The sequence below is a fragment of the Castor canadensis genome, chromosome 4 (genome assembly GCF_047511655.1).
Source record: "Castor canadensis chromosome 4, mCasCan1.hap1v2, whole genome shotgun sequence".
Lineage (NCBI taxonomy): Eukaryota > Metazoa > Chordata > Mammalia > Rodentia > Castoridae > Castor > Castor canadensis.
In genome coordinates, this window is record NC_133389.1 from 156,273,716 (window position 1) to 156,345,804 (window position 72,089).

Consider the following 72,089-nt stretch of genomic DNA (forward strand, 5'->3'; position numbering starts at 1 on the left):
TATGCTGTTTTGATTACGATAGCTTTGTGGTATATTTTGAAGCCAGGTGGTATGAAGCATCTATATTTGTTCTTTTTGTGTAAAATTGCTTTGGCTATAGAGGATCTTTTGTGTTTCCTATAAATTTTATAATTATGTTTTCTATTTATTGAAAAATGTCATTGGAATTTTGATTAGAATTGTACTGAATATTAGATTATTTCTGGTAGTATGGAAATTTTAATAATATTAATTCCAATCCATGAGTATCAAATACATTTTTGCTTGTGTCTTTTCAATTTCTTTCATCAGTGTTTTATAGTTTTCAGGGTATAAGTTTTTTATTTCCCTGGTAGAATGACATAATTATTATTATTTTTTCCATTTCATTGAAACCACATTTATTCCAAACTATGCCAGTGTATTTGGGGGGGATTTTCTAGGCATATTACCTATAAATAATTATAGCTTTATCTTTTCCCTTTTGTTTCTTATTTCATGGCATTGGCCACATTTTGTAGAATAATTTAAACACCTAAAAATGTGCCAACAGTCCAGATAGGAACTAGAAGTATTTAACTCACAATTGTACAAAGATTGCAAAATATTTAGGAAAACATCTGGCAGCCATCATTTCATGGCTGAGACATCTAGAACAATAACATATCACCAACGACCAAAGGAAATTAAATCGATATATTGAAGCAATGTCTGTACTTCCATGTTTTGCTGCTAAATCCAAAATATATTTCTATACCTTTATCTTAGCTTTTTAAAATTACACTTGATCTTTCAATTTCAAAATAACACAAAAGTTGGAAGAATCTTACAAAGAACTCTCATATACTCCACTCAGATTCACAAATTGCTATTGTATAAACACCCAGTGAGATTTTTTTTCTGAGTCATTTGAGAGTAAATTACACGCACTGTGCCCCTTTCCTCTTAAATACTCCTTAAGGATAAGCAGAATCTCTTACACTCATATTGGTTCCCCACGATTATTTTCAACTTATACATGGGGGAGTAGGAATACCATAAGAAATGCTTTATTCTCAATGCATCACATTAAGGGACACACAATGCCAGTTTATTTTGTTATTGGGTGGTATTACCTTTGTATACTTGGTTAAAATTCTGTCCCTTCAAGCTGGTATCTGTGTCCTTTGAGCAGGTCCCATCCCATTTAAAAAGTAATTTTCTTTTCCTCTGACTCAAAGATATTCCAGACTTATCGACCTTCCCTGTCCCAGATGTAGGCTTTTTCCCCAAAAAGCCTTGGCTTATTTTACTGGGGGGTGGTTTTAGGACTCAAAATTGGGTGCTAAATGTATTCATTATTATGGGGGTGCTTCTGCCTCCTTGGCTTTTGTGATGGTTGTCAACTTGGATTAAGAAATGCCTAGGAGATTGGTAAAGCACACCTCTGGGCATGTCTGCCAAGGCATTTCCAGAGACAATTACATTGTGAAGGCTCTGCCTCAATAAATAGTTTGATCCATTGATGGATTCAGAGTATGAAAAGATTAGGGGAAGGTGGTGGAGCTGTGGAAAGTGGGGCCTAGTTGAAGGAAGTCGTCACTGGGAGCATGTTCTTGGGGGCTGTATCTTACCTTGGCTCCTTCCCAACGGCTTCACTCTGCTTCCTATCCACCATGAGTGAAGAAGCACCTCCACCACATGCTTCTCTCCCATGATCTTCTGCTGACCAGAAGCATGGAGCCATGTGAACGCAGACTCAACAATCTGATACCATGAGCCAAAATAAATTTTTTCTCATTTAAGTTGTTTCTGTCAGATATTTGGTCACAGCAACGCATAAGTACCTAATGTAGCCTTTTTAGAAGTTCATCATGATGCTTTTAATTCCAATCCAACAATCCAAAACCAAGGATTCTCCTTTTTTCTCACCTCCCCCTTCCATATTTTGTTTCACCTTTCTCATATACTGCTTACAATTGTTTCCAAAAATGTTGATATATTTGCTTACTTGCTCACTCTTCAGATTATCTTTGGAAACCTTCCCTCAGGTTTCACTGAGGTCTTCCATGACTACCCTTTCTGAAGTAGCTTTAATATATCATTCTATTTTATTAATAGTTCTTAGCACAATCAGCAGTTATCTTGCTTTTTTGTGTTTGTTTATTACATTGCTTCTTCTCTATAAAGCAAATTCTGTAAAGGCAGGAAAAAGAGCTTTTTTGTCTTGTTTGTGTGTGTATCCTCAATGCCTGCTTCTCACACTGCATGACCCCTGGTAAGCACTCAAGAAAAGTGTTGAATAAAGGAACTGGGAGAGGTTGATTAGCATTGTGCTATTATCTCAACCAGCCTGCACTGGATGGAGCTCTATCATGCAGACACAAGTTAATTAGCATCTGAGACTATCAAACCATCTGAATAATTTTCCTAATTCTGACTCTAAGTCTTCTGAACATAATTTGCATTTCCATGTAGTTTTTACAGGAAGTGAACATATCATTAGGACTATAGACATTGGTAAATTTTGTACTTTTGTTTTCTATCTAACATTGATAAATTGGCACTTTTGTTTTATCATTAAGCTTGTTATGTGTGTAACATTAATGGTGACTGCAAACTATATGGCAAGTATAGAAACTAGATTTCTACACTTCTAATTCCACAAAGATGAAGAATAAATTTTGGTTGTGGATTTTACCAATGTGCTGCCACTGTGGTAGATAACACACTTGCTTCCATGGGTATTTACTGGTTTTCTCTTATTTTGTTATATATGAAAAATAATGAATCTTAACAGAGGGATCAAAAATATGTATTGATCACAATTGTGTTTTGGGCATTATTTTAGGGGACTAGAGAACATCAAAGAACAGATACGTATCCATGACAGTATCTTAGTGTGGGAGATTGACAGTATACAGTAAGTATAATATATGAATAAATAACAATGTTAGGTTATTATAAGAGCTATTGAATAAAACAAAAGTAGAGCAGGATAAGAGGGCTTGATAATGCTGTGAGCTCATGTTAGACATTAAATACCAATAAGAAAGTGAAATATGAGCAAAGACTTGGAGATGTAGGCCACTAGAGCAGCACAGGATTAGGTTGGGAGATAGTGGTAGGAGAAGAGAACAGAGATGAAAAGATGGAGGTGAGAATACACCTGCCTAGGGCTTTTTAGGCCATTGTAAAGGTTTTGGCTGCTACTCTAAGTAAGTTGGGACCTGCTGCAGGTTTCTCAACATAATTGAGATATTATCTGGATCACATTTTGAAAGAAAGCATTATCCCAATAATGTTTTTTAAGCAGCCAAGGGTGGAAGAAGGGACACCAATTAAGGGATTATGAGATAATCCCGAAGAGAGATAGTAGAGGCTTGGCCAAGATGAGTATGGTGGAGATTGACTTCTGGTAAGTATGTAGTAGTATTTAAAAGGTAAAGACAACAGAACTTCCTGAGATGTGGTGTAGAATGAGAAGACAAGAATGACTCCAAGAATTTTGGTTTGAGTGAATGGAAGAATGGCATTCTTCTTTATTTTATTTCATGTATTTATTTTTGGTGGTACTGGGTTTTTGAACTCAGGTCTTCATGCTTGTTAGGAAGGTGCTCTACTATTTGAGCCACACCTCCAGCCTTTTTTGCTCTGGTCATTTTTGAGATACAGTCTCACTTTATGACCAGGCAGGCCTGGATCATGATTCTATTTATGCTTCTTGCTAATCTGGGATGGCAGACATGGGTCACCACACACAGCTTTTATTGACTGAGATGGAGATTCTTGTGAACTTTTTGCCTGGGCTGGCCTTGAACTGTGATTCTCCTGCTCTCTGCCTCTCAAGTAGCCAGTGAAAGGAATAGGAGGTCTCAGCGGGCCCCAACCCCCTTGTTGGAGAAACCAGTACCAAACATCCCATGTAGATAAGATAAGCAATGCGGCAGGGCTCAGTTAGGGCATATAGAATGTGGGGAATGTGAGTGGGGGGTACATGCAAGATGTGAAGTACGTGCAAGATGTGAGGTACGCGCAAGATGTGCTCTGCCTGCTTGCCCAATGTTGATAACGAAAATATGCATGCCACCGCAGTCTATATAAGATTTTCCCTAAAGAGGCTCAGGGTCGTGTTTTCCTAACCGGTCCTGCGTGTCCGTGTGGGAGCTCGACCCTGGCTAGCCAGCCCAATAAACTCTGCTTTGTTGATTGCATTCTCGCCTGGCTCTCTGTCTCTCGGGGGAATAGGATTCCGGGTCCTAACACCAGTACCACAGACATGAGCCACTGGTACCTCTTTATTGAAATTCTAAGGGAGGAGCAGGTCTGAGATGAGAGATGTCAGCATTAAGAGATAATAGACATGTGAGTTCATTTTCCAATCATTAAAGTGTAATTCTCAAGTAGGATAGAGGAGTCTCAGATTGGAAGAGATAACTGGGATAGAGATGTAAATTTGGTAATAACCTGCATGCAGATGGTACTCAAAGCCATGGGACTGGATGGGATTGTTGATAGGTAAGTGTAGATAAAGAAGCCTGAAAAGGAGACTGGAGACTGGTGTATTTCATAGGGATGAAGTAAGAAGGAAAGCAATGAAGCGTGTCAGAGACAAGAAATGATCAACTATGCTCTATGCTCTGAGTGTTTGTGTCTCCTCAAAATTCAGATGTTGAAAGCTCATCACCAATATGAAGGTTTAAGAAGGTGGGGCCTTTGGGAGGGATTAGGGCCCTTCTACAAGGAGCCCCAGAGAGCTTCCTTGCCCATTACCATGTGAAGACATATAAGAAGCCACCTATGAACTGAGTGTGGGCCTTCATCAGTTATTGGATTTGTTGGCACCTTGATCTTGGACTTCCTAGTTTCTAGAACTGTGAGAAACAAAATTTCCATGTTTTATGAGCCATCCAGTTTATGGTATTTTTTTATAGCAGTCTGAAAAGACTAAGTTGTATCTCAAACGCTGCTGATAAGGCAAGAAAGAGTGAGGACTATACTTGTCTAGTTTCTGTTAGAATAACAAAATACCCAAGCATGGATGTTTTATAAAGAAAAGAGGTTTATTTAGCTCACAGTTTTGGAGTTTAGAAGTCCAAGTAGTGGGGGGTCCACTCTGGTGAGGGTCTCCCTGGCTGCATCACATCCTGGCAGATGTCATTATGGGGAGAGAGGACATACAGGAAGGAGAGAATGCATGGCAAGACAGGAAGCCAGAGTGGAAGGAGGGACCGGTACTGTTCTCTTTGTAACTAACTCAGGGTCTCACAGACTAACTAACTTAATCTCTTCTGAGGGCAGCATCCCCAACTCACTTCCCCCTAGGTTCCACCTCTTAAAGCTCTCACCATTCTTAACATTGCCACATTAGGGACCACGCTTCCAACATGTAAACCTTTGGGGACAAACCACATCCAAAGCATAGCTAAGACAGAACTCATTATAAGTTTATGCAAACAGAGGTAATTTTGGGTATAAGTAAAATTTTTTATTTGGTGACACTGTTTGTGACTCTTGCAAGTTGTTCTTAAGCAAGACACAGTAGAATTTGTTGTCTCTTTCCCAGACATAGCATGCCTACAAGAAGGGAAGAGGCTGTGTGCATTCTATAAAACCCTTGCTTATGGCCCCTTTGTATAAAAATCATGCTTCTTTGTACTGGTGAAGTGAGAGACTTGAGATTAGCTATCTATGTGGGCTCCTAATTTCTGCCCAGAAACAATTAATAAGAGGAGCAGAGCAAGTGCTCACTGTTGGGAGGGTTACCACTTTGCTTTCAGAAGCCCAGCTGCAATCTTGGGTAACCTTCCTGTGTCCTCTGCAGACTGAAAAAGCATTCAGCTTTGGGCCAGGACCATTTCAGAGCTAAAGATGCTCACTTTAAGGCCAGCAAAGGAACAAATGGAGGTTATATGTAACATTATTTCACACTTGTACCTGTAGGAAATTCAGGAGAAAGCTCTTTTCCAACTTCTATCTTTTGGAGTCTTATAATTCTCATATCCATGAAATAAAATGTAATAAATTATGATTTGGCCAGGAAAGGAAAGATCACTCCTCTATGTTATGTGCATGGTATGCACAAGACAAGGAAACAACAAATCTGGACTTTACAAGACTGTGCCTGGATTCATCTGGATGGGGTAGCATTAAGAAATCCCAAAATAATTTACTAAGTTTGGAGAAGAATCCTGTGGTCAGAAATTGAACTCCAGACTAAAGTATCTTAGGTATAGGCACAGATAAGATGAATTAAGAAGATAGCTGACTTAGGAGGTAACTGCCCAGTGGTTGTCAATATGTGGCCCCAAGATCAGCAGCATCTGCATCACCTGGTGGTAGGTTAAAATGCAGATTCTCAGGCCTCACTCAAAACCTCTGGAGTCACAAACTCAGCCATCTATTTTAACAGGTGATTCTGATTCCTGCTAATACCAAAGACTCAAGCCAAGGATTCATTAGGCTAATGGTATTTGCTGGCTGGAACTGGGGAGAATATTAACAATGTGAGTCAGTGCAGGTTTTGCGTCTGGCTGAGTGGGGAAAGTTATTTAAATTGTTTGATTATATTTTGCTATTTCTCCTAAACAAATTAACAAAATTTCCCTATCAAGTTCTATAGAAATGTGTACACACACACACACAGATGTTATCTCTGTGCAACAGAAACCAAAACTAACAGAGGTTTAAACCATAGAGTTATTATTTGACAAAAATACTAGACTTGGTCCTGGCTTAGTTTAGAGGCTCTCTGAAGTCATCAAGGCTTTAGGTACAGGCACTAGATTTATATACATATATTTCTTTGCATTGCCCCTTTACTTATGCCAGTGGTGTCTCTTATGACCACAAAATGGTTGTCAAGGAGGCAAGTATTAAATCTTGTTATGACAGCATTTTAAGAAGGAAGGAGGCTAGGCACATAGTTCATACCTGTCATCTTTTCTACTTTGGGGATAGAAATTGGGACAATCATGGTTCCAGGCCTGCCTGACCAAAAAATTGGCAAGACTCCATCTCAACCAATAAAAGCTGGATTTGCTGGCACATGTCTCATTCCAGCCACAAGGGAAGCATAAATAGGAGGATTGCAATTGTGGCCAGCCTGGGCATAAACACGAGAACCTCTTTTAGGCAGGCATTCTTACCTCTTGAGCCACTCTGCCAAACCAAGATCCTCTTGTAAAAATAGCAAAAGCAAAAAGGGCTGGAGGCATGGTTCAAGCAGTATAGTGCCAGTTTAGCAAGCTCAAGGCCCTGAACTTAAACCCATGTACCATCAACGAAAAAACCCCTAAAAGTTATTTCTAATGGGGGAAACCAGACATGAGGTCTCCCAAGTTGCCCATTATGTGTGAGAGTCTACTATGAAAACTAGAGCATCAGCTGAAAAAATAAAATCTCCCTGAAAGATGTTTTTGAAGTAGTACATAATAGATAACAAGTATTAATACTTTTCTCCCAATGTAAATCTATATCTTATATTAATTTGGGACAAATGTTTGGCAGTAGATACAGTGATTAAATAAGTGTTCTGTTCACCTGTGGAATCTATTTGGAATAGCATGTTATCCCAGTCCAAGCATAGGATGTATGTAGTTCATATTCATGTTGGAGAAGTACAGACTTCTGGGGTCAGGGATGAATAGAAGAAAACTCTGTAGATGTCTCTAGAAGCTGATTGTCTGAGTGGCCAGAGTTTAATCCCAATTGGGGAAAATACCATTAAATGGCTGGGCCACTACACTGAAAGGTGATGTGTGTACATGGTTGTATTCTTTTCCAGCATTTCCACCCTGTTCTGAGGGATAAGTGATTGACAGAACTGATTCAAGGGGTTTGGAGCAGGAAGCTTTGTTTTGGCTGAACCACATTTTCTTGGTCTGAATTACACTTTCCAGTGTGGTCGAATTGTACCATGAAGGAGCTCTGCATAGGCATGTCGGCTATAAGCCAGCTATGTTTGAAGCATCCGTCTATCCAATTACCATTCTTGGTGGTCACACTCTTGTGGTTGAGGACCTCCACAAGAAGAGAGGCAGAGGAAGAGGTAGGATTAGAGCACAATCCCAATCCTTAACCCAGACATCAAGCTTTTTTCAGAGCAGCAATAAAGTGTTAACTTTGGAAACAAGCAAAAGTCAGTCTTGTTTTGAGATTCTCCATTTCAATGTGGTGGTCTAGAAGCAGCGTAGAAACAGTTGAAACTCTTCTGAATTTTCAGAAAGTAACCTGTACCTTCAGAGTTATTTAAAAATGCAGAGAAAGCAGAGATAGCTGCAGTTTTTAACAAGACTCCTGGATTTTCAAAAGTTCCTAGGCAGTATTTGTACAGAATCGTATTATACTCAAAAATATATGAGCACATTGGTTTGACTAGTATTGCTTTAAGAATATAATTTTTACTTCATGCATTTTCATGGTGAAATATTGTTCTTCCTTCAAAATTCAGTTTATTCAGACCATATCTGGTATTGAGAATTAGAAATCTATTAAATCAAAGATTTTTTTTTTAAAGTTTAGTTTTCTGCAAAGACACTTACACCAAGGAAAAACAGCACACTGCCAGGTCTTCCAGACAGGAACCCGTCCAGCCCTGAAGACCTTGCAGGCAGAACTTTGTGCTCTTCTTTAGCTCACTGCTATGAGCTTGACTGAAACGCCAAGTATTCATTCCTTTGTCTCAGTCAAGTTCGACAGAGAGAAAGAAAGGGAAGAAAAAAGATTAGCTCTCATTGATTCTGGCCCAAGGTAGTAGACAGGTGAGCAAATGTAGCCACGGAGGCCCACATCTTAGGAATGGCAGTGGAAGCAGGTTCTCTCAGAAGGTTGTATGGGCAAAGATGCAGTGACCGAAACTCTATTTTTATGTGTACTTTTAAAAATAGAAATTGACAAGTTATTTCTGAGGAAAGTGCAATAATAAAAAAACACAGGAATGGACACAGATAAGATGAAATGATTGAATTTTCTTATTGTGGCTAGCATATTATTAGTTAAGCCTGATCTAAATCTTCCAAATCACTTTCCCCTAAATACATAAATTCACAGGTCTTTATGTATTTATTACAGCTGCAAATTTCTTTACATTTGGTCTAATTGGAGCTATCAGCGTTCCTCAGTGTTGCCTTCAAGGTCTGTAAAGGTAAGAAAAATGAAAATATGTTACTATTTAAAAAATACATTAGTAGCTTCTAGTTTTCTTGACTTTTCTTTTGTCCCCTTTCCTTCTGTCTTCTAGATTCCTGTATTCAGTCTGATTCAATGACTGAGAGAATGCATGTGTAGCATGAATTCTATGGGGAAATAAAACCACAAGACCACCACTAGATAGTTTCATATAGCAAAACTAATTCTGGCCCCTTTCTTGACCTAAAGCTCTCTCTGCATGCAGGCTCTGTAGGCTCTTTTGCTTCTCATTCTAAAATGTGTATGCAGCTATCTTTCCAGCTCCATTTTGTCTCTGGGCCCTGCTTCACTTCAATGGACAATAATTCTCTGTAATTAGCCCTAAGTCAAAGCCCTTCATACCGAATGGAGGGTGAATTGGATTGCGTTTCTTTTATCGGACATTTAAATAAAAGTGTGGAGGCATGGGTGAATATCCTGATTATTTAGCTGCAAAGCAATCTGTACCAGACTTGTTTTCATAAAATGTTGGGAAAACTCAGTTAAATACGTTGGAAATCTGGACTCACAGATATATTGGAGTCTGTTTCCTTGCTTGTTAACTCATTTGTTCTGAGAGAAGGATTAGGTTCTTGCTGTCATAGCTTTGATTAAAAAAGTGGGAAATTCCAGAATAGGCAAGCCAGGTCAAGTCCCTGGGATGTGAGAGGAAGGTTTGAAAAGAATTGTAGTGCAAGAAAACTTGATCATCTAGTATCCAGTTCCACCAGTAGAAAAAGGAAAACACTCATTAATGATTTGTCTATTACCTACCACTTATGGGCTCTTGGAATGATGGTGTTACAGAGGTGGTGTGATGACTCAGCTCTGAAATTTCCACTATACCAAGGAGAGAATTAAAAGGACAGGTTTTAGTATTTAAGGCACATAGATTTATACAGTTATTCTCATTTTTTTCCAACCTCATTTCTTCCACTCTGAAGTTTCTCTGAATGCCTTGCTCTGTTAGGAGTTGCAAGATATTGAACCACCTTTTTATGGAGTCTCAACCTAAGACAATGGCTGGTCCATGGCCCGATGGGCAATAAGACCAAGAAGATGTCCAAATGACTCAGTGTAGCAACTCTTTACCAACCTCCCATGAAGTCTTAGTCTCACAATATTAATCACTGGTCAACTTCTCAGTGGTTGCCCCTTTCCGGTGGCAGAGATTCAGGTGAAGAAGTGGTAAAATGGAAACACTTTTTTTTTTTATTATTTGTATATGTTTCATATAGAGAGATTTAGAAAATATACAAGCCTATACACATAAATCTTGGCAAGAATTCAATATTTATATCATCTATCTATCTATCTATCTATCTATCATCTATCTATCTATCATCTCTCTATCTATCTAGAGATTCCTGGATGTTGAAGAGAATTCTAATTTGGCTCATTTAGTCTCATCCTCTCATCCATCTTCTGAGGAAGATCCTGTCTTGTCCTGTTGGCTATCTGGGGCTTTGTAAAGAAGAATTAAGTAGAAAGGGAGAGCAGGGGAGGGAGAGATAAACACAAAGGGCCAGGGCTAAGCTGGAGTGTTTTGGGAGAGTTTGAGTGAGTATGACATTCAGGCATTTCCAATATTAAAAATAATTATTGACATTTTTATCCCTCTTTCAAAGTGCTTATGGAGTGTGAGAAAAGAAGCAGTTATTTAAAAATTACTTTGGTCATTGGACTATGTTCTGACCACAGCATCATTCTGTAAAACTGAACAAGATGAGTCATGATCAGGAGTGCTACAGAGATTGCCTATAGCTCCACTGACTCACCGTCTGACACAGCTAGATGTTTGTTTTCATCTGGGACTAGATCGGAATACACACTGGCTTTATGGTCTGAAAATAAAATTAAACAAAACATATTGGTTTAGAATATAGCCATCAGTCTATAAGATGTTGTAAGTCAGTGTTTTTCAAGCTGTGTGGACCTAGACACTTGGTAAAGAATGCATTTTAGGTTATAGCCCGGGATGTGCATTTGTGTACATATAAATCAATGAAAAATTACATTAAATAATATTTTTTTCTATTCCTTAACTTTTCTTTGAAATCTTTTTTTTCTTTATAATATTTCAATGAGAAAATGCTAGTGTTTAATTTCGTTAGCCCTAATTTTTAAAAAATCCACATAAGGTTATAGACATTGCTTATCTTTCCAAATCTGGCTTATTTTGCTTAACATGATCTCCAGTTCTATCCATTTTCCTGCAAATGACATAATTCATCTTTCTTTATGGCTGGATAATACTCCATTGTTATAAATATATCACATTTTCTTTATCCATTCATATGTTGATGGGCACCAAGACTGATTCCATAACTTAATTATTGTGAATAGTGCTATAAAAAACATGGCAATGCAGGTTTTCTATTGTATGGAAAGTTATATTTGATTTTAATGCTCATTCCACAATAAGTCCCCCAAAGAACCTGAAATCAACACCATTTTCTCCACTTTATCACCATTGAAGCTCTTTAGTTTGTGCAAGAATATAATTTAGTAGAAGGTCAACCCTCTCAAATCTTTATTATACCTTATATTGTAAATATTCTAGGGAATATTACTCTGCAATTTGGCTTCTCTTCCTCCACCTTCTTTATGCCAGATCTTACAGTTTTTCCTCAATTCTCTCACAGGTCCTTTGTACCTCAGTCTTTTCCTTAAGTATTATTTAATACCAGTTGGGCCAACTAGAATGGTAATGCTTCTGCTCAGTTACCTAGAGAGACAATCTAGCTCACCAAGCCTCTTAAAAGATCTGTTGGGGCTGAGACTGAGCTCACCATGCTCTTCTGGACAGTGATTTGGGTTGTGTGGGGCTCTATAGAGTTAACGCAACTAGATTACTTCTGTTAGCTTGACCCCATCTAGTTCATGCTTTGTCCCATCATCTACTAGTCATATTGATAACCACATAGCCAAACAACACATGGCTCCTATCCACCTTCCCAGTTCTGCTTGTCCTTTTGTGTATCTGCCGTAGCAGTTTTTTGTTTTTAACTACCCCAGGTTTGTACTTTTTTCCATGCCTTGATTACCTAAAATGCCTCCTTTACCATGTTCTTTTTTCTTTGTGGGAAGTCTTTTACCAATTCCTTCCTATGCCCCTCCACTTATACACCTCTTTTTCTCTAAATCAAAAGAGTGCTCCTTACTTATCCTTTCAGTCCATGTCACCTCTCCTGGAAAGCCTTTCCAAACCCTCCCGGTCTATGGCAGGAGATATCTATGTGCTCCCATTATGCCCATTTCCTTCCTTTCTTCCCCCCTCTCTCTTTCTTTCTTTTTTCCTTCCCTTCCCCTTCCTTTTCTTCTTTCTGATGGCAAAATACATACAACATGAAATTTACCTTGTTAAAAATTTAAAGATACAATACAGCGTAGTCAACTATGTGCACACTATTGTACGGCAGCTCTCTAGAACTTTTTATCTTACATGACTGAGCTAGCACAGTTTGTGAATAAATAAATGCCCATTTGTTTATCTTTAGCCACCTTAATTCCCAAATAGATTCAAGAAATGATTAAATTTTCTTCTTCATACTTTAAAGGATTTTTCCTTTCCTTGTGAGTTTTTACATTACTTATTTTGCCCTCTCCCTGCCTTGCTGTGGGAGACAGTAACTAAACAGACTGAGAAAGAACTTTGACATGTGCAAGGCCATGTCAAAGACCTTTGTGCTGCGAAGGCAAGGTCCCGGCACAAAGTAGGTGAGCAAGGCAGCCTTGCAAGTAGGGAGACTGAGGCAGTGGAGATAGACCTTGGCATGAACACAGCTCTATCAAAGGGCCCCTTGGCTGATAGGCACGGACCCAGCCAAGGGGAGGCAAGGTTCAGCAAGAACTGCCTTGCAGGGAAAACAGGGCATGTTGACGAAGTCAGGATAGTCTGCAGTAAATAACAACATGCCACTGCTACGCTGTTCCTGCTGCCTATGCGACTGGACCCATGAGAGCTCAACCTGCCCTTCACCCCACTTTCCCACACCTGCTGTATAAATAAATGCGCTTATAGGCAGAGGGGGTCGCCAGCATCTCTCATCAGGAGTGCTGGACCCACCTGGTCCCAAGCTTTTCTATATGTCTGTCTTTGTGTCTTTTTTCTCAATCCCCAGTTGCTCCCAGTCAGGTCAAGGGACCTGCTCACGCTGGCCGTGAGACCTTGCCCTGATTTATTATGCTTTTTAATTCATTGTGTGTCTTGGCATTTCCTAATCTCTTGGCTTCCTTCCCCTAGACAGCTCGTGTGGCCATAACTTCCTTATTGTGTCTCCCAGTGTGTCTCATAGCAACCAGGAGATGGAGGGTAATCAGTGAATATATGATAATTTTCTCCAAAGATTTAAACAGATTGCAAATATGATCTTATTTTTGAGTGTTGTATGAGAATGCTGAATGACTAAACTCCCGTTTTATGGCTAATGCATGATCAAATTCCTTTCTTTGAAGTTTAGTGTCACCCCTTAGATTTAAAAAGACAATTTTTTTTCACTTGTGTGTACCTACCAGGTGTGATCTCTTGCTTTTCCTGTTTGTCATCTGTGGACAAGGAGATATTGTCAATTGTTTTGGCTAATTCATATTCTAAAAGTCAGGAAACTAAGTAAATTAATTGAAGAGATTAAACAAACCTTACACAGGAATCATCACATTGATAAGTTGAAAGCACAGATGTTCAAACTATGAGAGGGTGAAAGGCTCTGATTATTTTTGATGCTCTGAGTTTGGAATCTCCAGAACAGTGTTTTTGGAGGCAAGTTCCAAATATTTAGCGTACAAAAGAGTTGTTTTTCATAAAACTCTCTGTAACACAGCAGACCCTTGGTGTCTGTGAGTATATGGTTCCAAGGAGACCACAGTTGGGAGAAAAAAACATGAACGCTCAGAATGCACAGAGTTCAGTACTGTACTGTGGGTGTTCGATTCGTTTTTCTTATAACCCCCCTTCTTCTGCTAAAGACATGATATCTTTCGATAAATCTCAAGTTTTCATTCATCACTTAAATTAAACACATTAACTTTGACTTGTTTTTTGGGCACCATTTGCTTTTTGGGAGGCAGATTTTCATAAAATTAAGGGCAAGGAAACACTCAGCAGATCACAAAATGATTTAAACATGAGAAGTTCTCTGCATCAATTGAGCTGTGTAATGCACAAGTGAGAGTTTAAATGTGGGAGTTTAAAATTATTGTTTTTGAAATTTCTTTTCATTATTTATTTATTTGACTGTGCTTGGTCAAAACCATGTGTAATAAATCCGCGAGTAAGGCGGGCTTGCTATATAAGTATATATAGGAAATTTAGACTAGCCATCAATTAATCAAGTTAAATTCAGGATGACAGTTTTGTGGTCCATTCTAGTGAATGGAATTTGCAGTTCTAGTCTTCCCATTGCAGAAAGCCACCCAAGCGGGCCTCAATTCTGAGCATAAGAGTTCCAGTTAAAACCAACTGCCTATTGTACTTCTACATAACCATCTCTGCCCGTATCCTCCACCTTCATTCTACCACTGGGCTGTGCTTTGTTTGGCTCACTCTGGGTGATCTGGCCATCAATCAGAGCAGCCTGAGAACTCCCAAATCCCATCCTTTGCCCACACCTTCTTTTCCTGGCGGTCTCTCTGTTTTTCCTCCCAATGCTTGTACTTTGATCTCCCTAAATCCTCTCTGATCTGAACCAATGGTCCTCCACTGTCTTCTGCCAGTTTCATTTTTACAGATTCATTCTGAAAACAACTGGTGGTTTTTTTTTTTTTTTTTTTTGCATGATTGTAATCTGCACCATACAAGATGCCAGGCACTTCCAGTGTCACTCATGGCTGGCATCGTAAATCATTTCTATTTATTTTTCCTTCTTTACATAGTACAGACTGACAAAGTCTATCACTTCATCTGCTTTCATGCAATTACCATTAATTTCTTGGCCTCACCTGCTTCTTCTAAAATGATAAGTAAAAGAAAAAAAATGGGAGTAATTTTCTATTCTGATACTTAATGCTGATGATGAAAATCACCTCAGCATCTATTTAAGACACCAGCAAAAGAGGATATGACTATGAAAAAAAAATTTAAAATTTGATACCCCAAATAAAGTCAGCATAGAAAAACTCAGAATTTTGTTGGAATATAGAGTAGTGATATTTCTATTCAAACTGTACTTATTAGAGTGACAGTACACTCCAATATTTTGGGGTTCATGCATGTCCCACTCCTGAATTCAGACTGTTGAGCATCTTTGCAGGGAATCCCATAACCGATACCGGAGTCACTACAAGTTCAGTCTCTGACTTCCACTGAGCTCTTAGGTCTGAAAGGAAAATTCTGTGCTTTTCTTGGGTCACTTCTCTCCCTTCCTCTTAATGGTTACTTAAACGTTCCCCTCCTTCTTTATGCCTCAGACTTTTCCTAGTCTTTAGCTTTCCGAACCTGGTCTTGCTGCCTGTTTTGTTCATACTCTGTCATCCTACACACTTACCCACATCTAGGCATTGGAGCCATCATGTCTTTCCCTTCCCTTGAGCCTTAGCAGCAGAGATGCTTCTAGTTTGAAGCTGATTCTGTGCTCTTGGGCTTGTGCTCTACTGTTGTTTTGAGGACCCTTCTTCTCACTCTCCTCTATCCTCACCCTTTCCCTCCCTACTGGTAATTAAACATTAATATCCATCCATCCAACCATCCATCCACATATCTATTTATATTTTGGATATATAAATCATTCACATGGAATCAAATCAAAAGACATAAGAGAGACCATGCAGCGAAGAAGCAAGCGTTCTTTCCTTAGCCACTCAGGATCTCTTCCAGGAGGTCACCATGGCTATCAGCCTCTTCTTAGAAGTGCCAGCTGACCACTTCACTCTCATCTCCCAGATCTCTCTCTTAGACTCAAGAGATGTGTCCATCATCCAGCAGACACTTTTACTTAGAAGACTCTGGAAAATCTGCTCTTTCTCCTATATTATTTACCTTAACCACACCTTCTCAGTTATTTTCATGACTCAGCACAAACATAGAAAATTACAAGGACAGTAGAGGCAACCAGCTGGGGGAATCCAGCTGCCCTAGACATGTTCCCAGGGGTTGGGATTAATTGTGCTATACTCTTGGAGGAGTTCTGCTCTTAGGGAATGACACCACCCTATGTTCCAAAGTCGAAAATACTGGGTGCATTCTTGATTCCCTTGAGCGCGCTCTTGTCCTCTTTCCCAGACTGTGTTCTCTGCCAGTCTTATCTCTTTCAAATCTAGCTCCTTTTGTATCTACACACTGTTGGCCATGGCTTGGCTTGGACTCTCATCATTTCTCTACTTTCAATACAACTGGTCTTTCTTCTTGTCTCTCCTCCTTCAATTCATTTTTCCCGTTACAGAGTGATCATTCTAACCTTATAATCTGTTTCTGTCCTCCTCTTGCCTCAAATCTCCCACTGGTTTATTTTATTATTATTTTTAAAATTTTTATTAGCCTCTTTGATTTAAACAAGGTGTCTGACATTCCTCACCTCAAACTCCATTTTCCAGATACAATGAGTTGGCAGTTCTCTGAAAGTTCACTCTTACTTCTTTGCCTTTGTACATGTTGCCCTCTGAATGGACACGCCCTTCCATTCACTACCCATCTAGCTTGAGACTTGTTTCTTCTCACAACTCAGCTTGGTTTTCATCTCCTTCAGAAAGCCTTTCAAAGTTGTGATGGGGCCCTTCTCATTGCTCTCCTGGCCCCCAGCATACCCTCTCCCCACAGTTCTAAGCACATGTGCTCTGTAGTAAGAAGGAGGCTTCTAAGTCAAGAGTCCCTTCTTTCTACCCTCATTTCATTTCATAACCTCTCTATTCCACAACATTGCTTCACCAAAGTTTTACAGGCATGTCATACTATGTCATACATCCACTGGGTACTTTTAGGTCTCATTTTATTTTTCATTTATTTAAATTTTTTTGACAGTACTGGGGTTTGAACTCAGGGTCACTTTACCAGTCCTTTTTTTTAATGTGTTGGGTATTTTTGAGATAGATAGGGTCTTGCAAACTATCTGTCCAGGCTGGCCTTGAACCACAATTCCCCTAATCTCTGCCTCCTGAGTAGTTAGGATTACAGGCATGAGCCACCAGTGCACAATTTGGTCTCATTTCATTTTGAACTCTCCAGCAGCATCTGAAAGTATAGATCTTATTCTTGAAACACTCTCTGGCTTTAGGTCTCCCATGACATCACATTTCAGGGTCTCATTGTATTTCTATCTTATGCTCCTCTGTCAGCTGCTCCTGTTTTACTAAACCATTACAGGCTAGGTTCCTCTGGACTTTCTCCTTTCACGCTCTAGATGATCACAATCATGCTCATGATTTCACTGGTATTTATGAGGCAACAACTCCCAGTTTGACAATTGTAGTCTAGATTATTTTGAGCTCTAGAAAGTATATAGTTCTCTCTCTACTTGATATTTTCACTCTAGACCTCCCACAAGTATTTCAGAATTAGAGTGAAAGAAGCTAAGCTCATACTTCATTTACTCTGGTACCATGCCTCTTCTTGTCCTGTCCCACCAACACACATGCCATATACACACCCTCTCCACACAACACCCCCCACATTCTCATATTCTCTCTTTTGAATAATGGTGATATTCTTTCACCATTCCCCCATCAGTAAATCTATCCAGTTGCTCAATCTGAAGAAGCAGATTGTCTTCTGAGAATCTCCACAGCCAAACTATCACCAGGTCTGAATAGTTCATTGCATCATGTAAATGTAATTATCTCAAATTTCCATTGCCTCTAATCTTGGCCGTAATAATCTCTTCCTCATGTCATTGTGCTACCTTCTTAATACTAGTCTTTCTGAAAGTAGTCTTGCCTTATTCCAGTATGCTTTACAAACCAGTCACATACCTGATCAGCTTTCCGGGACTTTCCAGGACTCACCCTATCTCTCTCACTTCCCTTCTCTCATGTTCTTCTGTTGGCTGCTCCTGGCACAGTGATTCTTCATCCAGAAGTCTTCCAATAGTTCCCACGTCTATTCCTCAAGGGTCTGTTTTTTAGCTCCATCTTTTTAGGATTCACCCGCATAAGCTTTTGTGGTTTTTCCAAACAAGCTTTACCACCTCAGGTTCTTCAATTCTATCCCTGGGCATAAGTTCTGACAGCATAGCACCCTATACTTCTCTACACAGTTCTGACTGCATCATAAAGCAGTCATTTGTATGTGTGGCCCCTTGATGGACTGCAGGTTCCAAGAGAGCAAGATCAGGTCTATCTTACTGACCCCTTGTTATTGTTTAAATATGAAATATCCCTCCCAGACTTATGTTGGTGGTGCTATCTTGGGAGGTTCTGAAATCTTTAGGAGGTGGGCCTTGGCTGGAGGAAGTGGGTCACTTGGGTCATGCCTTTGAAGGTTATCCTTGGTCCTGGGTCTTTCCTCTTTCTCTGCTTCCTGGCCACCATCAGATGAAAAATCTTAGGCTAACCCCATGAGGCACTGCCCAACCACATGGGCCAAGTAACCATGGACTAAACCCTCTGAAACCATGAGTAAAATAAATTCTTCCTCCTTTAAGTTGTTCTCTCAGTTTGCAGGGACACACCTACACAAAAGTAACTAATACATCCCTGTATTTCCAGTTCTTAGCACTGGCTTATTGTTGGAATTCCATAAATATTAGTGGAAAGAATGAATGTTGGGCTCCAAAAGATATTTAATTAAAGCTGCTTGCATAAGTGAATTTATTTCTACATGTTTATTTTCATCTTTAACTTGGGATTTTCTTCAAGGTAAAGAATGAAAGAAAGATGCCAGGACTACCTTAATTAATTTATGATGAGAGAAAATGGCAATGAGAAAAATAAACTTATGAAATTTATTGAATTTTAAATAAAGTTGTGTGAAAGTAAATATGGTATTGTGGGTTTGTTACCATATAGATACATTGCAGTCCTAACTCCTGATACCAGTGATTGTGACCTTATTTGGAAATAGAGTCTAGCAGATATAATCAATTTAAGACAGGGTGATATTGGATGAAGGTGAGTTCTAAATGCAATGACAGATTTTCTTATAGGGAGAGTGAGCGATTTGGAAACACAGATACACAGGGGGAAGACAGACATGTAAAGGAGGGCAGAGACTGAATTGGTGTAGTTTGAAGCCAAGAATGCTAGCATTGCTACTAGAAGCTACAAGAGGCAAGGAAGGTTTCTTCCCTAGAGCCTTCAGGGGAACATGGCCCTACTGAAAGTTGGATATAAACAAAATTTATAAGGTCATACTGTTTGTAAGATATGATTTCTTTAACATTCTTTTTTGTTGTTGTTTGTTTGTTTGTTTTGCAGTACCAGGACTTGGTGTTAGGATCTACACCTGGAACCACCCCACTAGCTCTTTTTTTGTTAGGTATTTTCGAGATAGGATCTAATGAATTATTTGCTCTGGCTGGCTTTGAACCGTGATCCTCCTGATCTCTGTCTCCTGAGTATCTAGGATTACAGGTGTGAGCCTCTGGTGCCCAGCAGCATTCTTATTATGTTTTATTTCAAAAGACACACTGAACTGGATAGTTTATTTATGAACAATTTAGTTAAAAATATTAAAATGTGGATTAATCTATATTAATAGTGATTTAGTTATAATGAATATTTCATACTTTTAATAGAAGCCCAATAAAATATCATATCTAAGAGATTACCTGATTGGTATGGCTGAAAAGTTAACACATCTCCAAGTGCGACAAGTTTCTCCTGTTAAAACATTTTATAATTAGAGGATTAAATGATTAATGCTACTAACTTAATTATTTTAATAGAAAAATGCTTTGATTCTTGACTTTAATAAAAACGAATATTTTTAACATATCAGAAATTATAAAACCAAAAGAGTAGTGTTCTGCTGATTCCTTTAAATTTTTATTCTTATTATTTTTAGGAACAAGACATAAGTTGAATACAGAGAAAACCAACGTATGCCATGGGCTAGCAGAATCAATTTAAGATCATTATCAAAGTCAACTTCCTTGTATGTACTCTGACATTACCTGAATTAGATCACTTGTCATTCTGGCCATTATTTGTTCACTTATTTCAATGTCTTTTAGATCTGTAAGAACCACCCAAGTTCCATTCTCAAATTTCACAGGCATAGAAAAGACAATCCCTTCAGGGATACCAAACTGGCCTGCAGTGAGCAAACACAAAACAAGCAAATTCAGAAAAATAAATCTTTCCCAATAAGGATTATAGAAAAGAACACACATAGTTCACAATTTTAATGGCAATGATGGAACTAAATTTCCGAGAATTCCATCCCAGGGAGACCTGAAGCACTCACTCTAGAAGTACTGGCTGAGCATCTGCCCAAGTTCTGACAAGACTCCCTTCTCTACTTCTCTCATACCCAGTGGTGAATGCAGTCTTTCTTTTCCAAACCTCGTCTGCATTCCCTATGTCTGTTTCCCATAGTTTTCTGTGACCCCTATATAAACAATAAGTCCAAGTCATTTTTCCAATCTGGCCTTCCACTCTTTCAGCTACTGTGGCAGCCATATTGCCAGGGTATACAGGATGGGGCAGAGAAGGAAAGCAAGCAGGAAACTTATTTCCAGGCTGGAGGCGCAGCTCAAGTGGTACAGCACTTGCTAAGCAAGCATGAGGCCTAGTTCAGACCCCAGTATTGCCAAAAAAAAAATTGATTATATCCTTATTGCTTTCAGTTCTCCATTTGGATGTGCTCCAACTAAAAAGACTGACACTATTTGTTAGCAGTCAAGCACCATTCAGATAAAAATATTCCCCCTTTTCTGGTGTCTCAATCAAATAAGAAAATTATTCCTTATTTCAGATGCCAAAACATGTTGTCACTAAGGGGGAAAACAGGATATTAAAAAACCACGATCTAAGAGACTTTTCCTTAGAGGGCCTCCTAGGTTCTTCGTTCATTCTATGTCTTTTATCTGTGAAGAACTTGCCATAGGAGTAGAGAATATATGAGGGTTTACTTAATTGGTATGGTTTCAGGGAGAGAAATAATGATCATTTTTCTCCTTCCCCACTTCTAGTATTACATTCTTTATTTTTGAATGACATTCATAATATAACATGCTCCTTCCCTGAAGGTGTAGAAAGATGAATCAGACAAAAACCCCTGCCATGAGTATACGCACTATAGTGAAGGGGACATATGCACCTAAAACAGCGAACTGTAATATGTTCCCTGATAGTGGAACAAAATGCTATGTGAGTATAGAAAAGAGACAGATGAATTCTGACATGGGAGATTTGGGGAGATGTCCTAGAGTGGTACTGCTGTCACATGGGGGAAAGATGGTGGTTCAGCTAACAACAAGACGCAAGAGATGGGTTAGATTGGAAAGGCAGCCAGTAGCTTCAGCTAGCTGTGTGTTGGGTTGAGTGACAGCACAACATTCATGTGGCCTTGTTTTGCAGGTTAGAATGTAGCAGAAAGGCCCAGGCCTGAAGCAGAGGGAGTGTATAAACTTGCTGAAAGACCTCAAAACACAAAGGGCAGAGATGAGCCCTTCTCTTTCCTGTTTTTTCGAGAACGATTAAGACTGTCACAATTTCTATGCAGTATTTGCTGATACAGACATTCCCAGTGCTGACTGGTCCCCTAAGTTCTGGGTCTTCTTGTGCCCTTTTTATTCTGCCTTTGTGTCTTTGCTCCCACTGCCCACTGTTCTTTCACTTGTCTTCCATGTCAGCACTTCCATGCAGACTTTAAGGCTTTCCATAGTGTCTTCTCTTTATGAAGCCTGACCTGATTCTTATTGCTCCCTATGTAATCTTGACCTTGCTTTCTCCTTCTTGGCTGGGTATAGTGGCAAAAATTTCATGGGGGTGTTTTATTTATGTATCTGACTCTCCTTCACTGTAGGTTTCTGGAAGGCAGAGGCTAAGTCTAACTTCTGTGTGTGTTTCTAGTGATTCATAAAAAACATGACTGAATTTTTGAATGAATAACTGAATGGATGAGTGCATGTATGTATTATAACACTATAAACATCCATACAGCTTATAAACTATGCTAGGATCCAGACAGAGGTTTTTTTTTTAATATTACATGATATAAAAAGCTCAGATTTACCTTCACTCAACACTCCTAAGGACACAATCTCCCCGGGCGGTGAGCCATGGTACCAATATTTTAGTGTAGTGGTTATGCTGTGTGCAGCCAAAATGCCTCCAAATTGTTGCCCAGTGTCAGTCAAGTTTTTAAGAGTCACCACAAATTCTCTTTTTAACCAGTCACTGCAAGGAGAGAAAGAAATGATTATACAACAAAGTGAAGAATGGAAATGAAAAGGGAAGTTCCCTGGGTCACTGGAGTAGAGGAACCATATCCATAGTCCAGGTGGAAATACAATTTTGTGGGGGCTTTTCTTCAAGTGTCTCCAATGCCTGTAAAAAGTTGATGGAAAAATAATGCGACATAGCAGAAAGGAGTCCCCAAATTTCCAACTAAAACATGACAATGTAAATATGGAGCACAGAAAAGCAGTCAAAGACTTCTGGAACAATTACTTTCATCACAAAGAATTTATTCTATATAGATTTTTTTTGGAACCAGTGGAATCATTCATGTAAAGTAAAATATTTTCATAAAACAATGAATCATTCACATTGAGATTCGAGGAAGTAATTATGTCTTTATGGTCTGAAGTCTAAGTTCAGGGATGAGTCCTGCTGAAGTGCCCTGCTAATGTGTTAGCACATGATATAGTTCCATGTGACACTGGCCCTGTGCAGACAGCAAATGCAAAGGAATCAAGTTCTAGCAGGTCAACCTGGGACACATAATTCTTAGGCATGGATGAAGTTCCTATGGTGTGAGGAGGGAAGGAAAATTAGGGACAATGGAAAAGAAATGCTACCACTGGGAAGTGCTGCAGAGTTTAGAAAAGTTTAGAATAGGAACTCCTGCCTATTTCTTGTCCTTTGCCTCTTCATAATGCTAGTGTTTGCTGTGATTAACTGGATTAATCCATTTCATCTTTCCAATGACCCTATATGGACCACACAATGTTACCATTTCCATTCTGACAATGGGGAAACCAAGGCACAAAGAGGTTATATAACTTCATAACTTCTCTAAAGCTACATTGCTAGTAAGTGGCTAAGTGTGAACTCTGACCCAGGTGGCTTGCTGCTGGCACATTGCTGGGTGCCTCACTACCATTCAGTTCTGCCTCTCTTAGGACACAGACCCAGCCTGGCCTGGCCTGATCATCATCTTACCTCTTGTTTCTTGAAATGTTTTGACTAATTTCAACTTGGATATATATGTCTTTATATTAAATAAGTTCCCTTTATGGATATTTGTTTTAGAGAACAATTTCATAGAATATATGAACTACTTTAAGAATAATCGGAAATAAAAAATTCATAATTTAAAAATAAAATAAATTAGGTTGGGGATTGACTAGCTACTATTCTGTGGAATTTTCTGTTTTTTCAATTGAAAGCATGAGCAAATGTGAGTGTAGCCAATGCAAGTAATTTTCATGCAAAGATTTATAACATGATTCAAAAGATAACAAGTATTATACATTAAATAAAGTTGTTAGTGCACTACTTCTCTTAGAAATATACAGTACCTGTCAAAAATCAAGTCTAAAACAGGGCGGGAAAAATGAGGAGGTCCCCAAATGGCACTCTCGTATCTATAAACCCTTGCTTTCCTCAGATCAACATAGTTATTTCCACTGATATTACCCCAAATTATAACATCTTTGATGCCTGTGAAGAGAAATAAACAATAATCATAATGAAGTACATTATTGTAAAAAATTACCTGGAGCCACTTTCTGTTTGTTGTGTGTTTATGACTGGCCTATTTACTCTACTATGAATCAAAGTTTATGTTCCTTAAAACAGTTCAAAAGATGTTGATCACCTCTTTTACCACCAGGGTTTGGCAACTCCTAATGTTGCCTTATGAATAGTGGGTATCTGAGTAAGTTCAAGGAATACTGAAATATTCCCTGAAAGAAATTGCTACTGAAAATTATATCACTGAGGTTGATCTTATCTTCATTATTCTGTTTGCCATTTAGAGAGAGAGAGGGTGGGAGAGAGGACTTTTTACATACTTTGATTTTGACAAGGGACCTTGGATTCTGGAATAAAATAGCTGAAGTGGAGATTCAGGCAAATGATTTAATTTTCTGGGTGGAGATTCATCTCCAGCAAAATGAGTGATTATATTCTATGTGGGAGGGATTTCCAGGTACTAGGTTTAGAAGAAAACAGATCATCTCCAAACCTTACAACATTTGGGGGTGGAGGATATGAGTGAGGAAGCAACTATTATACAATGGTATAGTATTTGCTTAGAAAAATCAGAACATATGGGTTAGAGAGAAATCGGGGTTGATATTTAATGATTCTACAATTGTAGATTTTCTAGGAATCGTGTATGCAAAGTGCAAACAAGTAATTTTATTTACTTACAAACTAAGGAACCCTCATACACTGCTGGTGGGAATGTAAGGTAGTGCAACCACTCTGGAAAAAAATTTGGAGGCTTCTTAAAAATCTAAACATAGATCTGCCATATGATCCAGCAATCCCACTCCTGGGGATATACCCAAAGGAATGCGACACAGGTTACTCCAAAGGCACCTGCACACCCATATTTATTGCAGCACTATTCACAATAGCCAAGTTATGGAAACAACCAAGATGCCCCACTACTGATGGATCAAGAAAATGTGTATTTATACACAATGGAATTTTACTCAGTCATGAAGAAGAATGAAATCTTATCTCTCGCAAGTAAATAGATGGAACTGGAGGACATCATTCTGAGCGAGGTTAGCCAGGCTAAGAAGAGCAAAAATTGTTATGTTCTCCCTCATATGCGGACTTTAGATCTAGGGCAAATGCAGCAATGTGGTTAGACTTGGGTCACATGATAAGGGGAAAGCACATACGGGAATTATGGGAATAGATACAAAACCCAAAACATGGTAGTATTTGATGTCCCCACTCCAGAGGAACTAATACATAAACCTTAAAGTGACAGAGGTCAACATGAGAAGGGAGTTAGGAACCAGTGTAAAGATCAGTTAGAGATGAATCAACCAGGGTTATAACACATATGTGCATGGAAGCAATGCTAGGAATCTCTCTGTATAGCTATCCTTAACTCAACTAGCAAAAATGCTTTGTCTTTCTTATTATGCTTCTGTTTTCTTTTCAATAAAATTAGAGAAAAGGGCAGAAAAGGTTCTGCCTGGAAGTGAGGGGGGTTGGGGTGAGAGGGTGGGAGCAGGGGAGCAGGGGGCAGAAATGACCCAAACAATGTAAGCACATGTGAAAAAAAGAATTAAAAAAAGAAACAAACTAGGGGAGAGAGGAGGACGGGAATGTATCTTGGGCAGACAGTCATCAATGTCTACCTTGTTCTCAACCATTCTCTCCCTCAACATGGCTCATGAAATAGGAACAGCAGTTCTCCCTTCATCACCCAGTTGCCAGGAGTGATGTGTATTTGGGTTGCCCACATTAGCTGTGTGTTGTAGGAGTGAAGGGAAGGTGGTAGTTGGGGGTTGGAGTTCATGGGACCCACATAGGGGAAATAGTTCTCCAGCCCCAGGTAAGCATATGGTAGAGTTTTTTCCTGGAGTCTAAAGAAATCTTTTAATCATACCAAATCTCATTTTCTTTCCAACTTTGAGGCCCTTTATAGCTTTCAATACCCTTAATTGTGCCACAGAAAATTAGTGAACTTCTACTGTTTTTTTTTTCCTCTCAGCATCTCCTCTCCATTCTTTTTTTCTTCAACAGCATCCTGTTTTTTTTTAAATAGCTACCCTTTCTCCAATATCAGTCCATACAGTTTGGCTGGGGTTGTTCCTACACTGTAAGTCCAGCAACCAGGCATGAGGCCCAGACTCTACCCTTCTGACCACAGTAATTGATCCCAAGGCTAGCCAAGGAGTCTGTACTCCTTTTTCACATACAAGTGGGAAAGAAAGCCCATAGATTGGGTAGGTGAGGTATGAGCAGTGGAGCCAGGGATGCCAGTGGCCATTTTGCCTTTCCTTGGAGCCTAGTTGAGAATAAAATGAACATGGAAGGATGAGCTAAAAGGGACAAGTCAGTCTGATGTCATCATTGGAGCTCCAGCATCCAGCTCTGCCTGAAATAAGAACAACCCCTGTAAGTTCCCTAAAAAAATTACCATTTTGAGTCAACTTTCTGCCACTTGAAGCATAAGGAGTCCCAAGTAAGCCTTGCTTTCCTGAAAAGGTTTGCTATCCTCTTAGCATCCGGCATGATCCTGCTGATTTCCTGTTCTCTATCATACTGTGGTTAACTCTGCTTTTGTAGCTGCTGGTTTTCTCCTTGTTGTTCCATTGACAATTCTGCTTTGACAGTTGTCCATCTAATGTGTGTCCTTCCTTTTCCTAATTTCCCTCTATTATTTTCTTGTTCCTTACATGCTTATTTACTGTGATAGAGCAGAGTGGAGACTGATGTCACAGCAGAACCACAAGAGAGTGGTTGTCTGGTTGGAAGTCCTCTATTATCACCCACCACACATATCTTGTTTTAAGTTTTGTATCACTGCTTCTTCTTGACGCTGTTCATCACTGTGATAAGTCAGTGTCTACATACATAGCTATAAATTTGGTGACAGAAATAAAATGAATAGAATATGTTTCATTTCCTACTGATCAATTGTACCAATGATTTTGTTGAATTTTCCACTGACCTTAGGGGTAAGGATAGGTATGCAAGAATACCAGAAGTTATGCTTCCTGGGACTTCCTTGTAAAGAAATCGAAGTCCTTATTGCTCAGATTTGGAGTATTCTGAGCAGACACATTTCACAAGTGTCTTCTCAGTTTTGCTTGAGAGACAGCGTTGCACCTCCTTCCATTTCAATGGATGCTATTATACCTGCTCCATCTAAGGGCAAAAAGAGCTAAAGTGTGTCAAACAACATCCATTTTTCTGATATGGTCTCATTTTCACATGGTGCTGATTATCTACTGGTTCAAAGATTAATAGGAACTGACCAGATGCCATAAACCTACTGATAACTTTCCAACCTTGCACAGGTTACTACGTGCCAGGTGCTCTTCTAAGCATTTTAGAAATGTTATTTCATTGCAGCCTCACATCGATTCTAGGAGGGAGGTGCTGCTAATATCCTCATTTTACAGATGAGTAAACTGAGGCACAGCAATTTTGCTCAAGGTTACATGGATGGGAAGGGGGGGTGAAACCATTTTAACACAGCTCTAATTTTTTAAAACAACACTGACCATGTTAATTGACTATTATTGTGGAAAAATGGAATATTATTAGGTTTCAAATTATGACTTGACTGATATAGATCTTATTGCATTAATTTTTTTGGTGGAGTGTGGTTGTACTCCAACTACTTGGAAGGCAGAAGCAGGAGGGTCCTGGTCTGAGGCCAGCTGAGGCAAAAGCATGAGACTCTGTCTGAAAATTTAAATAAAAAAGGTCTGGGAGTGTGGCTTAAGTGGTGGAGCACCTTAAGTGCCAGGCTATGAGTTCAAGCCCCATTAAATATTTGTTAATTTTTATAACGACAGACAAAATCAGTTGGAAAAGATGGTAAAATTGTGTGCATAACACAATTGTCCCCCCTTATCCAACGTTTTCCTTTCCATGGCTTCAGTTGCCTTCTGTTAAAACCACAGTCTGAAAATAATATTAAATGGAAAATTCCAGATATAACCCATTCATAAGTTTTAGGTAACTTTTATGAGGGTATATTGTTATAATTGAATAGTTTATTATTAGCCATCATTCTTAAGCTGTTACCGTTCCTACTTTATGAATTAAACTTTATCACAGTACATGTGCATGGAGAAAAGAGGGTAGGTAGAGCCAGCACCATGGGGTCTGGGGGTGTCCCCCCCAGGAGGGAGGACACCCCACATATCCAGAATGACGCTGGAGTACGCAGCCTTCTTGGCTGCAGAAATCGCAGTTTAACAACAGACAGGAGGGCAGCAGGGGTTCACTCACACGAGGGGGCTGTTTTCAGCTTTCTGGCCACTGCAGCTTTCGCCTCGCCCTCCACCCCGAGCGCCACAGCGATGATGTTGCGCGCGATGCCGGGGGCATACCGCATGAGCAAAACCGCCTTGAGGTTCACGAAGGTTTTCCCTCCCACGACGACCCTGACCGACTCGTGGGCGTTTTTCTCCATCAGGTACCCGTAGAGCCGACACAGCGGCACCCTGCTTCGCAGGCAGTCTTCCAGCGTGTGCACCTCCTCCTCCATGCTGTCCTCCAGCACGATGATCACGTCGGCCTGGCGGAAGGCCTCCTCCACTTTGGTGCAGAAGGACACACTGCGCAGGACCGGCGACGCCAGGTCCTCGGTCTCAAGCACCAGGCCTTGCAGGGATTTTTCCACCTCCTCTTGGTCAAACAGAGTCAGGCTGATTTCTGTGTGCAAGCCAAACACCTGGCCGCTCGTCAGTATGGGGATTAGGTTGTAGCAGGCAGGGGAGGCTGCGCTGGTGAAAATGCAGAGTTAAATTGTGAATGGTTAGATCCTTTGTCCCATCAAGCATTTGCGCTAATAGGTATTTCTGCATGTGCATTAATGGGATGATTTAACATTTTAAATAAGCATTCACGCAGCTGCACTGATATTTTAAAGGCTAGAAATCAGAAGTGGAACAAAAAAAATTCTCACTACTCACCTCTTGCTTTGAGCATCTGCAAAGAATCTCAAAATAAGAAATGCACCTGTATATTAAGATTTTTTTTGAACAATAGAATTCCCCATATGCAGAAAACAAAATTTCAAACAACTATACCACATTATTCTAATTACATGTTTACATTTCCTCTTGAAAACGTTAAGATGTATGTTTCACTTTGCCATAATTCTCTTTTGTACTCTAATGTACAAAGGAATAACATTTTTTTGGAACGGACTGTTTTTTTTTTTTTCCCAAGTTTTCCCAAAGAAAATCCCTTACAAAGATAGCAAGGCTGGATATAGGCTGTACATGGTATGTCTACAACCACATACAACAAGAATCTGCCCTTCCATTCTGTGATAATCAACTATGGGGAGCTGAGAATTTCTGGGACTCATGGTGGACTGGGGGAGGCATACATTGGGGATTCCCATAGTACCTAGCTCCTTTAATCCATTGAAGATATGGTATTTATTAAATCTGGGTGATAGGGTTACATATTTATTGTATAGTTCTCAGTTCTTTTCTGTATTTGTAATATTTCATAATGACAAATAGTTTTTAAAACAAGTCTGTATATTAGGGTACATACATGTAGTGAGGACAGTGTGAGAGATGGACTGAGGGGGTGGAGAAAAACGAGAGGGAGGGAGAGAGGATGAAAGACAAAGAGAGATGAGTGCAGGGACTAAAAGAGAGAAAGTGATAACAAAGATTACATGTGTCCTAGTCTGGGATCAACTAGGTGCAAACTCTTGGAGAAAAGAAGGAGCGGGGTGAGGGGAGGGGAGTTTAAATGAGTGAGCAAGCACATGAGGAAGAGCCAAGAAGAACTGGTAAGCAGGAAGGAGGGAGAGGACAGTGGCCACAGAGAGGGCAAGTGCCAGAGACAGAACTTGACAAAGCAGGAATGCTGGAAAGTTGCTTTCAGATTCAGTTTGTGTGTGTGTGTGTGTGTGTGTGTGTGTGAGTGCATGCACAAAACCTAAAACTCATACATGGAGTTATATTGTAGGATGCACACATACACAAGTATGAATTTACAACCATGTGCCCTGGTATGTAAGTACATATACACACATCTCAAACCTGATACTCAGGTCTTCTTCCATCATAGAATTAATACCATCTCATTCTCCTTTCTTAGAATAAAAACCCAGTCTTTTAACTCCTGGGCTTTGGTGGTCCCACCTGGTGATCCAGATCTGTAAGGGGCTGATTAGGCCTTTCAGGTTTTCTTTCTCCTGCTTTTTTTCTAGGTGTGCCTCCAGGTTCTCTTGAGCAATTATCATCATCATCTCAGTTGTCATGCTAGAGGTGACACCATAGTAAAGCTAAATATTTGGGAAGAAAAGTCAGAGAACACATCATTACCCAACAACAGCGATCATGGACAGTCTTTGCTCAAAGTCAAAACAGACTAGAAAGAGGGATGAGAGAAAGTCTCAGTCAAAACAGACTAGAAAGAGGGATGAGAGAAAGTCTCAGAAAGCAAAACTTTTGAAACACAGCCTAATGTTAGAGAGTAACAACTTTCTGAACAGATAAATCAACTTAATTCACGTACCTGGACATGCTCCAGGAACTCATTATATCCTCCCAGAAGCAAACCCTTTCCTCCACGATCCAGCAGCTCTCTCCAGATGATGGGGGAATTTTTGTGATTCCATTTATTCTCTTCACACACATTTTCAAGCCACTCCTATTGAATGGTACTCCAAGAAGAATAGTGTGTTAAATCTGCCTGAGAATTCAACTTAATACCATAGAATAAACACCAAAATACCAGCTTGTTTTTAATGCCACTGTGTACATGTAATATAATATATATGTATATAATAATATAACCTTAAACAGTAAAATGTAAACACAGAAAACAGTGAAGATTTAAGTTAAAAGTTAGTAAATAAGAAATGATATTCTCCAAATTCACTGACCAAAAACAGGTAATGAATGTTACTGTTTTTGCTAAGAAGACATGAGGTATAAGTGTTTAACTGAAAAAAAGCTCAGGTATTCTTATTGGACTGATTTTTAAAAAGACTTTTTTCTCTTATTCTTATATATGAGATATTTCTGATTTTAGGGTCACATAAATTTTGGTATTTTCAAATCTGTGGGCATGGTTCATACTGAATTAATGAGCTAAATGTTATTTGGGGGTTTCTGATAACATTTATTGGAAAAAAATTTATCATTATATGGTTTGGGTAGACCAGGCCTTCCAATGATGAGCTCTGAGTAGACACAGGAAGCTACATTCTTGTCCACAAAATATAGAGCAGCAGTTTAAAGCTATCTCATTATTGGAGACACATGTAATGAGGCTACCTTACAAGTAAATCTTGAGAACTAATTCCTCTTGTTGATGCTGAAGATCAGTATTCCATCTGAAAGCAAACAGTATGAGGATTCAAATTATAGCATAGCCTGGCCAGTGGACCACTAGGCCCAAGAAGGAAAGGGGCTCTATTCCAAAGGACCTTCAGCACCAAGCAGAATACGTTGATGTTTCTGCAGCAGCTGGATGAATATGTTTAGGACTGCACTCTTGTAATGCTAAATCAAGAGTGGACTTTCAGGAGATAATGATAATGTGTTGCTAGACAGACTCTTGGAAACTTGGAAAAAGTGATGACTCAAATAAAATTAAAATTAAAATGCCAGAACTGTGATGGATGTCAGTGGAAGAAGGGATCAACAGGCTAGTGGACACGGTAGTTTGGGAGACTACAAATCCTACTAATCAGTCATGTTCTCTGAAAGGGCCTCAGTGACACTACATTAAAGCCCTGGATGCATTGCAGAGAGGGTCCAAGTGTTACTGAGAAAACCACTGTGTCGATTCCAGGCCAGGGCTGTTAAAGGGCACACTGTTACAGAGCTCTGCTCCCTGGTAATGGGAATGATAAAATCTGGAAGTAATGAAGCTGGGAGGGGACAGTGCCTCCACCCCAGAGAGCATCTCTTATGAAAGAAGAACTAACTAATCCGGTGGATAAGATAATAGATAGTGGCACGCACAGTGGGCTCACTGAAGAGATAGATGTTATGTAACCAGCTCATAAGGAAGGACTGAAGATCGACAGACCCTGGCAAACCTGACTAAAAGGAGGAGAGAAAAAACCCAAATTAGTAGAATCAGAAATGCAAAAGGGGAGATAATAACAAACACCATGGAAGTCCAGGAAATCATCAGAGACTTCTTCAAGAACCTATATTCAAATAAATTTGAAAATCTTAAAGAAATGGACAGATTTCTAGATACATATGAGCATCCAAAACTGAACCAAGAGGAAATTAATCACTTGAATAGATCTATAACACAAAATGAAATTGAAGCAGCAATCAAGAGTCTCCCCAAAAAGAAAAGTCCAGGACCTGATGGATTCTCTGCTGAATTCTATCAGACCTTTAAAGAAGAACTGATACCAACCCTCCTTAAACTGTTCCACAAAATAGAAAGGGAAGGAAAACTGCCAAACACATTTTATGAAGCCAGTATTACACTTATCCCAAAACCAGGCAAAGACACCTCCAAAAAGGAGAACTATAGGCCGATCTCCTTAATGAACATTGATGCAAAAATCCTCAAGAAAATAATGGCAAACCGAATTCAACAACACATCAAAAAGACCATTCACCACGACCAATAGGCTTCATCCCAGGGATGCAGGGGTGGTTCAACATACGAAAATTAATAATCGTAATAAACCACATTAACAGAAACAAAGACAAAAACCACTTGATCATCTCAATAGATGCAGAAAAAGCCTTTGATAAGATCCAACACCATTTCATGATAAAAGCTCTAAGAAAACTAGGAATAGAAGGAAAGTACCTCAACATTATAAAAGCTATATATGACAAACCTACAGCCAGCATTATACTGAACGGGAGAAAAACTGAAACCAGCCCTCTAAAATCAGGAACCAGACAAGGATGCCCACTATCTCCACTCCTATTCAACATAGTACTGGAATTCCTAGCCAGAGCAATTAGGCAAGAAGAAGGAATAAAAGGAATACAAATAGGTAAAGAAGCTGTCAAAATATCCCTATTTGCAGATGACATGATCCTATACCTTAAAGACCCAAAAAATTCTACTCAGAAGCTTCTAGACATCATCAATAGCTACAGCAAGGTAGCAGGATATAAAATCAACATAGAAAAATCATTAGCATTTCTATACACTAACAATGAGCAAACTGAAAAAGAATGTATGAAAACAATTCCATTTACAATAGCCTCAAAAAAAATCAAATACCTAGGTGTAAACCTAACAAAAGATGTGAAAGACCTCTACAAGGAAAACTATACACTTCTGAAGAAAGAGATTGAGGAAGACTATAGAAAGTGGAGAGATCTCCCATGCTCATGGATTGGTAGAATCAACATAGTAAAAATGTCAATATTCCCAAAAGTAATCTACATGTTTAATGCAATTCCTATAAAAATTCCAATGATTTTCATTAAAGAGATCGAAAAATCTACCATGAAATTTATATGGAAACACAGGAAGCCACGAATAGCCAAGGCAATACTCAGTCAAAAGAACAATGCAGGAGGTATCACAATACCTGACTTCAAACTATATTACAAAGCAGTAGCAATAAAAACAGCATGGTACTGGCACAAAAACAGACATGAAGACCAGTGGAACAGAATAGAGGACCCAGATATGAAGCCACAAAACTATAACCAACTTGTCTTTGACAAAGGAGCTAAAAATATACGATGGAGAAATAGCAGCCTCTTCAACAAAAACTGCTGGGAAAACTGGTTAGCAGTCTGCAAAAAACTGAAACTAGATCCATGTATATCACCCTATACCAAGATTAACTCAAAATGGATCAAGGATCTTAATATCAGACCCCAAACTCTTAAGTTGGTACAGGAAAAAGTAGGAAATACTCTGGAGTTAGTAGGTATAGGTAAGAACTTTCTCAATGAAACCCCAGCAGCACAGCAACTAAGAGATAACATAGATAAGTGGGACCTCATAAAACTAAAAAGCTTCTGTTCATCAAAAGAAATGGTCTCTAAACTGAAGAGAACACCCAAAGAGTGGGAGAAAATATTTGCCAGCTATACATCAGACAAAGGACTGATAACCAGAATATATAGGGAACTTAAAAAACTAAATTCTCCCAAAACTAATGAACCAATAAAGAAATGGGCAAGTGAACTAAACAGAACTTTCTCAAAAGAAGAAATTCAAATCACCAAAAACACATGAAGAAATGCTCACCATCTCTAGCAATAAAGGAAATGCAAATTAAAACCACACTAAGATTCCACATCACCCCTGTTAGAATAGCCATCATCAGCAACACCACCAACAACAGGTGTTGGCGAGGATGCGGGGAAAAAGGAACCCTCTTACACTGTTGGTGGGAATGTAAACTAGTACAACCACTCTGGAAAAAAATTTGGAGGCTACTTAAAAAGCTAAACATTGATCTACCATTTGATCCAGCAATACCACTCTTGGGGATATACCCAAAAGACTGTGACACAGGTTACTCCAGAGGCACCTGCACACCCATGCTTATTGCAGCACTAGTCACAATAGCCAAGTTATGGAAACAGCCAAGATGCCCCACTACTGATGAATGGATTAAGAAAATGTGGTATCTATACACAATGGAATTTTATGCAGCCATGAAGAAGAACAAAATGTTATCATTCGTTGGTAAATGGATGGAATTGGAGAACATCATTCTGAGTGAGCTTAGCCTGGCCCAAAAGACCAAAAATCCTATGTTCTCCCTCATATGTGGACATTAGATCAAGGGCAAACACAACAAGGGGATTGGACTTTGAGCACATGATAAAAGCGAGAGCACACAAGGGAGGGGTGAGGATAGGTAAGACACCTAAAAAATTAGCTAGCATTTGTTGCCCTTAACGCAGAGAAACTAAAGCAGATACCTTAAATGCAACTGAGGCCAATAAGAAAAGGGGACCAGGAACTAGAGAAAAGGTTAGATCAAAAATAATTAACCTAGAAGGTAACACACACGCACAGGAAATTAATGCGAGTCAACTCCCTGTATAGCTATCCTTATCTCAACCAGCAAAAACCCTTGTTCCTTCCTATTATATCTTATACTCTCTCTACAACAAAATTAGAAATAAGGGCAAAGTAGTTTCTGCTGGGCATTGAGGGGGTGGGGGGAGAGGGAGGGGGCGGAGTGGGTGGTAAGGGAGGGGGTGGTAAGGGAGGGGGGAGAAATGACCCAAGCCTTGTATGCACATATGAATAATAAAAGAAAAAAAACTGAAACCTTGCAAGGATGGGTCATCTCTTTCAGGGTGTCATATATGCCATGAATCAATGTAGTGTTTTGCCCTAATCTTTAGAATATCTGAATCCAGGAACCAAGAGGTAGAATTTACAGGTCACTCCCAGGAACCCACTGGGGTAATTTGTGCTTTTAAATCCTAAAGTGGGAGAAGATATCAGGGGATACAGGAAGGATCTAATGGCTGTGGCTGCCTTTAGTCTCAGTGAACTCCTGTGCTAAGATACCAGCAGGCAAGGAAAGGATTTACCATCCAGGAAGGGATAACTGGCCCTGCTCATCAGAAGCATATATGACTGTTATTACCCAGTGTAGATACTAAAGAATATTCAGCATCTAGGTTTTCTATAGAAGCATCTTTGGTATCACCCTGCTCAATTTTGACAGTTGGACAAATACAGCAGTCACATCCTGAAAAGGGATTAGGGCTCAGAGCCCTTAAGCACAAAGACCTAGGTCACCACACCCAACAAGTCACTTAGACCAGCAGAGGGTAATGGGGAATCTATAATGGACAGGAGAGAAGAGAGTCTGTCCCTGAATCTTATGTGATGTGGAGAGTATAGTTCCTTTGACTAACTTTTATCTTGTAAAATTTCCCCAGGGAAAGATGCCGGCTGGATCCCTGGAGAAGCTGTTAACAGATGGTGTGAAATTATTGTATGGAACACATGGATCCAAAGGTGCACAGGTGGACTGTGGCAGATGCTGTCATGTATAGTCCAGATTCTCCCTTCCTAACCTATGCACTCAGGCCCTCAGTCACCAGGTGCATTGGAGACTGATGGCTTACTGCTGAGTCTAAAGGAATGACCTCAGCCAAAGGGAGTCCTCTTATCTAAGGTTACATCTCTTCCCCAGAGGTAGCCCACATCAAGTGACTGGATGATGTGGAAGTACAAAAGCGCAGCTACCATGAATCAACTTGGGATACCTCTGAAAAGCTCTCCCAGCATGGGTTTCCTGTAGGATCATCTGAGCCCTCAAATGCAATTGTATCACAGTTTGCCTTCCCCCTTTGCCCAGTCCTGCTGCCCTTATTGCTTTTCAGGATGTTATTGCCAAGAGTACCTTCCAGTAGAACCCCTTCTCCAATATTTTCATCTGTTTGTTGAGCAACACAGTCACAGAAATATGAAGGAGAATGAAAAGTTAATAAGCACAATATAAGCTACCTGGGTTTCTTGGTGGGGGTGGAATCACCAAACTTATTTCACTTATTGATTAGGGTCTCGCTTTTTCTATTAGGTGTTAGGAAAAAACAAGTAAGGTTCTTGAAACTGATGAGTGGGAGCTAATTTTACTAGTAAATATCATTAGTGCATGAGCATTCATTACTGGAAGCCAATATGATATACCAGCTAGTATTTTATTAAATCAGAGCATAGTTTTTATGCTTGTGTGAGTTTAACTAAATATAAAGACTTCTTACCTCCCAAACGTCAGGACATTGAGTAATTTTATATATCCGAAAATCAGGAAGATTCTTCTGTAAATAGTCTGCCAGAAGTTCTGCCTTAGCATAATGTGGACAATCTGCTCTACCTAAGACAGCTCAAATTAATCAAATTTTCTTTCAAGGCATAGAAATTATGTAGTTTATATATACAATTATGGAATTAAGCATAGTTATATATACTTTTATAACATACAATCATAGTATAAATTGTTACGATATAAACTTCTGATTTTTATTGTACTGATAAAAAAGTGATAGGAGCTGAGAATTTGTGGGCCGACGCGGGGTTTACTCACCCGCGATCACGAATTTAGCCATGATCTGTCGAGACCCACAGGCAGAGACCACGGCGTCGTGGTTTCCTAGCAACCATGCGGACAAGAGTGGCGCAGGCGCACTCTGAAGTTAGCGCCCTGGCCCAGCACGAGATGTTAGGGGTTCAAAGTTATGACTTGTCACTTGCGGCACACGATCACACACCACCTTTATAAACTCTGTGCCTATTCCCAGTTTATACCTCTGCACCCAAGAAAAATATCAATTTTGGCTGACAGGCTTTTTTCTCTCCTTGAGCATCTCTTTCGACAACTGCCGCGAACAGAGGCTTTTTGACCTATAAAGGCAGCCGTAGAATCTCGCGATACGTGCAGCTCTCCGCGACGCTGTCATGGCCGCGCCTGTGAATAGCCACGGGGTTCTGCTGTAAGGTGAGTGGAGGACAAGCGTAGGAGGAGCTACTAGCAGGATCACTACCTAGGCTTTGTGTCCTGCGCAGGGAGGTTTCAGGAGTGGCCCAGACATTAGGCAGTTTAGGGTGGTGGGTCCTGCTAGGTGGCTGAGCTGCGGAAGGACGGTAGCTCTGGTTTTGGCGTCCGGTGAGACTCTGGTGGTAGCTTCTTCCCAAGAGCAAGTTTCCTGCTGCTTCTCAGCAAATCTGTATTTTCAACAGTCCGGGTTCGGCCGTTGCTAAACCATGTTTCATAGTACCCACCAATGTTATTATTTTCACTAAGACATCTCCAAGGCGGTGCTAACAAAAATCCCATCTATAGGGGAAGCTTTATGGAGTCCTTTTCCAACACAGTGCCTTTTGTTTTTAGCTAATTTACACAACGAGCACGTCTAAACAGGTTATCCCAAACTGCATACACATTGTGGTAAAAATGGAGGAAGCCTATCTTGGTGAAATTGTTTTGTCGTTTTAATGTAAACCTTCAGTGGCTCGATAGGTTCCCATGCCAGCTCTATTAAATGCATTTCATATATTTAAATAAAAGTTTTAATTTTTATTCCTTTCATTACCTTGTCCCCTGTAGGAAGACGACAGCGTGTGTTATCTTTCATTAGTAAAAGTGACTTTTGTTTCGTATTGACAACTTTAAAGCCATCTGAAAGTGTTTCAGTGGATAGCAAAATGAATAATAAAGCAGGGTTCTTTTTATGGAACCTCAGACAATTCAGTATTTTAGTTAGAAGAAGCAGAACTTTGAGACTATATCCTTTGGGATTTTGCAGACCAAAAATTTCTCATTCAAACTGGAACATAAGAAACCTTTTGTTAAATAAATTTGATAATGGAATGCACACATCTATTAGATACCTCTTTCAGGATGCATTCATTTTAAAATCAGGAGATGGTGGCTTTCAAACAAAAGGCTTAAGCACTGCGTCACTTTTTAGAGTTGACAGTCTATGTTGTCCTAGAAGACTGTCCTTTGACTCAAGACATTCTCTTGTCTCTGTTGGGACATCTGATAATGGATTGAAGAAAGTGGACTTTCATCCTGAGGCTTGCAGTGAAGATGTACTAAGCAAGGAAATGAAACCAACCCCCATCAGCCATAGAAAGCTGTCTCAGGAGTGTAGTTCCCTAAGTGATGTGTTAGATTCATTTTCAAAAGCACCTACATTTCCTAGTAGTAACTACTTCTCAGCGATGTGGACAATTGCCAAAAGGATGTCCGAAGACCAGCAGCGCTTTGAAAAGCAACTGATGTTTAATCACCCCGTGTTTAACCAGTTGTGTGAACAAATGATGAAAGAAGCCAACATAATGTACTATGACCAACTGTTGTTCAGTCTTCATGCCATGGTGAAGCTTGGAGTACCTCAAAATACCCTTGTGGTACAGACCTTGTTGAGGATTACCCAGGTAAAGTCAAAAAGAGACTTAGTTGTGTTTTTACTCTAAAATATCTGGAAAGAATGAGGGGAAATAATGAATAGCAGCCACCTTAAAAGAAACTGTCAGTGGAATGTATGTATATGTACAGATATATATGTATTATATATACATATATATACCACACATATGTAATTTAGGGACTTTGAGTTAGCTAGTTCATTTCTTTAGCTTTGGAAATTTATGAAAGCCTGTCTCATTTGTCTTCTCCAGGGTTGAGTAGTAGTGAAGAGACTAAATGGGGAAAGATACAAGATATACAAAGAAAGGTTGGGTAGATGAAGGAAGGAGAAAAGGGAGGGAAGAAGACTAAAATTTGTTAAGTGTCTATTTATACCTTTTATCCACATAATCTTATTTAATCTCAACAACACTACAAGGTTGATGTTTTTAGTTTTTCAGATGAGTAAAATTAAAAACTAAGATCACACAATTAGTGCATTCATTTATTCATGCAACAAACATATTGGGTGTCAACTGTATACAAGTTACTGCATTTGTCAGTAGGGATGTAAGGATATGCAAGACATAGTTCTTTATAATCATTGAAGCTTATAATCTAGAAGGAAAGTCATATTTTGCAGGCCATTAAAAAAATGATAACCAACATTCCTCTAATGAATCATGCTATATTATAGGCACTGGGCTGAGCACTGGAGAATGCAAAATAATCAAAATACTGACATAATACAACTTTCAGTGCAATGAAAGAAAACTACAAGGTTTTATGAAAGTGTGTCCTGGGGCTCCCAACCTAGTCTGTCTTTGTGATGGGAAGATGAGACAAGCAGAGATTACAGAATTGCTTCATGTAATCCTTAGTTTAGCCCTTTAAAGCAGGTATGGTTGCTTTCATCTTGCTGACTAGGAAACTGAAGCTTAGAGAGGTTAATTGTGCAAGGTCATATACCTGTTAATCCCCCTATTGTAGGTACTGGTTAAGTATACCTTATCCCAAATGTTTGGGAGCAGAAGTATTTCAGGTTTTGGAGTTTTTCAAGATTTTAGAATATTTACATAGACTTTACCAGTTTAACATCTCTAATCCCCAAATTCCCAATCCACAGTGCTCCAAAATCCAAAGTTATTTGAGTGCCAGTGTTTTAAGTTTTAGATCTTTGGATTATGGATGCTCAAGCTGTGCTTGATAAGTATTTATTGATTGAATGAACACCTAGTTCATGGTAGAATTGGAATTCAGACCCCGTAGGAGATGCCTAAGCTGAGTCAAAGGGATGACCAGCAGTTTGTGAGAGAACTGATAATGAAGGAGATGTGTCAAGCAGAGAGATGACATGCCCAGCATCCTATAGGAAAAGTTTGTCTAGATCAGGGAGCTGAAAGTAGTTTGGTATGGCTAAAGTACAGAATGATGAGGTTGTGTGTCTGAATGGGTTGGAAATATGTTTATATGTTGGTCAAAGGGGAGAGGGGAGGAGCAAGGGGCTAGTGACAGGACATGAGGCTGAAAAAATAGGAGCCAAGTAATAAAGAACCTTATATGTCTGGTTAAGGAGTTTGGGTTTATTCTGTAGGCAGTGGGAATCTGTTGAAGGATTTTAAGGAAAGGATTGACAGGCTTGAATTCTTATTTTGGATCACTGAATAAGTGGAAAATACATTGGAAGAAGGATAAATTGGATGGAACCACCTCTACTTTCAAAGAAGAGTGTTAGTATCTGGCCTGTTGGACGTCACTGCAATGAAACATGGTGTGAGGCAGGAAGGATTAGCTTGTTGTGGTAATCTTTTATTTTTTAAGAGTTAGACACCTCAGACTTCTAAACTCTATGGTCATAATGAAATAAATTTTTAAATGACAAGAATTTCTGGAAGGTAATTTGACATGTGTGCTATCATTCTATAGAATTCAAGAATTGAGTTTGTAGGTGTATGTGTTTTTAACTTTCTGTATCACTGAGATTTCCATATGTCCTTAACCAAGAACTAAATTTTATTTTTGTGTGTTTGTTTAAATCACAGAATATCCATGTTTATTTGATAGACTGTGTATTAGTTCCCTATGTTGTTACTTAAAATATGATTATGATTGGACAGTGATGCTCTTACTGTACTAGATTTTGGACAGGTATTCTCATTAGTTTAGCACCTACACTGGTGAAAAGTGAGCAGTAGATATTTGGAGTCAGAGTATCTGTGTGCATGATTGTGTCTCACTGAGCTGATGGAATGTCATAAAGGTATTTTAGCTAGAGGTGAAAGGACAATGTGCCATCAATGAATTTACCCTTCAAACACATTGCAAATAGTCTTTTCCTTTCAAAGCAGATATTCATTATCAAGGAAATACTCTCATGGAAATGAAACTCTTTTTTCCTTCCAGGCTCTCTCTCTCATCTTTTTTGGGTCATTATTTGGTTCTGACTCAAGATTCTGTGACTGGTTAGTCCTGTAATTTAGCAAAGAACATTCCTCTTTCAACCTGAGTTTTCTTGGATGTGATCATATTACTCTTATGAGGTATAGAGGCTGGTTTTCGTTAAATTGTAGAGAGTACTTGTTAGAACTAATTTTCCAGATTACACCCACTGTCATTTCTGGAATCTAAATTAGCACCCTAACTTAGGGAACCTGAAGTTAGGATTTGGAGCCTGGGCTCCCCAGAGACCCAGATAAAAGTAGTAAAATGATAGGAGATATGAATGTGAAGATTCACAACTGAAGTTACAGCTTCATACTCAGTAAAAGGTATAGGGAAGTTGTATGGACACAGTCTAGTAGGGGTCTTTAGGATGGGCAAATTGCCCTGTGTACCTTAGTAGCTCTTATATTACTGTGCCATGTTGTCTTCATGATGGCTTCGAGTCCTAAGAAGAGGTAAAAATAACGTTTGATACAAGTTGTTTCAGGAGCAAAGGGATATGATCGATGTTAAATGGTGTTAAATGATGATGATAAATTTTAAAAAAGAGTTGATGCATAAAAAGGCATGTATCAGTTATTTGGAAAATTCACTTAAGTATAACATCTTATTTTCCCCCAAAAGTTGTTTATTGTGGACTGACTATATGAATTATTGGTTTAATACTTAATCCTTTAATTGAAAGCATCAGTTCAGTGGTTTTGCTTGCGTTGGACTCATCTCTTAATGTTTTTGTAATTATATTTCAATAGGAACGTATCAACGAGTGTGATGAGAGATGTCTTTCAGTTTTGTCAACTCTTTTAGAGGCGCTAGAGCCATGCAAGAATGTGCATGTTCTTCGAGCAGGATTGCGGTGAGCACTTCTTATGCTTTCTTTTTTTTAAATTCATTTATTCACACGTGCATACATTATTTGGGCCACTTCTCCCCCCTTCCCCCTCCCTCTCGCCTCCCACACCTCCTCGCTTCCAGGCAGAACCTGTTCTACCCTTATCTCTAATTTTGTTGAAGAGAAAACATAAGCAATAATAAGAAAGACAAAACGTTTTTGCTAGTTGAGATAAGGATAGCTATACAGAGAGATTCCTAGCATTGCTTCCATGTACAAATGTGTTACATCCCAAGTTGATTCATCTCTACCTGACCTTTTCACTAGTTCCTGATTCCTTTCTCATATTGACCTCTGTTGCTTTAAGGTTTATATATTAGTTCCTCTGCAGTGGGGACATCAAATACTTTCGTGCTTTGGGTTTCTCACTTATCCCCACACCTCCTGTATGTGCTCTCCCCTTATCATGTGACCCAAGTCCAACTACATTGCTGTATTTGCCCTAGATCTAAAGTCCACATATGAGGGAGAACATATGATTTTTGGTCTTCTGAGCCTGGCTAACCTTGCTCAGAATGATGTTCTCTAGTTTCATCCATTTACTTGCGAATGATAAGAGTTCATTCTTCTTCATGGCTGAGAAAACTTCCATTGTGTATAAATACCACATTTTCTTTTTTTTTTATTGTTTTATTATTCATATGTGCATATAAGGCTTGGGTCATTTCTCCCCTCTGCCCCCACCCCCTCCCTTACCACCCACTCCACCCCCTCCCTCTCCCCCCCACCCCCTCAATACCCGGCAGAAACTATTTTGCCCTTATCTCTAATTTTGTTGAAGAGACAGTATAAGCAATAATAGGAAGGAACAAGGGTTTTTGCTAGTTGAGATAAGGATAGCTATACAGGGAGTTGACTCACATTAATTTCCTGTGTGTGTGTATTACCTTCTAGGTTAATTCTTTTTGATCTCACCTTTTCTCTAGTTCCTGGTCCCCTTTTCCTATAGGCCTCAGTTGCTTTTAAGGTATCTGCTTTAGTTTCTCTGCGTTAAGGGCAACAAATGCTAGCTAATTTTTTAGGTGTCTTACCTATCCTCACCCCTCCCTTGTGTGCTCTCGCTTTTATCATGTGCTCAAAGTCCAATCCCCTTGTTGTGTTTGCCCTTGATCTAATGTCCACATATGAGGGAGAACATAGGATTTTTGGTCTTTTGGGCCAGGCTAACCTCACTCAGAATGATGTTCTCTAATTCCATCCATTACCAGCAAATGATAACATTTTGTTCTTCTTCATGGCTGCATAAAATTCCATTGGTATCCATAGATACCACATTTTCTTAATCCATTCATCAGTAGTGGGACATCTTGGCTGTTTCCATAACTTGGCTATTGTGACTAGTGCTGCAATGAACATGGGTGTTCAGGTGCCTCTGGAGTAACCTGTGTCACAGTCTTTTGGGTATATCCCCAAGAGTGGTATTGCTGGATCAAATGGTAGATCAATGTTTAGCTTTTTAAGTAGCCTCCAAATTTTTTTCCAGAGTGGTTGTGCTAGTTTACATTCCCACCAACAGGGTAAGAGGGTTCCTTTTTCCCCGCATCCTCGCCAACACCTGTTGTTGGTGCTGCTGCTAATGATGGCTATTCTAACGGGTGAGGTGGAATCTTTGTGTGGTTTTAATTTGCATTTCCTTTATTGCTAGAGATGGTGAGCATTTTTTCATGTGTTTTTGGCCATTTGAATTTCTTCTTTTGAGAAAGTTCTGTTTAGTTCACTTGCCCATTTCTTTATTGGTTCATTAGTTTTGGGAGAATTTAGTTTTTTAAGTTCCCTATATATTCTGGTTATCAGTCCTTTGTCTGATGTATAGCTGGCAAATATTTTCTCCCACTCTTTGGGTGTTCTCTTCAGTTTAGAGACCATTTCTTTTGATGAACAGAAACTTTTTAGTTTTATGAAGTCCCATTTATCTATGCTATCTCTTAGTTGCTGTGCTGCTGGGGTTTCGTTGAGAAAGTTCTTACCTATACCTACTAACTCCAGAGTATTTCCTACTCTTTCCTGTATCAACTTAAGGGTTTGTGGTCTGATATTAAGATCCTTGATCCATTTTGAGTTAATCTTGGTATAGGGTGATATACATGGATCTAGTTTCAGTTTTTTGCAGACTGCTAACCAGTTTTCCCAGCAGTTTTTGTTGAAGAGGCTGCTTTTTCTCCATCATATATTTTTAGCTCCTTTGTCAAAGACAAGTTGGTTATAGTTTTGTGGCTTCATATCTGGGTCCTCTATTCTGTTCCACTGGTCTTCATGTCTGTTTTTGTGCCAGTACCATGCTGTTTTTATTGTTATTGCTTTGTAATGTAGTTTGAAGTCAGGTATTGTGATACCTCCAGCATTGTTCTTTTGACTGAGTATTGCCTTGGCTATTCGTGGCGTCTTGTGTTTCATATAAATTTAATGGTAGATTTTTCACTCTCATTAATGAATGCCATTGGAATTTTGATGGGAATTGCATTAAACATGTAGATTACTTTTGGGAGTATAGACATTTTTACTATGTTGATTCTACCAATCCATGAGCATGCGAGATCTCTCCACTTTCTATAGTCTTCCTCAGTCTCTTTCTTCAGAAGTTTATAGTTTTCCTTGTAGAGGTCGTTCACATCTTTTGTTAGGTTTACACCTAGGTTAAATGCCACATTTTCTTAATCCATTCATCAGTAGTGGGCATCTTGGTTGTTTCCATAACTTGGCTATTGTGAATAGTGCTTCAATAAACATGGGTGTGCAGCTGCCTCTGGAGTAACCTGTGTCGCATTCCTTTGGGTATATCCCCAAGAGTGGGATTGCTGGATCATATGGCAGATCTATGTTTAGATTTTTAAGAAGCCTCCAAATTTTTTTCCAGAGTGGTTGCACTAACTTGCATTCCCACCATTCTTATACTTTCTTCATTTGTGTGTGTGTGTGTGTGTGTGTGTGTGTGTGTGTGTGTTTTTCCTGTTCTCTTACACTGAGAATTAACAATTGAAATGAAAACTGATCTCCTTTTTTGGGGAGTGAGGAGAAGAGAGGTATTGTTGGTAGTTAAAGTATTGACTTAAAATCCTGACTCTTGATGAGATAAAGCTGGAAATAATACTTTTTTATAAGGCCTACCCTATAAAAAGGTATGAGAACATCAAAATTAAATGTGAATTGTGGTGAGGTACAGAACCAACAATTATATTCAGTTCGGAATAGTTATTTGGGCACTATGCAGTGTTTGCATGACACTGGCTCAGCTTGAAAGGAAATTATAAAATTGAAGTAACTAATCTAACATCATAGATTATTGAGAATAATACTTAATTTCTTTTCTTTGTTCACTATTCATAGGAAATCTTACTATTTGTTCATAAAGTAAGAGAAAGTAGTGGCCCTGGATCTTTAAGTAACTGCTTGTACTGTATTGAACAGGTACATCTCTTACGGGCTTCATATTCCTTGCCCATGAGAAATAGGAGCTGGGGAAATTGAAATGTTAAGATTTCTCTTCTGGTATGGAAATTCTAGGATTGTGATATTTATTGTGTTTAATGACAGGATACTAGTTGATCAGAAAGTCTGGAAAATAGAACATGTCTTCACATTACAGACTGTGATGAAATATATTGGAAAAGATGCACCAATTGCTCTTAAAAAGAAATTGGAGGTAAACACCTGAATTTTTTCTAGTGGGTGAGATTTGAAAAAGTATTTCTTATGACTTCACTTTTTAAAGTCAATTTTTCTTAAGGAGGACATTGCTATGCTTTTGGGCTTAGCTTTGCTAAAGTAAATTAAGATGCACACGTATATATGTATATAAAATATGTATGTAATATGTATATATATATGTGTATATGTATATATATATGTATATGTATATGTATATATATATATATATGTATGTATATATATATACATATACATATATATATATAAAACACACATTTACCTATTTGTCTGGGTCATTTTTCTCCAGCTTCATTCTTTTTATTTAAAAGTAAAACGACTTTTCCATGAATGCTAATTAATTTGTTTTTCTTTAGATGAAAGCCTTGAGGGACTTGGACAGCTTTTCTGCTTTGAATAGCCAGCGCATGTTTGAGGTCCTGGCTGCTATGGATCACCGTTCTGTTGTACTCCTGAATGAGTGCAGTAAGGTGGTCATAGGTAAAGGGATTTTTCCTTTCATGACTTTCAGCCTCTGACCTTCTGTTTTCAATTATATTTATTTTATTGTTGAAACTTTGCTTTTATATGAAGAAAAACTGGTGGTATGGTTGCAAATAAATTTTATTTTTTGCCTGTAGTTTCTTTCTCCTTTTTTTTGTCTCCAAAATACAGTGCTGTTATTTTTTTTAAACGAACAAAAGTATCGAGCATCATGAATGTTACATTCAAAGCCACCTGCTAATTTTTGTTTATCTAAATTATTCTTAAAGATAATATCCACGGGTGTCCTTTTAAAATATTGATCAGCATCTTGCGGGCCTGCAAAGACCTCAGATACCGTAATTCAGATCTCTTTAAGGAAATAGCAGATTATGTGGCTACAACTTTTGACATCTGGAAGTTGAAGGAAGTAAGTGTGTTCTCAGTTGTGTATAGGCCTCAGAAACTTTCAAGTAGCATATTAATTCATTTGGCATTTTAAGTATTTTTCTTTCTGCTTTATAGCAGTTAAGATATCAAAATATTCCAGTGTTAACTTTTGAAAAATTAGCTCCTTATTATTCTTTCTAAGGGTTGCTTATTAATATATGCTAACACACTATTCAATATTTTGATCATTTTTCTGTCTGAAATAAAATATTTTGGAAAATATAAAATATTTTCCAAAGTTGGCTGGTTTTCAGAAGGTTGTTTGGATCTTGGGTTAGATATGAAGCATTGTTTATGCTCTTTCCTTGTTACATTTTGAAAAATAAAGATAGTGTGACAAGCTTACAGTTTTTGAAGAATAAAATGTTATTACTTCATGATCGTGTCAGTTGTTTCATCCATAGTAAAAGCTTTAAATTCAGGAGTGATGTTTAGTAATGTAAACATCTAAATGAAGGAGCTGGTAGACCTTTCTTTTTCAGGTATGTAGGTGATAGCTGTGGTAAATCACTAGTTTCAGTTTAATTTAGAGAGTAAGATGAATATTGAGTTTATTACAAAAGTTGATTTTGGAAAGAGAAGTAATTGTGGTAAAGACCAAGAGGGAAATTGAAGGTGAACTGGAAAACTTTTTAATCTTATTTTACTTATTTCAACTCCATTCTCACTTTTAGAAATTAATATAAGTTATAGAAACTTTTGAGGAATCTCAGAATCTAGGAAGTATCTAACTTTGGATGTGGGTGCAGTTTGAGATTGATTTGGACATTTTGGAAAACTTCAGAAAAGGTGTATTTAAAGGTAATTTTAAGATCTGTAGTATGTATGAAAAACTTGTAGGAAAGTTTTTAATTTTCAATGGAATGGAAGTACAGAAGCCATAGTTACTAGTTGATTGCTCATTAACTTGATATGATTCAAGAATTAGTGAAACAGATTCTGTGAGGAAAGATACTCGTTCCTTTTTAGGGAGTATTCTGTTGATCAGCACAGTTATATTGCTGCTTTTGAGTTCTAAAAAATTGTAACTAAGGATTTTCTCTGAATTTACTCTTTTTTTAAGGTCCTTTTTCTCCTCATTTTATTTGAAAACCTTTGCTTTCGACCTGTTGGTTTGATGGACTTGTTTATGAAGAAAATAGTGGCAGAATCTGAATCCCTAAATGTGAAAAGCATTGTCTCTATTCTTCACGTGTATTCTTCTCTCAATCATATCTACAAATGCCAGAACAAAGAGTATGTACTCGTTTTTGGTATTTTGTCACATGACATGTTATAAGATGATTATAAATTATAAGCTTAACAGATTACAAGTGAACATACCCATAGCCATTATCCATGTTGAAAAACAAAACCTAGTGTTTCTTACTCATTTATGAAGTTAAATAGAATTTTGTTTTATTCTTACTGTTGTTTTGCTTAGTTCTTGTTCTTTATATGTATTTATTCACTGTAGAGTTTTCATTTCAGTCTCTCTAGCTTATCGCATCAGCTTCTAAGTTCATAGTTCATCTTCAAAAAATTTTTTTGAAAAGTTTAGAAATGAGTCTTTAAATTTTATTATTTATTTACTTTTCTTGGGCATTATTGGGGCTTGAACTCAGGGCCTTGAGTTTTCAGGTAGGTTAAGCCACACCCCTGACCCTTTTTGGTGTATGTATTTTTTTTTAATAGAGTCTTACATTTATGCCTGGGCCAGACTGGACCCTGATCCTCCTATTTATGCTGTTTATGCTTCCTACTGGGATGATAGGCATGTACAGCCATACCCAGCTTTTTTATTGATTGAAATTGAGTCTCTTGAACATTTTGCCTGGGCTGACCCTGAACCTAGGTCCTCTTGATGGATCTCTACCTCCTGAGTAGATAAGATTATAGGTGTGGCCACCTTGCCCACCTTGTGTACTTTTTATTGTGATAAAAAATACCCTTTAGCAAATTTTTAAATGTCAATACAATATTGTTAACTCTGGCACAATGTTCTACAGCAGATCTTAGAACTTAATCATCTTGCATAACTCAAACTTTATAGCTGTTGGACAGAAACTCCCCAGTTTTCCCTCCCCTCCCCATCCCTAACACAGTTTGTTTCTGTGAGTTTGACTCTTTAGGTGCCTCATATAAGTGAGATTATGGTAGTGTTTGTCATTCTGCGACTAGCTTGTTTTACTTAGTATAATGTCCTCCGAGTTTATCTATGTCATAAAATATAGCAAGATTCCCTCTTCTTTTAAAGGATAAATGATAATTCATTTTATGTTTAGGTCACATTTTCTTTTTTTTTTATTCTTTTGGGATAAGTTCTCACTCTATGGCCCCGGCTGACCTCGAACTCGCATTCCTCCCTCTCAACCACCTGAGTGCTGGGATTAAATATGCACCACCATATCTGGACTCTACATTTTTAAAAATTCATCTGTTTATGGATATTTATGTTGTTTGCCTATCTAGATTTCTGATAATAATACTGCAGGGAACATGGGAGTGCAGTTATCTTTCTGAGATCCGATTTCTGAATTGAAATCCCCAGTTGTGGGATTGCTAGATCATATGGTGTTCTACTTTTAAATTTTTTGAGGAATCTTCAGTTTTCCTTAGTGGTTGCAGTATTTTGCATTTCCACCATCAGTGAGTTTGAGGTGAGCCTGAGTACATAGTGAGACCCTGTCTCAAAAAAGACCAAAAAAGGAAAAGGGCTCTGGAACTTGACAAATGAACCTAATGCTGTTCCTGCTATTTCCTTGCTACAAAGTCTTCCCTTCCACTGTAACTAATTCATGGCTTAGTTACTCAACTTCTGTGAGCCTGTTTCCTCATCTTTATTATGAGAATAATAATAATACCCCCATAGAGTTTTAATAGGAATTAAGCAGGTGAAAGCTTATAAAATGCTTTCTGTGTAAGACATTTATTGGATATATACACTTATTAGATAGCACTGTCCTGAAACTATGTCCTGGAAACTTACTTACATGTGTGGTTTTCTTACTCTTTTCTTTGGATTCCTTAAAGACATTGGTTCTATAGCATCTAACTAGCTCTTTCATGACCTTGTCCTGTATTTGTGTTTGAAATCTGACTTTCTTTATTTCCCAAAAGGTTCCTAGAAGTTATGGCTAGTGCTCTGACTGGTTGTCTTCACCATATCTCTTCTGAAAACCTATTGAATGCTGTGTGTTCATTTTGCATGATGAATTATTTCCCCCTGGCTGCTGTTAATCAGCTTCTCCAAAAGGAAGTCATCCATGAGCTGCTGACATCAGGTAGGAAGTCAGTGTACAATAGTGATCAAAGAAAGGCACTACCACTAGTACCTAGTGATTCTGTCGGTCTTACAGCAGTGTTGGTTAAACTGTGCAGAGCAAATGTTACTGAGGAAAGAGCTGTAATGGTGGCTGAAGATAAAGTGCTTCAAACCTGCAAACTTACAGAGCTTCCTCCAGTGACAGGTCATATGTAGAGAAGTAAAGAAAAAGGATAACATCATCATTATTCTTTTTTAATTGCACTGTATGCTTAACACAAAGGCTAAATGTTCAGGTTCTTCTTGGTGCCTTGATCAGAGGCATTTGTATTTCTTCATTTTTACTTGAAGCCAACTGAAGTCAGCTTTTGCAGCTGTAAATCCTTGAACCCAGGAGAACTGGATTGTGGTTCTAACTTTGCCTTTAATTAATCAGAAGGCTTTTTAACATTCTTGGGCATTTCTTCTGTAAAATAAGTTTAGACCCACTCTAAACTTTAAGATATCTCAACTTAAAGCATTGTCAAGTACAGGTCATTCCTCTAGACACTGAAAACTCAGCAGACCCTGAGAGAGTCCTCATAATAAGAAAGAGACACTTAGAAATATAGATACATTAGTGTAATCTTAAAATAAGACATTCTTATTTTTCTTAATGATGTATTTTCTTTCTTTTTTTGTTCTATTTTTTAGGTGACATAGAGAGGAATGCTCATAAACTTCACATTTTGAATACTTGTCTGAAACTTGACAATGCTGCTTATCACAAGGCCCTGAACATACCACTGCCACAGCTGTTTCCGTCACCATCACCATCAAATGTGAAGGTTGCAGAAGGGCTTAGTAGCCTTCTGGGAAGTGAAGGATGCTTCGCAAAAAATGTGCAGTTGCCACATAATTATTACATTGGTACAGGATCACCTTTATTTTATTTTTTTTCTGACAGAACATTAGGAGTTCACTGCAGCAGTTTAGTGCAGTATGGCATTGCTTTGGACCTGGACTGCCTGGGTTTGGATTCTTGCTCTACGACTACTAGCTCTGTGAATTAGATACTGTGAATTTAGATACTTGTGAATTTAGAAACTTGTTACAGTTTCCTTGCCTGTAACATGGCAGTAATAACAGTACCCACCCCATAGGATCTTTGTGACCAGTAAATGCAATCATGCATGTAAAAATCTGTAGACTAGTGTCTGGTGCATGGTAAGCTCTCAAAATCATTAGCAACTGCCATTTTCATTACTGGTAGTAGTATCAGACATTTTGACACAGAAAATCATTTTGAGCATTGTTTGAAAACATCATACCGATTTTTTTCTTTCAGACTTTGAAATCAGGATGGATGCTAGTAGGAACCACGTGCTTTCCTTTTCAGATGTGGATGTAACTTCTGCTACAAATATGCAAAGGTTGCTTACATACAGTCATTTGCTTAGCTTTCTGAATTTAAATTTATTTCTGAAATATATATTAGGTAGCAGTAACAGTGCCAAGACCTTATCTGTTTGTATAAACTTTCAATACACCAAGGGATTCTCATCTGGAGAATCTACTGCTTAGTTTCATGTGTGCATTATGGCTGCATGTAATAAGCTAGAGTTGGGTCACTTACTGAAGTAGACATTTTTTAAAGTTAGGTTTTGAAGCTAAACTGTTCAATAAGACAATGTTAATATAATTGAAACTATCAGTGCAGTTTAAACTTTAGGTAAGATAATAAAATAATGACCAGAATAGTGAGGCTTTTACAAAGATCAGATATCCAATAAGTATTTTGCTCTATTCTAAGACCTTTCAAAAGCAGAGAAATCTTAGCTTTTAAATTAAGCTGTGCTGTGTGTGGATGAGAAGCTAATCATAAGTTGTTTTGTGGACTCTTACATTACAAGTAGGATACCTCTGGGAAAAGCATGATGCCACACCTTGAGGGAGAGCCCTGCCTGTTCAGCAGGTGTATAAGATCATGGAATCATTGCATACACACCCCTGCTCAGTCATCTTTTGTGGAGAGGCTCTGCTGGGCCTTGAGGGGCACACAAAGATAAGTCAGACATGAACGCTGTCCCCAAGGAACATAAATCTCGTTACTTTCTTGGACGTGAGCATAAATATGACAGAGAGGCATAGAGAAAGATCTGTGAGAGTTCGAAGTCCTCGCTGGTCATCTCTCCATTTGCATTACTGGTAGTAGTATCAGACATTTTGACACAGAATCCATCTCACTCACTCACTCCTTGCCAATCTTTTTCAAATGCTGTCTTCTCTACCTATGTTACCCATCTGCTCTCAAAAACAGGCTTTCTTTCTGACCTTGTCAACACTTTTTTTTATCCCAGGTACTCCACTGTTTTGCTGTAGTAAAATAACATAGTTCTCAGTATAAAGTTCTGAGAAGTAAAAAATTTGAACATTCTTTAAAAATGTAAATTTCTCTTGTAAAAGCCAGTGTAGAGAAGACAATAAGAATAGAAATATCTTTTTAAAATTCCTTTTCCATTTTTCTTCCCATTGAACTTATTTTCAGAATGCAGGAATGGGAAAATAAATTACATTTTTCATATTTTTGTTACAGATTTTCTATTTTTACTAGTATTGCCTTTCTCTTAGGGTTTTCTTTGTATTTGGTCTAGTTGTGGTTTTTAAATGTTGCTCTCTAGAATATGTACAATATTTGCAAGAAGAGCATTTACCATTTGGTGTTACTTACATCAGTACTTCTGCATAATTGTATTCAGGTCAGAGATTAGCTCCATCTTAAAATGGGGGTTTTTATATCTGAAAATTTTACTTCTCAAGAATATAGCTACCCTGAAAGATGGCTGAGAGATGACCATTTGTGTAAAAGATTATTATAGCATTTTGGTTTAATAAAGTAGTCTTTGTATACTGTGATACCTGCAGAGGCCAAGTAACAGAAAGAAGTGACAAACTAAGGCAGTGGTTACTGGAAAGCTCACCTTTGAATCTCCAAAGAGCAGGAATGCAGTAAGATTGTAAGTGCTAATGTCCACAACTGAGCTCATGTTGTTTATGTTTGTTTTCAGGGTAGCAGTGCTGTGTGTTCCTAGATCTGTTTATTGTTTGGATTCAGTCCACCCCAGAGGAGTCCTTGCTATGAAAATGCGGCATTTGAATGTAATGGGTTTTCATGTAATCTTGGTAAGAAAAAATACAAATGAGGTATTCTTTCACTACATTTTAACAACTACTTTGAATGTAGTGGTTGAAGTTTGGTTACTAGGATTCTTGAGGAATTGTTGGCATCATTGGAATAAATATTTTAGTTTTGGTTTTTTTTTTTTTTTTGAGAAGGAAGTATGTAATTTAGCTTCTACTTAGCTGATTACTTTGATTACCAGGGAGTGTCATAATATTATTTTGGTCAGCTTTAATCCTTCTTTGATGAGAAAGAATATAAATAATATCTTTTCTTATTTAATTCCAAACATATAAAACCATTTCCAGCTTCTGGATTATCTTGAGCAAGGGAAGAAAACTGTTGAAGCTTTGTTGTCCTGGGCCACTGTAGGATGCTGGGAATCACCAGTATCCTTCATTCCTCATCTATCACCTGTAGAGCTGGAAGAGAATCGTTCTTCCTGTTCCCACTTGTCCACCTCTTTGACCAAAGCACCACAGCTTTTCTTTAACAGACTCTTCAGATATCTATCCATAACAAAAACCTCACAAATAAATTTATATCTGTGATAATATTGGGATCTATCTTCATGATACTCATTTAATCCTGCACATAATGAGAAGCATAAACATTTGACTCTTCCACTGTCATACTTCAGTGTCTAGAAACTCATCATGTATGGATTACTGAGATTAAGATGCCCTCTTCCCCTATAATTTTCCCAAGAAAGTAATTTTTGCACAATTTTGAGGGCCTTTAAAGGTTTTATAATTTCTATTATTACAGCTTTCCTCAACCTAGCATATAATCTTATTAGGTCTTTAAAGTATGAATAATTGTAAGGTAACATTTGCTTTTTAAAAGCAGTTAACTTGATACTACTTTAATATGTTTGGATCTCTAAATTAGCTTTTATTTTATATATTATCGTCTTCTTACACGTTATTTTGCTTTTTCTCTGGTAAGGTCAACAACTGGGAGATGGAAAAACTGAGCATGGAGGATGCAGTCGCATTTCTGAAGACTAAAATCTTTTCAGTTGAAGCCCTTTCTCCTACTGGTGTAAATTTGCAAAGCACATGTTAAAATAAAAATAAACCTTTTCGTGTTAGGACACATGGCATTTGTAAGAATCGTTTTAATAAAGATAGCAATTCAGTTGTCAGTGGAATTAACCTGCCTGCTCACTCTAACAGAAAATGCTATTCAGTTCCCTATTAAAAGTCATTTGAAGAATGGAGAAGTGTTGTTAGTGGCATGGTAGAATCTGTTGGAAAAAATTCCAAAAGCACCATTCTTCCAACTAAAGCTATTCTGTTTTCTCTTCTGCCCAGATATTTGACAAGTGTAGGTTTTACTTTTTCTCATTAGTTTTTGTGTATTAAAATACGGTTTCTGAGGCCAATAGGAAAAGGGGACCAGGAACTAGAGAAAAGGTTAGATCAAAAAGAATTAACCTAGAAGGTAACACCCACGCACAGGAAATCAATGTGAGTCAATGCCCTGTATAGCTATCCTTATCTCAACCAGCAAAACCCCTTGTTCCTTCCTATTATTGCTTATACTCTCTCTACAACAAAATTAGAGATAAGGGCAAAATAGTTTCTGCTGGGTATTGAGGGGGGGAGCGGGAGGGGGTGGAGTGGGTGGTAAGGGAGGGGGTGGGGGCAGGGGGGAGAAATGAACCAAGCCTTGTATGCACATATGAATAATAAAAGAAAAATGAAAAAAAAATACGGTTTCTTAGTTCAGTTGTAGTGGGTCATAGGCAAATTGGTGTGGACAGGCCTTGTGTTTGGAATCTGTATATTTATACTTTTAGTATCGAGCTGCTCTAAGACTTTGTATTTTATTCTAAATCATTCCAAGCATTGGCCACATAGCAGTTGGACCAGGTTCTCAAGTGGTAGAATTGCAAGATGTAGGGAGGGTTTGTTAGAAATGTATGAGCATGGCATTTGTAACAACACTGCGAGAAGAGGTATTTCTTGGGCTGTAACAAGAGAACCATAAATGAGATACACACAGATGACAAGACAAGGAGTCCATGTTTTTAAAACCAAAGGACTGTGAATTGCTAACAGTTCTTGCCATTATTAAGGTTTGAGGTTATTCCTTTCTCTTAACTTTCCTTACCTCTCTCACCATTTCATGAGATCTTTTAAATTAAATATATAGCTGAACTGTGTTGTAATGGGACCTTAGTACTATTTGTCAGTTATGTCTATTCTTTTGTTTAAATATTTGTTCAAGTGCCATTGTTTGTTCGCTATTCTTTTGTACCCAGTATTTGACACTCTTCAGGGGTACAGTGATGAATGGGTATGGCACTTGTGGAACTTACAGCATGGCTTCTGTATAAGTTGGTGTTATTCTACCCCCCAAGTACACACGATGTTCAATTACTGAATATCTGACTATTTGCCAGGCACTGCTAAGTGTTTGCATGCTTGCTCCTCATTATCGTAACCCTTTGTGCCCTTATGATACTCTCTGGCCTTTATTTCTCCCTCTTTAATATGTGGATAGGTTATTTATCAAGGCTACAGATATTGTAGGGCAGGGCTAAGGATTGAACGTGAGCTGACATGGGCTTATAAGAAGAGCAGCCAAGTATTCTCCAGGCTGGCAAGATGACAACAGCTGTCAGCTTTTATCAACTTACCCAGCTCGCATTTAGAAAAGCTTAGAGCTGAAAGGAAGTTTAGTGATCATTTAGTGTACCTCCCTCATTTTATGGTTGAGGAAATTAAGGCTCAAATAATTTTATTCCTCTGGAATCTCAGCCATGCCATTGATTTCCACATCTCATCCATCACTGCTCTGCAGCTGGGTCCCAAGAGGTCTGGATTCTAGTTTCAGATTGGACATCATCTAGTTTTGTATACTTGGCCAAGTGATTTAACCTTTTTAAGTTTCAGAATGAGATGAAAATACTCTGCTATTAATGAAACTAAGGTTCATTTTTTAAATGTTAAGTGTGTATCAGTTTCTCCTAGTGGCTAATTATGAGTCATAATCAAAGGATAGGACAAATTTATGGATACTTGTAACTGCCATTTGAAGTAGAAATTTTCTTGAGTTTGAACTGATTAACCCCACAGACAGAAGCATTCCTCTTTTACTAGCATGACTAGTATTAGCATTCTTCATTGAAAAAAATGGGCTGATCATGAAAAAATTTTAGTCTACTAGTAAAGATAAGCACTTTCAAACAAGCGAGATATTTTTACCTTTGAAATTAACAGTTTTATTTTTCTTTAAGAATTACAGTGGTGACAAAGATAATGAGGCAAGCACTTGCATGGGCTGCTGGCAGAATATAAATTAATACAAATGTTCTTTACGGTGTTTTGTGCATTTTTTCTTCCCATGTTTAAAAAATGGCTGAATTGAATAATTGGCATGCACTAAACTGAATATATTTTAGATGTACAGTTTAATAAGTTTTGACATAAACATAATACCTATGAAATCATCACCATAATCAAGGTAACATATCCATCATATAAAAGGTTCCTCTCTCTTTGCCTCTCCCTCTGCCCTCTGGAAACCACAGATCTATGGTGTGCATAGAAAATGATAAGTGTTTCCAAGCTCTAGCTGTAGAATGTTTGGAGTGTCTTATTTGGAGGTGAGTAGAAAAGAATATTTTCCTCATCTAAGAAGAAATAAATCAGTAAAACCCAAGCTATTAGGGAAGATACAAAATACTGCCTTTGAAATTTTTGAACTATTTTCAGAAATAAATGAGAGGTTTGATGTTACTTTCTAGACATAACTGCACATTAAGTTGTATGCTTGAAATGGCTGCATCAGTTCTTGATCAAGGCACTTCCATAAGTTCTTCAAATTCTTGGTAGTTAACGTTGACAAGAACATTTCTTTAAAACAAAACTGATGAACTGGGCATGGTGGCATGCCCCTGTCATCCCAAGCTGCGAGGGAGGCTGATATCCAGAGGATTGAAGTTCCAGGCCAGCCCAGGCGGAGACCTCACCTCAATGGAAAAAAGCTGGGCCCATGTAGAGGCAATGTCTGTCATCCCAGCTACAGCAGGAAGTGTAACTAGGAGAATCATGATCCAGGCTGGTGTAGGTAAAAAATGAGACCCTATCTCCAAAATAACCAAAGCAAAAAGGATTGGAGTTGTGGGTCAAGTGGTAGAGCACCTGCCTAGCAAGAGTCAAGTCCTGAGTTCAAAACCCCAGTATCACCAAGGCCAAAAAAAAAAAAAATCTAATAAAACAGTTTGAAACTGTTAAAAGCCAGTCAAAATTTTAAGATTACATTCTGCCATTGACAAAATGTGGTACTGGTATTTTTTTGTGATAATACAAATGAATCTCAAGTGCAGTTGTATCGAGTATTTCCAAATACTGATGTCATTCTAACTTCTAGAGTGTGCATGTATTGTTAGGGTAGTCACCCTTAAATATCTCCAAGAAAATGCAAGTGTTTGCTGGAGGAGAACCTATGAGGAGCTGGGCCATCTGGCCTGCACGTTAGCGAGATGATCCAGCAGCTGGAGGATCTCTTATCCAGGATGCTCAGAGGCTCGCCAGCAGTAGGCTGCCTCTATAGCTCTCCAGGTGTCCGGACACGCTCTTACTTTCACACAACACAGCACCGCAGAGCATCAAGGGCCCAGTGCTTGTACTCTACCCACAGGGACTGGGGAGGACCAGCACACCCTGCCCTATCTGAGCTACCTTCTGTGGAGCCCTGCGTTTTCCAGACGCCCTTTCAGCTTGAATTCCACATGTGACTTAGGGTCCTCCATGCAGATCTGCTTGATTAAAATTAGGAAGGTCAAATGAGATGGAGATTATGTTTCTCCAGTTTCTGTAAATGGGCAGTCATGGAGTATTTATTTATTTATTTATTTTGGAATAGCAATAGCAGAAGTCCCAAGGTGTGGTGTGACAGGATAGGGATATACATTTTGCAGGTAAGGGTTATGGCTAAGGTAATGTGACTCTGGAACCAGCCGTGGGGCAGCATCTTCATGATTTCCCAACTTTTGGGCCATAAGTAGATATACCAGCTCTCTGGATAGCCAGTTCTGATGTGATGGTGTTCTGAGAGCCATTACCGGAAGTTAAACCAAAGGCTGTTTCTTAGTCCAATCATCCTGTAAGCAGAAGGGGGCTTCTGTGAACGGCCAGTTAACCTCCAAGCACAACACGTCTAGGCAGAGCTGTTCCTGTCACCAGCAGCATGATATGATGGACAGAGATACTACAAATACATGTTGTAGAGTTTTAAAAAGGATATCTTCCTTTAAAAGCTGGATTTCACTTTAAGGAATTTCATTCAAGGTTAGAAACACATAATTGGACTAAGGCCCACTAGGAATACCCATGTTCATTCACTCTGGCTTCTTATGTGACCTCACCCTCAGGAGGTTTCTCCAGGCAGCAATAAGCTTCCCTGGCAGGTGAGGGGAGAAACCAATCCACTTGCCTTGGTTTTCTGCTTGTTCTCCTTGCACTCAATTTTCACTTCACAGCAATTACCAGTTCCCTCTCAGTTAATCTCTTTACACTGGAACCCACATTGTTCTGAAGAGAGAAAAAGGAATGTATCAAACTTGCCCAGTGATTTCAGGAAATCTATTCCTTGTTTTTACTGAAAAAATGCAAAACAGAAGCAAGATATGGAGTTTATTGAATATATAAGGAAGATTTTCACCTTTTTTTACCCAAAGTTAAATTCAACAAAGAGCCAATGTTGTCATATTTAGGGACCTTGAAGCACTTGAATATTGCTTAAACTCATTAGAAAATACTCTTATCAAATGCTAATCAGGAAGAATACCTAGTCTTGAAGAATATTAACTGAAGAGAAATGAAACTGAGGGGCAATGCCTTCTTCACCAGCTCGAGGTTCAAATAACAGACCATCCCCTGCTGTTTCTCTGGTTGCAGATTCAGGTTTTTGAAATGGCAGTCCCACACAGTCTCATCCAGGAGCCATGCCTCTGATGCTCCTGCTCAGACCCTGCTGCTCCAGGGTGGAGTTCTGCACAGCCATTGTTTTGGAGAGGAAGAGCCCTCACCCTCAGGGTTTTCCTGAGGGTGCTCCATGCACTATGGCCATCCTCCAAACACCCACCTTAGGCCCAGAAGCTTAAAGCAGAACAGGCTGTCCAGTCACAGACTCCTGTTTTGCTCAGTAATATTTCTTGAGTGATCTTGGGTAAATATGTATCTTGAAAGAAAAACAGGCAACCAAAGCAGTGGTGGTCCTGTTTTTTGAGAATGCATTTGTAAAATTATTTGAGAATTTACTTGCTTATTTCAAAAAAGGATGTACTATTCATCAAAGAGATTGAAAAATCTACCATTAAATTTATATGGAAACACAAGAGGCCACGAATAGCCAAGGCAATACTCAGTCAAAAGAACAATGCAGGAGGTATCACAATACCTGACTTCAAACTATATTACAAAGCAGTAACAATAAAAACAGCATGGTACTGGCACAAAAACAGACATGAAGACCAGTGCAACAGAATAGAGGACCTGGATATGTAGACACACAACTATAACCAACTTGTCTTTGACAAAGGCGCTGAAAATATATCATGGAGAAAAGACAGCATCTTCAACAAAAACTGCTGGGAAAACTGGTTAGCAGTCTGCAAAAAACTGAAACTAGATCCATGTATATCACCCTATGCCAATATTAACTCAAAATGGATCAAGGATCTTAATATCAGACCCCAAACTCTAAAGTTGGTACAGGAAAGAGTAGGAAATACTCTGGAGTTAGTAGGTATAGGTAAGAACTTTCTCAGTGGAACCCCAGCAGCACAGCAACTAAGAGATAGCATAAATAAATGGGACCTCATAAAGCTAAAAAGCTTCTGTTCACCAAAAGAAATGGTCTCTAAACTGAAGAGAACACCCACAGAGTGGGAGAAAATATTTGCCAGCTACACATCAGACTGATAACCAGATATATAGGGAACTCAAAAAAGTAAATTCTTCCAAAATTAATGAACCAATAAAGAAATGGGCAAGTGAACTAAACAGAACTTTCTCAAAAGAAGAATTTCAAATGGCCAAAAACACATGAAAAAATGCTCATCATCCCTAGCCATAAAGGAAATGCAAATTAAAACCACACTAAGATTCCACCTCACCCCTGTTAGAATAGCCATCATTAGCAACACCACTAACAACAGGTGTTGGCGAGGATGCGGGGAAAAAGGAACCCTCTTACACTGCTGGTGGGAATATAAACTAGTACAACCACTCTGGAAAAAAAAATTGGAGGCTTCTTAAAAATCTCAACATAGATCTACCATATGATCCAGCAATACCACTCTTGGGGATATACCCAAAAGAATGTGACACAGGTTACTCCAGAGGCACCTGCACACCCATGTTTATTGCAGGACTATTCACAATAGTCAAGTTATGGAAACAGCCAAGATGCCCCACCACTGACGAATGGATTAAGAAAATGTGGTATTTATACACAATGGCATTTCATGCAGCCATGAAGAAGAACAAAATGTTATCATTCGCTGGTAAATGGATGGAATTGTAGAACATCATTCTGAGTGAGGTTAGCCTGGCCCAAAAGACCAAAAATTTTATGTTCTCCCTCATATGTGGACATTAGATCAAGGGCAAACATAACAAGGGGATTGGACTTTGATCACATGATAAAGCGAGAGCACACAAGGAAGATATGAGGATAGGTAAGACACCTAAAAAACTAGATAGCATTTGTTGCCCTCAACGCAGAGAAACTAAAGCAGATACCTTAAAAGCAACTGAGGCCAGTAGGAGAAGGGGACCAGGAACTAGAGAAAAGGTTAGTTTGAGAAGAATTAACTTAGAAGGGAACACACATGTACAGGAAAGCAATGTGAGTCAACTCCCTGTATAGCTACCCTTATCTCAACCAGCAAAAACCCTTTGTCCTTTCTATTATTGCTTATACTCTCTCTTCAACAAAATTAGAGATAAGGGCAAAATAGTTTCTGCCTGGTAGTGAGGGGTTAGTGGGGAGAGGGAGGGAGTGGGGGGTTTAGGGAGGTGGTGGGGGGAAAGGGGGAGAAATGACCCAAACTTTGTATGCACATATGAATAAGATAAATAATAAATAAATAAATAAATAAAGGATGTACTGTGCGCACTTCTAAGCCATAGTGTCTCATTCATATGTTTGTTCTAGCAAACAGCAAACAGCAAACACAAACCAAACATGATCTCAACCCCCCATTTACCTGTGCTTTTGAGCTTCCTGCATTCTTCAAAAAATTTAAATTGTGGTAGACACACAACAAAGGTACCACGTTAATCATTCCGAAGTGTACACTCCAGTGGCATTAGGAAATTGATGAGTTGCAATCATCACCACCTACCTCCAAAGTATTTTGCACTCACAAATGGAAACTTTGTACCTATCAAACATTAACTTCCTCAGGCCTGGCAACACCATTATCTTTAGCTCTATAATTTTCTTTCCTGTCCTGAGGATCAAACCCAGGACCTTGTATATATCAGGTTTGTAAGTCAGTTTTCCATGCTATAACAAATACCTGAAAGAAGTGGTTTAAAGGGAGGAAGGGTTTATCTGTGCTCAGGGTTTCAGCAGCTATGGCCTGTGCATGGCTGGTTCTGTTGTTTCTGGGCTTGTGGTGAGACAGAACCTCATGGTGGAGGGGTGTGAGGGAACAGAGCTGCTTGCCTCATGGCGTCCAGGAAGCAGAGGGAGGAAGCCTATGCTAGCAGGCTTCTTCCTTCTTTCCCATTTATTCCATCTGAGCCTATTGGAGGGTTCTGCCCACATTCAGGGTGGGGCTTCCCCCTTGGTAAATCCTCTCTGGAGATGCCCTCACAGGCACCTCACCAGAGGTGTGCTTTACTGATCCAGCTGTCTCTCACTCCAATCAAGTGGCAAGCAAGTGACAATTAAGATTAACTATCCACCAAGCAAGCACTCTACCACTGAGCTACACTCCCAGACTTCTATTAATGTGACTGAGTACACCACACAAGAGAAGTCATCCAATATTTGTCCTTTTCTGACTAGCTTATTATACTAAGCATAATATCCATGTTAGATCTTTACCTCCATGTAGCATATGTCAGAATTTCCTTCCTTTTAAAGGCTGAATAATATTTCATTGTATTTATATATCACATTTTGTTTATGCATTCATTATGGACACCTGGATTGCTTCTGCAGGCTCCCTCTCCCTCCCTGCCCCCTTCTGTGCACATGTGTGTGTGGGTTTTTCAGACATTTGTTATTTTCTTGAGAATCAAACTATTATAGTGTTTTGTTTCTCATTTGTAGAATATTTTTCTTATATTAAAGATTATCTATCATCTATCTATTTATCTATCCTTTTCTAAGGATCTTTAGTTGTTTGGTTTTTATTAATGAAGTATAATATATTTTACTATAGTATATTTACGTATCCTCACATCTTTTCACTGTAAACTTACTTTTTGGAAATAGCAAAAAGTCATGTGGGGCAAATTTGATGAGCTGAGTGGGTGATCAATTTAAGTAGCATTAATAATGACCATTTATTAAGTGTCTACAATGTGCCAGGCACTGTCCTAGCATTTCGCACCCATTGGCTCATCCAGCTCTTACCACAACCTTATCTGGTGTTTCTTGATAAAGATTAATACTCATTCTATAAATGAGGAAGGCTGATAGTTGGAGGCTTTGAAGGAGTTTCCTAGGAGTGAATAATTGGAGAAAAGGCAGTGCCAGATCTTCAACCCAAGTCCTCTGACTCCAAAGCTTCTGTCAGTATACCTGGACTTGTCAGTCTTGGCAGGTGAGTACAAGCACTTGCGTACTCAACAAAAATATACGTTACTGGGCCCATGCTAGATGCACCAAATCAAAATCTACAGATGAAGGCCCCCCAAAAATAACTATACCACTCAAAATTATGCCACTTGCCGTATTTTTTGTGTAACCTATAACTTGTTTCTAATGTAATGAGATTTTGTTGTAATTCCTACAACGGTAACATAATTATCGTAAGAGCACTCATTACTGGAAAGAAGATAGACTTCCAGGTGACTTCTTTGAAGGACAACAAGTCACAATAGTGAGCAGCCTCCCTGCTATGTAGGGTCAACACACAGTCGGATAAAGAGAGATTGCATATTTTTGGTGTTGAAAGTAAGTCTGCCCTGGTTTGGGATCCTGGGAAAGTCTCAAACTTTCAGCACCTTACTTGCAAAATTGGGGTGCCAACATCCAATTTGCAGGATTAGTGTATATATTAGAAATAAATACATATACCCTGACATGTAGTAGATGTTTAATAACTGGTAGTTCTTAGAAGAGTAAAGCAATCCCCCATGGTGAACTAGAAATGTGAACGACAACCCTGGGCAGTGGTCACTGTGTGATAAGCTAGCTGATCAGTTTCCAGCGAAGTAAAGCTGGGTCTGAATCTTGAAATGTGTGCAGAGAAGGAACTTCTACAGCCTTCTCACAGGGTGGAAATGAAGAGGGCTGCAATTTTTTAAAAAAGGAATTTAAAACGGAAATAACAGGAAATGAGTGACAATGTCCACTAGGTGGTGCTCAATCAACGTGAAAGTAAAAGTGGGACAGTCCATGTTTTCAGGGGTGACTTCCTTCTGGTTTGAATTTCAAATAAGAGCAGGACAGCTCCCTGGGATCTCTGGGAAAAATGACCAGGCAGAAAGAGTCTTTTTAGTAGGACTGAGTGCACAATACTCTTGCCTGTGAGGCCCCATCGGGTCTGGGGTTTACTTTCCTTGGAAACAGGAAGCAGTGTCAGGCCAACTTTTATTCATTCACTGAGAGCTGTTGGAGCCGTGACTGATTTTGACAGATAAAAAACCATTTATAACACTTCTGTGGGGGAGAGCTTAGCCTGGGATGATAGTGCTAGCCCCTCCAAAGACTCGATATGGGGTTGGATGAATGCAAGGACCCCTGGATATACAAAAATGGCTACTAATGAATTTTAGCAAGAATAGTCCATTATTGTTTGGTGTGCAAGACTGTGCATTTCTCAGCTGTACCCATCCTTTCCAACCTCGATTGCTGGGCAACCTATTTTTCCTTCGGCATCAGAAGTGATAGCATCTGGGAAGTGAATCTGATGAATTCTGTCTGGCAACTAACGTCTTTCTGACTGCCAGATCCTGGAGGAGGAAACTGTGATGCTCTGGAGTTGGTTCAGGGCCAGATATACCTGTCCTTGAGGTCTCAGTTATGGGAGAAGGAGGCCAGCCAAATGCAGAACTTCTGAGACTCCACTTCTTGAGTTTATTTCCATTTTGGCAAAATGTGACTTTGGTTTCCAAGGGGAAGAATTCACATATATTAAAATGTCTCTGCTGCTGAAGTTGCTCTGTGTCCTCTACTAAAACCTTCTGCCATCAATCCCTCTCTCCCAACACATTTTCAAACGTGGTGTCTTTGGGAGGTAACCATAGCAACTAAGCTTATTCAGAAATGACTGAACCTAGTCAGTAAAGGGGAAGGTAGGTCCATGGTATTTTTCACTGAAACCCCACAGGACTTGAACTGAGTCTAACCACTGTACAGAATGAGTGCTGTTATCTCTGTACTAGGCACTGTGCTACTTTGATTCTTACAACCTATGAGGTAGTCATCATTACCTCTTTAATGGTTGAAGAAAATGCAGCACAAGGATTTGGACGACCAGTTCATGGTTGTAGAGCTGGTTGGATCTGCTGGGCCTGGGGAAATCAAGGTTCTTTTTCCTATATGGACTACTTCTAAGAAAAACTAGACAGAAGTCTTCCAATTTGCAGATAGTAAATGTGAGTCACAGGAACATGGAAATTGTTCAAGGCAAAAGTAGAGCTGCTCATCCACTGCCTCATCGCACTAACACCTTTCTATTGTGTGTAATTTTAGAGCTCCCTAAGTTTTCCTTTCTACTGCTCACAGCTGGTCTTGTGAATGTTGCTTCTATTTCTGAATAGGGATATTGAGACACTAAGAGGTTAAATGACATTTCCCAAGGTCACCAAGTATTATTTTGAAGAATTAGACACCAAATCCATCTCTAATTTCCTGTGCTGACTTCCTACATGTGGTGCTTCTAAAAATATGTCACCCATCTATCTATCCATCCATCCAACTCTCTTTCAGTTCATAAGAATTTATGAATGTATAAAGTATCAGGTATTATATGTGGTTGACAAAATTTTTAGGATCAACTTTAATTCATCAGAGAAGAATTGTACCATATAGATAATAAGATCATCTTTGGCTTGAGTATTGTGGAAATACTGTTTATGGGTATAAACTTTGATATATGAGAATAATATAATCCAATGAGTCTAAAATATCCATACTTATTTAGTATAGCTATGAAGTCGTAAGTTTATCTCTGTAAATTGCCTAAGATAACGATAAGGAAAGGTATTATGCTTAAGACTTTTCACGAAATCAAAAGCTGAAATAGTCTCAAGAGAAAAATGATCTATATGTTTGGCAGAACCCCAGGCCATACGTGGGGCCCAGTGTATAGAGAGGAAGAATGGGAGCGGGGTCATGATCCAGTCATGGAGCACATATCTTGGACTTGTTCACTCAATGAAGCAGAGTCAGGACTCACAAAGTAACACTGAGAAGCCTGGCTACAGATTTTTTTTTTTGAGAACCTGATGTATATCCTTGAATATTGGTGGGGGTGAGGGTGAAGGTGGGAAAAGGTGGCTGGAGATAGAAGCCTGCCTGATTCTTGCCTGGAAAAGCCCAAGGGTAGAAGGTTGCTTGGTACTACTGCTTCTGACGGCAGAATGAAGACAGAGACACTATGAGAGGGCTTCATGCTCCCAAATTTTGCCGAAGAGAGGTGATGGCATGGATGCGTAGTATTTCCTGTGAATTTAGTGGAGGCTGAGGAAACTACCAGGTCTGTATCATTCTGAAAGGCACCTGTCCTAGAGGACTTCCCGCCAGAGCTCACAGAAAGAGATCTTCACATTCACACACACATGCATATCAGCCTGAGGGTGCATCTCCTGGGTGGGGTAGGGATCCCTGTGGTGTGACAGAGTCACAGCCATGCAAAGAAGGTTGGAGTAGAAGGTATCTCTTAAGAATCCACAGAAGTCCATGCAAAGAGCCATCATTTGGGCATCTTACCCACAATGGGCATCCTCACAGAATACAAGGTCACCCATGACTAGAACTTACTCTTATTCCTCTCCATCCTGACCCTGGAGGAACAAGAGTGAATAATGAATGGTCACACAGTAAGTTGGGCAGGAAGAACAGAAGAAAGGACAAGGTAAACAAACTGCAAAAGAAGACCCCACAGCCTCCTCGCCCTGTTGCTCATTCCTGAGCTGGGGGAAGGAGAGGAGCCTCACATTGGGTGAGAGAAAATTTTGAGAACAGAGCAATAGATGGGCTTTTTAGATACATGGAAATGAGGCTCTTCTAACACCCAAGTGTGACCGAACATGCTCTTGCACGTGCTGGAGGCATCCTTACTGGGTGTGGAAGGACAGCTGGCAAAAGTGGTGTGACAGGCAGAGGACAGAAGAAATCCAAGCTATTTCCAGTCTAACAACTGAGGTGCCCCATTCAGTAAGCCCTTCCAAGGGCATGATACACTTCTAGATGAGCCCCTAGATTTCCTGCTCAGTCACCCTAGCGGCGAGGATCACTGTAGAGATCACATCCTTTTCCTTCTAACGGTCTGGAAGAAAAAGCATCCCCTGCCCCTTTCTGCTTGGTTTCACATTTTTTACTTTATGGTTATTACCAAAGAGAAAGAAAACTTTTTTCATCAACTATAGGCAAGAGCCACAGACTCCTGGGTAACTTTGTCGGGCCTTCAGGATGAGATTGGAATCCAAAGGGAGAGATATTACAATTAGACAAAATTATATCAGGCAATAAAACATCCTCTAATACTGTTCATAATAGCATACAACATTATACGGTGTGGGGCCCAAATAAGATGTTTTCATCTGCAATTATTTATGCTCACCAGGGAAAGAATTTTCCCTTTGTTTATTGTTTTAATCATGATTAACCAGCAGGGTATGATAGGGTTATAATAATAACAACACAAAGAGCGAGATGTCTGAGGTGAAAGTTGCAGGCCCAGTGCTAAACCCTCAACCCCAAAAGTTTTTAGAATGCAGAGGCAGGGTGTCTCTTCGTGTGTGTGTGTGTGTGTGTGTGTGTGTGTGTGTGTGTCTCGGGGAAAGGGGATAGGTTAAGGGATAAGTTTATCCTGCATAAGGACAAGATAGAAGCATCTCAGGTACTTCTTTACCTTCTGCAGTCACCTTGTGTTCAAGGACTGACACTCTTAGGGCTTTCAAAGCCATCTCTTCCTTCTGTCCTTCCTGCAGAATGAGAATTAATCATTACCAGAGCTGCAGTGATCTTTCCTGCTTGTGAAAAATCTGCATGTAATTGTTTTGGAGAGGCAGTATTTGTCTCTCAAAAATTCCAGAGAGTTCTAGCTTCCCAAGAGCTGACCTTGAGTCATCAACACCTCCGGTTCCCACCTTCTCAACTCTGGTGCAGGGTTTGGTTCCATGGCTTGTGATTTTCCCAAGGTTTCTGAGCCTGATTCAACAAACAGAAAATTTATCCCCTTCACTTCAGGAAGCAAAGTTTTTTCAGTATCCTTGTTTGTGGCAAATCTTCATCTTTTGTATCTGGCTTCAGTTTAAACAAATGGCTGAAAGAACGAACAACAGAGCTAACATTGGTGAATGAAGTTGATAAAGCTGAGTTATGCAATTTTTGACTAAATATAGGTGTGTTGTCAGCTTTCTGTTGCTGTGATGAAATACCCAAACCAACCAATATAAAAAATGAAAATATTTAGCTCACAGTTGCAGAGGTTCTAGTCCATGGTCTCTTGTTCCTTTACTTTGGGCCTGTAGAGGTACAGTACAGTGCCTGGTAGGGGAGGCTTGTTCACCTCACAGTGGCCAGAAAGTAAAGAAAGAAACAGGATAAGGCCAGGGTCCCAATATCCTCTTTAAGGGCACCCCTCCAATGACCTAATTGCCTCCCTCTGGGCCCCACCTCTTAAAGGTCACACCACTGTCTAATAGTGCTGTAGACTGGCCACCATGCCTTTAACATATGGGACTTTGGGGACACTTCCAAACCATAGCAGTAGGCATAAAGATAAAATTTTCTCTTAAGACTCAAAACCTAACCTTGAAGGTAGTTTTGAAAGCAAAGAGCAAAAATATTTTGAACAACAACAGCACTGTGGGAATGAGTGTTTAGTGAGTATTCCAGGTGCACTATTTGAAGCCCAAACAGACAAAATATAACACAAGCCACTGTGTTTTAAGCATTTTACTTAAAGTTGAATTAAATAAAATAAACTAACATCAAAGAATTATATTCCCCATTTTACAGATGAAGAAACCCAGACTTAGGCTTATAAAGCCACATATCAAACAAGTTTTCTAAACTTTTAGATTTATTCCACAGCAATATGTCATATATTATACAGCTTTGTAACAAACAGAAGCAAGTGATTTTCAAACAAATGTCTTATCAAATTTCTCTCATTTTTATACCAGACTACGAAGATACTAGTACATTGCATATTGGTAACTTCTTTCCCTGTGAAATGAATTGCATCACGGGTAAGATCCCTTTTCCCCTTCTTCCTCTTTTTGAATTTTTAGCTGTAGGGAGGCAAGGGAGAGAGAAGAAAGACCACTGGACTGAGGATCAGGAGACCTTGGTTCCAATCACTATATCTGGCTTTTTTTTTTTTTTTTTTTTTTTGGTGGTGATGGTACTAGTGTTTGAATTCAGGGCTTGGTGCTTGGTAGGCAGGTGCTCTACCACTTGAGCCACACCTCCAGCCCTTATATCTGTCACTTAATTATCTGAGTCTTGGTTTCTTCTGTATAAAAACAAAGGCAGGGTAGACCTTTTCTAAGACATGAAGCTCTCTCCTTTATGAATGCTTAGCTCAAGCCAGATCTCCAGCTCCAATCCCATTCCCCCAAACCATGCTTTAAACTCATAGAGTAGGCTGTCATCTCAGACTAAGAATATTCAGTGCTTTGTAAATCAAATTCAACATTAAGTTGAATTGCAAACAAAAAGTTTCACACAGTTTGAATGTTTCTGTATGGAATTTAATGAGCTCCATATGCCTGACCTCTGGAAAGAGATGGTTTTGGGAGCTGTAGCTGGGGAAGAGTCTAAGGGCGTCAGCATCTGGTGTGAGTTACTTGGAGTGAAGGGAATCGACCACATTTTTGTATAACTGCCAAGCTTGGAAAGGTAGAAACCCTGCAATCTGTGCGCACACCTTCTGAGATCACACTGACAGTTTCCCAACATTTTCTCACTCATCAGGAAGTTGTGGAGGATGGAGGATTCTGACTTCCTTCCTGTAACTCCCACAACTTTCTCATGCCTATGAGGTCATGGAGTTTCAGGTCTGTGCTGGTGAGAGCAGCCTTTCCTGGGAGACATGTCAGTGACTTTTGACTGACCATTGGATCTGTTTTGGTGGACTCTGTATTCCTACAGGATCCTGCCTAAAAGTCCGTTTTGACAATGCTATTGTTTCCACTTTTTTAAAAAGTTCAGGACACCTTCTTACTTATGCATGTACTATCAAGCTGACCTGAATTCACTTCTGGAGATTTTGTGGTCATTATTCCCCATCCTTGGTATCCTGCATTCCAGCTGCCTGGGAGCCTCATCAGTGTTCAGATGTCATCCTCTCAAGCCTTTCCATGTGCTTTCTCCTCTGCAGGATCCCTGCCACCTCTTCTCCACCCAGAGGGCTCCTACCTTAGTGCAGCTGGAATGACAGAGATGTATTTCTTCACTCAGTCCTGCTTTGTTTCTTTCAGCTCTCATAACCCTTATACACAGAGATAGAAAGGGGGCTGCACAGTCTTCTCCTAATAAACTGGGAGATCTTCATGAATTAAAATATACTTGGTTCTTCCTTTTATTTAGTGGAGCAGAGTACAGTTGGTGTCAGGAAGTGTTTGTTGAGTGAAGAAATGAGGGAAGGAAAGAAACTATGAATGGAAAGCCCCAGAAGCCAAGCAGGGCCTTAGTCTTTTGAAACTTCTCCAGATTTCTCTGATTACCATGTGTACCATAATTTATGTTCATCAGAGGTCCGTGACTTGCTTACATCCATTTGACAGGCTACTCTTCAAATGCAGGAAACAACTAATGTTCCTCTGCCCACAGGAAGTTGCTATGAAACAAGACAGAGAACACACCAGTGGATTATTTGTTTTCCCAAAATGCCACTGCTCCCTGCACTTTTACACATATGGAGGCACACTTGCTTAGAGATGTACTTGGAGCACCGTCATTTTTCTGTGTTACTGATGCAAACAAATAGGTCTCTCAAACTGGAGAGACAGCAATTTAGGTCTTCCTTTCTAAAATAGGATTTTGATCTTTTTGTTTAATCTTATTTCTATTTATTTCCAAAAGCCCGAAACACATAATTTGTAAATAAGCACCTTTTTGTTTGATATTAGATTCCAAAAATAAAGGATATTTATTTTTGGAGAGTCTTACTATTGGTTGTTTCAAATAAAATTCAGAATAATGGAGAGTAATATTTTAATAAGATATGGTAGTACTTGAACATATTGTCTCATGTGATTTTTGTAAAAGACTCGTGAAATGGACTGGGTATTTAAATCTGTTGCTCACAGAGCTAGAAAATGGCAACACTAACATCTGAACCAATTATGATTATGTAGGCTGCTCCTTCCTCCAGTTCCAGGTGTTTACAAATGGAGAGGCACACATAAAATTCAGCACAATATTTCTGGCTACCTTTGCAAGTGTGCAAACTTCCAAGAGAAATGATCCATGTTGGGAACTGGATACTCCTTTGGTGGTTCAAGGAGCTTCTGTGGGTAAGGAGCAGATGGGATTGAGAAAGCAAACAATGAGACTTGACCATTTGTTTGATCAAACTTTTGGTACAGAATGCAACTGAAATTACTTGGAGGGAGAGACAGATTGCGAGATGCTGAGGTTTTTGTTTTTTTGTTTTTAAATTGGGACTGTCCCCTTTCTCCATTCTCAGAGAAATCGAAGAACAGAGGGTGGTGAAGAATATAATGATTCTATTTATTTGACTACCTGGATCCTCTTCAGAAAAGGTGAGATTGATCAAACGTGTTAAGAGCTCAGTTAAAAACAACAGACAATTTCAAATTCAGTCAATCGAATGTTCCCTGGACAGCCTGCTCTTGTCAGAATAGTGGAATTTGAGGATTTAGAACATAGCTTGTTTCAAAGTGATGCATGAGTTCCCAAAAATCTTGTTTAACATATGGCTGGAATAATGCATATGAGATGGTTAAAAATGGAAGTAGAAAAAAAAAATCCCCAACACCCTTAGAAGAATTTGCAATTCATAAAGTTACTGCCAATTTTGCATTATAGTTGCCATGGTAACCATGCTAAGCTTCTGCTCAACTGTTTCTCCGAAGGGGAAGGAATAGTATATAATAAGCTCTTCAAGTGTAATTTTTTTTATTGTAGTTGAATTAGTGTGTAATTCTTATGTGAGCATTTTAGTAATCCATGAATGCGCACTCCATTTATGACTCTGATCTCTTATCTCTGTATGTTTAAGCAATCTGCGAAAAGTTGCTGCCTGCCATCAATGCTTGGTAATTAATTATAAAATAATAACAAAAAGCATTATCAACAGTAATTAATTACAAAAGCAAAAACAAAAAAAGCTTTTTAAACGTGACTCTAGGAAATTTCTCAGCCCAAAGCCTTGGCTTGCCTGTTGACTAAAGAGCTTTCAGGCAAGCTTTTAGGCTGTGTTCAAGAGTCACCCTGTGCCCCCTCTCCATTTTCCTCAGAAGAGCCCTGTGTATTGAATAAACGGAGTATCAAACAAAGTCAGTCGGACCAATTAGAACCAAAACACTACTCTCATTAGGCCATTTAGATAGGGGGCAATTTAAAAACAGTAATCGACTGTTTCTTTTTTCTTTTTTGCTTTATTCATCTTCTGGGGAGTAAGTCTAACTGTTGA

General features: G+C 39.0%; 2 protein-coding genes across 4 annotated transcripts; one reads left to right on the forward strand and one right to left on the reverse strand.

The window, feature by feature from the left end:
• Positions 1-8,675: 8,675 nt before the first annotated feature.
• Positions 8,676-37,088, reverse strand: Mdh1b (malate dehydrogenase 1B). 3 transcript variants are annotated; one of them, XM_074071561.1, is made up of 13 exons: positions 36,914-37,088; positions 36,591-36,703; positions 30,418-30,552; positions 30,042-30,184; positions 28,162-28,658; positions 23,745-23,886; positions 22,235-22,398; positions 20,169-20,308; positions 19,824-19,875; positions 13,642-13,674; positions 10,905-10,970; positions 9,901-9,966; positions 8,676-9,095 (listed from the first exon to the last, which is right to left on the reverse strand). In XM_074071561.1, the coding sequence occupies exons 1-13, from the start codon at positions 36,933-36,935 to the stop codon at positions 9,067-9,069; spliced, it is 1,602 nt and encodes a 533-aa protein (XP_073927662.1). In that variant the 5' UTR covers positions 36,936-37,088; the 3' UTR covers positions 8,676-9,066. The 3 variants fall into 3 exon arrangements, with proteins under 3 accessions (XP_073927662.1, XP_073927663.1, XP_073927664.1); XM_074071562.1 differs by lacking the exon at positions 13,642-13,674; XM_074071563.1 differs by lacking the exon at positions 36,914-37,088 and having other exon boundaries at positions 30,418-31,240.
• Positions 37,089-37,173: 85 nt separating this feature from the next.
• Fastkd2 (FAST kinase domains 2) lies at positions 37,174-54,206 on the forward strand. The gene is made up of 12 exons (XM_074071560.1): positions 37,174-37,324; positions 37,934-38,769; positions 41,935-42,038; positions 45,606-45,714; positions 46,094-46,217; positions 46,490-46,629; positions 47,713-47,885; positions 49,749-49,912; positions 50,587-50,802; positions 51,221-51,305; positions 52,941-53,055; positions 54,002-54,206. The coding sequence occupies exons 2-12, from the start codon at positions 38,032-38,034 to the stop codon at positions 54,119-54,121; spliced, it is 2,088 nt and encodes a 695-aa protein (XP_073927661.1). The 5' UTR covers positions 37,174-37,324; positions 37,934-38,031; the 3' UTR covers positions 54,122-54,206.
• The last annotated feature ends 17,883 nt before the right edge of the window (positions 54,207-72,089 follow it).

Excerpts from the sequence above, each read along its gene's own strand:
- Fastkd2 (XM_074071560.1), top strand. The coding sequence starts at position 38,032 with ATGAATAATAAAGCAGGGTTCTTTTTATGGAACCTCAGACAATTCAGT. Across the intron at positions 45,715-46,093 it reads CTCTTAAAAAGAAATTGGAG|ATGAAAGCCTTGAGGGACTT; the intron begins GTAAACACCTGA and ends GTTTTTCTTTAG. Across the intron at positions 46,630-47,712 it reads ACATCTGGAAGTTGAAGGAA|GTCCTTTTTCTCCTCATTTT; the intron begins GTAAGTGTGTTC and ends TCTTTTTTTAAG.
- Mdh1b (XM_074071561.1), bottom strand. The coding sequence starts at position 36,935 with ATGGCTAAATTCGTGATCGCGG. Across the intron at positions 28,659-30,041 it reads TTACAGATCTGGATCACCAG|CGCAGCCTCCCCTGCCTGCT; the intron begins GTGGGACCACCA and ends CATTTTCACCAG. Across the intron at positions 13,675-19,823 it reads TTTTCAGCCATACCAATCAG|ATGACAAACAGGAAAAGCAA; the intron begins GTAATCTCTTAG and ends CCTTGTCCACAG.